This window comes from Pongo abelii, chromosome 10 (genome assembly GCF_028885655.2).
Source record: "Pongo abelii isolate AG06213 chromosome 10, NHGRI_mPonAbe1-v2.0_pri, whole genome shotgun sequence".
NCBI classification, from domain to species: domain Eukaryota; kingdom Metazoa; phylum Chordata; class Mammalia; order Primates; family Hominidae; genus Pongo; species Pongo abelii.
Genome location: NC_071995.2, coordinates 33,059,730 through 33,131,818, shown reverse-complemented (window position 1 = coordinate 33,131,818; position 72,089 = coordinate 33,059,730). Strand labels below are relative to the sequence as shown.

The 72,089-nt window shown below is 43.6% G+C and overlaps 1 protein-coding gene and 2 pseudogenes across 13 annotated transcripts; all 3 read right to left on the bottom strand.

Annotated features, from left to right (window-relative positions):
* Positions 1–12,834: 12,834 nt before the first annotated feature.
* Positions 12,835–47,100, bottom strand: RESF1 (retroelement silencing factor 1). 13 transcript variants are annotated; one of them, XM_054527075.2, is made up of 7 exons: positions 46,732–46,965; positions 45,352–45,446; positions 36,137–36,304; positions 26,640–26,794; positions 20,608–25,681; positions 19,241–19,324; positions 12,835–13,552 (listed from the first exon to the last, which is right to left on the bottom strand). In XM_054527075.2, exons 5-7 carry the CDS (start codon positions 25,601–25,603, stop codon positions 13,395–13,397), a joined length of 5,238 nt encoding a protein of 1,745 aa, XP_054383050.1. In that variant the 5' UTR covers positions 25,604–25,681; positions 26,640–26,794; positions 36,137–36,304; positions 45,352–45,446; positions 46,732–46,965; the 3' UTR covers positions 12,835–13,394. The 13 variants fall into 13 exon arrangements, with proteins under 13 accessions (XP_054383050.1, XP_054383048.1, XP_054383054.1 ...); XM_054527073.2 differs by lacking the exon at positions 26,640–26,794 and adding an exon at positions 26,307–26,423; XM_054527079.2 differs by lacking the exon at positions 26,640–26,794 and having other exon boundaries at positions 20,608–23,836; positions 24,584–25,681.
* Positions 47,101–50,658: 3,558 nt separating this feature from the next.
* On the bottom strand, positions 50,659–52,516 carry LOC100457738 (protein FAM98B-like; annotated as a pseudogene).
* Positions 52,517–57,381: 4,865 nt separating this feature from the next.
* LOC100455568 (large ribosomal subunit protein uL11-like) lies at positions 57,382–57,896 on the bottom strand (annotated as a pseudogene).
* Positions 57,897–72,089: the final 14,193 nt, after the last annotated feature.

Sequence of the window (72,089 nt, the reverse complement as noted above, 5' to 3'; positions counted from 1 at the left end):
AGGCCTTCTGCTTAGTGCCAGCAGGACCATTTCTGGCAGGCAAATTCATATTTGGAATATGTTTCTATTCCCAAAGGTACAAATTGCTTCTCCTTCCGTGTAGAAAGGGTCCAATGTATCAATCTACCACCAAGAGGCTCATTGGTTCCCTGGAGAATGGTGTGATCAATCGGGCCCAGCACAGCCTTGACTCTTGGCGCATGGGCAGAGAAGCCTCAGTGAGAAGTCCATGCAGACCTCCTTTCTTGTTGCCACGGCACTTTATAAATGGGCCTATTAAGCACCAGGGTGGCTGGGGAAAAAGGCTGACATCCATAGGACTAGCTACCTTACCCCCATCTGATTGAGAGCCTACTCTGCAGTAGATGCCAAACAGGGCATTTTCTACATATGTTCCAGTAGTTATTTACCATTGCTTTTTGCCTGCCTGCACTATACCAGTTTGCAGATGCTATGAAGTACTATCTTTGCTTTTCATTTAATCATGCCCCAGAATTTGCTCTTGTAAAGGCTGTGGTGTATTATATCACAGTATAGATAACTCAAAAGCTATTTATTTATTTACTTAATTTTTTATTGAGGCAGTGTCCTACTATGTTGTCCAGGCTGGTCTCAAGCTCCTATGCTCAAGGGATCCTCCCACTTCACCCTCCTGAGTAGCTGGGATTTTAAAGCCTCTTAAAAGAATTACTCTCATGTGCTTCTGGTAGCAAGATATGAGGTTGGCTTTATCACTCTCTTAGGGTCATCTCTAAGTGAGGCTATGTAATACTTCCAGCTGGAGTCAGCATACTGTGCAGACCAATTCATAAACCAGGACCCTCTGTTCTTGTCTTCGGTTAACTCTCATGAAGCCTTATGTGTGGACTGAGGGAAAGCCAGAGAAGCAGAAGGAAGAGGTGTTATGGAACCCCGAGCAAGCTACTTGCTTTTATGTGTGGTTTTTTTTTTTTTTTTTGAGACGGAGTCTTGCTCTGTCGCCCAGGCTGGAGTGCAGTGGCGCGATCTCGGCTCACTGCAAGCTCCGCCTCCCAGGTTCACGCCATTCTTCTGCTTCAGCCTCCTGAGTAGCTGGGACTATAGGCGCCCGCCACCACGCCCGGCTACTTTTTTTGTAGTTTTAGTAAAGACGGGGTTTCAGCGTGTTAGCCAGGATGGTCTCGATCTCCTGACCTCGTGATCCGCCCACCTCAGCCTCCCAAAGTGCTGGGATTACAGGCGTGAGCCACCGCACCCGGCAGCTTGTGTGTTTTAATTGTGTCCTCAGGAACTGCTTGGGCTAGTCTTGTATATACTATTTTCATTTAACAATGAAATGCTGCTGCATGAGTCAAATTTTATGGGTTTTGGAATCAGATGACATCAAATTCATGAACAGTTCAGGTTTTACAATTTGTATTCAAATGGAATGTACTTGTCAGAAAAAGAGGACATGGTCATAGGGGGTTTACTAGGATTCTCCTAAAAGAAAGAGGTTTCATAAACAGAAGAAATTTCCTGTACCATTGGGCCTGCTGGGCCTTTAGGCCCAAGGGGCAGGGCAGCTTGCACCACAGCCTGGTCCTGCTGTGGAGCCTTTGCTTGCTTGAGGCCTCACATAAAATTAGAGCTGTGTGGGCCAGGTGTGGTGGCTCACACCTGCAATCCCAGCACTTTGGGAGGCCGAGGCGGGCGGATCACGAACTCAGATCGAGACCATCCTGGCTAACATGGTGAAAACCCGTCTCTACTAAAAAATACAAAAAATTAGCTGGGCGTGGTGGTGGGCGCCTGTAGTCCCAGCTACTCAGGAGGCCAAGGCAGGAGAATGGCGTGAACCCAGGAGGCAGAGCTTGCAGTGAGCTGAGATCGGGCCACTGCACTCCAGCCTGGGAGAGAGAGCGAGACTCCATCTTAAAATAAAAAAAGAAATTAGAGCTGTGTGAGTTACCTGATAAATTGCTTAGGGTGGCACATCCATAGGGTGGCATGTCCATAGATGGCGTATGTTCCCTCCAAACTTCACACAGGCTCATCAAACATTCCTCTTTCTTTGTGGTAGATGGTACAATATACACAAGACTACAATCAGACCCTAAAAACTTTACGAATGTGGTCAGTCATGAATTTTTATTCAAGATTTCCTTCCCATCCCCTGTCATGCATGTGTTTTATTAAGTCTTGTAGGATATTTATTATTTTCTGCTTGTCAGGTCCAATTAGCATAATATCATCAAAGAAATGGACCAACGTTGTGTGGGCTATCAAGGTAACAAAATCTACTCTATTATAACAGAAAGCAGGATATAGCCAGGCATGGTGGCTTATGCTTGTAATCCAGCACTTTGGGAAGCTGACATGGGAGGATTGCTTGAGCCTGACCAGACTGGGCAACACAGGGAGACCTCATTTCTCCAAAAAATAAAAAATTATCCAAGGATGGTGGTGCACGCCCACAGTCCCAGGTACTCGGGAGGCTGAGGTGGGAGGATCACTTGAGCCCAGAAGGTCAAGGCTGCAGTGAGCTGTGACCACACCATTGCACTCGAGTCTGGGTGGCAGAGCAAGACCGTGTCTCCAAAAAATAAAAACAACAACAACAACAACAACAAAAGAATCACTAGACATTTATATTTTATTTAAAAAAAAGGTAGAATATTCGAAGGCAGATATCTAAGCTTAAAGTAGCTACAGCCAAGTATACTAAACGTTAATGGTCCATGTCCTAGAGGTTGAAAGATTCATAATCAGGAGAATACAAGGCAACCAGGTGCTGAGTCAGCCCACAGGGGAATGCAGATAAGACCTCAGGCAGGCTTTAATAGGGTCTTAAAGATAAAATAACTATCCTGTCTAGGCACAAGCTTATAGGAATCCCAATGACAGAGATACACATTTTTATTTTTTTAAGACAGAGTCTCACTCTGTCGCCCAGGCTGTAGTACAATGGCATTGATCTCAGCTCACTGCAACCTCCACCTCCTGAGTTCAAGCCATTCTCCGCCTCAGCCTCCTTAGTGGCTAGGATTAAAGGCACGTGCCACTACGCCTGGCTAATTATTTTGTATTTTCAGTAGAGATGAGGTTTCACCATGTTGGCCAGGCTGGTCTCCACCTCCTGACCTCAAGTGATCTGCCTGCCTCAGCCTCCCAAACTGCTGGGATTACAGGTGTGAGCCACCGCGCCCGAACCAGAGATACACATTTATGGGAATTATTCATCCATCCTATAAGACTGTGCTATCCAATAAGGTACTCATAGCCAAACAGCCAGAAGTAGCTATTTAAGTTTAAACTAATTAAAACTAAGGCCGGGCATGGTGGCTCATGCCTGTAATCCTAGCACTTTGGGAGGCCAAGGCGGGTGGATCACTTGAGGCCAGGAGTTCAAGACCACCCAGCCTGACCAACATGGTGAAACACGGTCTCTACTAAAAATTCAAAAAGTTGATGGGTGTGGTGGCGTGCACCTGTAATCCCAGCTACTTGGGAGGCCAAGGCAGGGGAATCCCTTGAATCTGGGAGGCGGAAGTTGCAGTCAGCTGAGAGCACGCCACTGCACTCCAGCCTGGGCAACAGGCAAGACTCTGTCTACAAAAAATAAAATAAAATAAAACTAATTTAGTTCCGCAGTAGTCACATGTGCCCAGCAGTCACAGTGTTAAGACAGTGCAGATACAAAACTATCAGACAGTTTTGCCATACAAACTCAGGGTGGGAGGAATAGCCCAGTGATATTCCACTAAATACCTAAGGGACAAGGTTCCTAAAGGTCCATCAAACCAGACAGGACATTCCCCATGCATGTTCTGCCAGTTGTTTAATGTTAGCTTTTTCCTGTCTGCACTATGCTGGTTTGTAGAGTTATAAATGTGAATGAATCTCAGCCTCCTGAGTAGCTGAGAGTACAGGCACCCATCACCAGGCCCAGCTAATTTTTTAAATATTTTTGGTAGAGACGGGGTTCACCATGTTGGCCAGGCTGGTCTTGAACTCCAGACCTCAGACCTCAAGTGATCTGCCTACCTTGGCCTCACAAAGTGTTGGGATTACAGGCGTGAGCCACCGCGCCTGGTCGGATTTCCACTTCACTTTTTTTTTTTTTTTTTGAGACAGAGTCTCACTCTCTCGCCCAGGCTGAAGTGCAGTGGCGCCATCTCGGCTCACTGCTAGCTCTGCCTCCTGGGTTCACGCCATTCTCCTGCCTCAGCCTCCCGAGTAGCTGGGACTACAGGCGCCTGCCACCACGCCCAGCTAATTTTTGTATTTTTAGTGGAGACGGGCTTTCACCGTATTAGCCAGGATGGTCTCGATCGCCTGACCTTGTGATCCACCTGTCTTGGCCTCCCCAAGTGCTGGGATTACAGGTGTGAGCCACTGCACCCAGCCTCCACTTCACTTTTAATCACACCCCAAAATTTGCTCATAGAAGGGCTATACGATATTGCAGGATAAGCAACTCAAAAGCTGTTATTCTCATCCGTTCCTGGTGGCGGGATATAACCAGGTTGGCTGCAATATCAATTAATTCTTTTTTGGTCACATACCATAATATCACAAGTGTCTCTTAATGCTTATTTCCCTAATATCCCCAGTCACTTTTGTACATTTTCTGCTATTTAGTCATATACTAACTGCTTCATATAGCAATAAATGATGGATTAGGTTTTTGTAGGGCTTAAAGTCCTTATTAATGTGCTACTTATTAACTTATCAGCTTGCCCATCTGTCCATAGAGGAGGTAATGCATGAGAGCGCAGAGTTGGTCAGAGTGGGCTTGAATCCTGGTTCTGTCACGCACCTGGACAAGTTATTTAACATTTTTAAGCCCAAATGTTCATTCCTCAATAGTCATTCATTTACTTATAAAATAAATATTCACAAAGAAAACAAGACAGGAATTGGGTAGACAATGGTGAATAAAACAAATAGTTTTCTTTTTGACACTGGGGATAAAGATACCTGCATGTCAGGTTTGTGTGTATTAAACGAGATAACTATATACCGAGGATCAAGCAATAAGTTGGCATAGCACTTGACAAATGCTTAAAAAATTAGCAACTCTCAGAATGGCAATTATCAAAAAGACAAAGAAAAATGCTGACAAGGATGCAGAGAAAGGAGAACTCTTACATACATTGTTGGCGAGAATGAAAATTTGTACAACCATTATGGACAACAGTATGGAGGTTCCTCAAAAAACTAAAAACAACCAGACAAGGTGGCTCACACCTGTAATCCCAACACTTTGAGAGACCAAGGAGGGAGGATTGATTGAGGTTAGGAGTTTGAGACCAGCCTGGGCAACACAGTGAGATGTCTGTCTACAAAAGAAAAATTTAAAAATTAGCCAGGTGTGGTGACGTGTGCCTGTAGTCTCAGCTACTTGGGAGGCTGAGGTGAGATCACTTCTCACCTGGAGTGCCATCGCACTCCAGCCTGGGAAACGACAAGGCTGTTTCAAAAAACAAAAATAAGGCCGGGAGTGGTGGCTCACGCCTGTAATCCCAGCACTTTGGGAGGCTGAGGTGGGCGGATCATCTGAGGTCAGAAGTTTGAAACCAACCTGGCCAACATGGCAAAATCCTGTCTCTACTAAAAGTACAAAAATTAGCTGGGTGTAGTGGCTCGTGCCTGTAATCCCAGCTACTTAGGAGGCTGAAGCGGAACAACAGCTTGAACTCGGGAGGCAGAGGTTGCAGTGAGCCAAGATTGCATCACTGCACTCCAGCCTGGGCAACAAGGGCAGGAGTCCGTCTCAAAAAAAGAAAAAAAAAAAGAACAATTATGTGAATTAAAAACAAAAGTTTAGTGCTTTGTGTTTAAAAATAAGTAAAATATTAAAAAATGAGCAACTTTTATGTGATAGCCTGTGTTGTCCTTTTTTTTTTTTTTTTTTTGAGATGGAGTCTCGCTCTATTGCTCAGGCTGGAGTACAGTGGTGTGATCTTGGCTCACTGCAACCTCTACCTCCTAGGTTCAAGTGATTCTCCTACCTCAGCCTCCAACTAGGTGGGATTACAGGCATGTGCCACACACCTGGCTAATTTTTCTATCTTTAGTATTTGTATTTTTAGTAGAGACAGGTTTCACTATGTTGGCCAGGTTGGTCTCGAACTCCTGAAGTGCTCTGCCCACCTTGGCAGTGCTGGGATTACAGGCATAAGCCACCATGCCTGACGTGTGCTGTCCAATTTAATTGCTACTAGCCATGGATGGATGGTTACTGAGCATTTGAAATGCTAATCTAAATTAGGATGTACATGTGTAATACATACCAGAACTCATCCTCAATTTAAAATATTTGATTTAAATTAATAATTTTAAAAAATTACATGTTATTTTAAATATATTGGGTTAAATTATACTTTTTTTCTTTTCTTTTTTTTTTTGGAGACGGAGTTTCACTCTAGGTTGGAGTGCAATGGGGTGCTTGGCTCACTGCAACCTCCACCTCCCAGGTTCAAGTGATTCTCCTGCCTCAGCCTCCCCACTAGCTGGGATTACAGGCTCATTCCACCACGTGCAGCTGATTTTTGTATTTTTAGTAGAGATGCGGTTTCACCATGTTGGCCAGGCTGGTCTCGAACTCCTGAATTCTGACAATCCGCCTGCCTCAGCCTCCCAAAGTGCTGGGATTACAGGTGTGATCCACTGCACCTGCCTCTCTCTTTCTCTATATATATATATGAATTTTTTTTTTTGAGATAGGAGTCTCACTCTGTCAACCAGGCTGGAGTGCAGTGGTGCGATCTCAGCTTACTGCAACCTCCACCTCCCAGGTTCAAGCAATTCTCCTGCCTCAGCCTCTTGGGTAGCTGGGATTATGGGTGCCCACTACCACTCCTGGCTAATTTTTGTATTTTTAATAGAGACGGGGTTTCACCATGTTGGCCAGGCTGGTCTTGAACCCCTGACCTCAGGTGATCCGCCCGCCTCAGCCTCCCAAAGTGCTGGGATTACAGGCATGAGCCACCATGCCTGGCCTGTTAATTTTTTAGATGGTGTCTTGCTGTATTGCCCAGGCTGGATGGAGTGCAGGGGCATGATCTCGGCTCACTGCAGCCTCCGCTTCCCGGATTCAAGTTGAGTCTCCTCCTTCAGCCTCCCGAGCAGCTAGGATTACAGACATGCACCCCCGTGCCTGGCTATTGAGACGGAGTCTCGCTCTGTCGCCCAGGCTGGAGGGCAGTGGCACGATCTCGGCTCACTGCAAGCTCTGCCTCAGCCTCCCGAGTAGCTGGGGCTACAGGTGCCCACTAGATGGGGTTTCACCATATGAGCCAGGATGGTCTCCATCTTCTGACCTCATGATCCGCCTCTCTCAGACTCCCAAAGTGCTGGGATTGAGCCACCGTGCCCAGCCGTGCCTGGCTAATTTTTGTATTTTTAGTAGACACAAGGTTTTGCCATGTTGGCCAGGCTGGTCTCAAACTCCTGACCTCAGGTAATCTACCCACCTCAGCCTCCCAAAGTGCTGGGGTTACAGGCATAAGCCACGCCACCCAGCCTCCAGAAACTTTTAAAAAGCACATTTCCTAATATTTATGCCCTTGGGTAACCCCTTTGAGTATGGGCTGGAATTCTGTGACTCACTTCTAGCAAATAGAAAGTAGCGAAATTGACACATGTCATTTCAGAGATTAGATTACAGACTGACTTTGGGACTGGGCATAGCGGCTCACACCTGTAATCCCAACACTTCGAGAGGCTGAGGTGGGCAGATTGCTTGAGCCCAGGAGTTCACCATCCTGGGCAACATGGCGAAACCCTATTATCTACAAAAAAAACCTCCCAAAATACAAAAATTAGCAGGCCGGTGGCACGGGCCTGTGATCCCAGCTACTTGTGTGGCTAGAGTGGGAGGACTGTCCAAGCCCAGGAGGCAGGGGTTGCAGTGAGCCGAGATCACACCACTGCACCCCAGCCTGGGTGAGAGAGACCTTACAACCTTAAAAACTGAAGAGTACCAAGACATATTTATCAGTATCGATTCCATGAGAACTTGAAACAAATTTTGAAGACACTTCATTTTAAAATGATGAACCCATTACATTTATATAATTTTTTTTTTTTGAGACTGAGTCTCGCTGTCTCCCAGGCTGGAGTGCAGTGGCGCGAAGTCCCGGCTCACTACAACCTCTGCCTCAGACTCCTGAGGAGCTGAGACTACAGGCATGTGCCACCACACCCAGTTAACTTTTGTATTTTTGTTTGTTTTTTTGAGACAGTCTCACTCTGTCGCCCAGGCTGCAGTGCAGTGGCTTGATTTTGGCTCACTGCAACCTCCGCCTCCTGAGTAGCTGGGACTACAGGCCCAAGCCACCACGCCCAGCTAATTTTTGTTTTTTTTTAGTAGAGACGGGGTTTCACCATGTTGGCCAGGCTGGTCTCAAACTCCTGATCTCGGGATTCACCAGCCTTAGCCTCCCAAAGTGCTGGGATTACAGGCATGAGCCACCGAGCCCACCAATTTTTGTATTTTTAGTAGGGACAGGGTTTCAACATTTTGGCCAGGTTAGTCTCAAACCTCTGACCTTAGGTGATCTGCCCAGCTCGGCCTCCCAAAGTGTTGGGATTACAGGCGTGAGCCACTGCACCCAGCCAAATAAATGTTTACAAAAAATACTTACCAAGAGAATGAGAAAAGATTGGCAGTTTTACATTTTTACAAATCTGACTTAAAAATATCTATAGTACATAATACTTGACAATGATAAATGACTGTTACTGGTTTGTGTTTAGTATGTTATGCTTTTTATGTATGTTAATGTATTCCTGCTTATTTTTTTTGAGACGGAGTCTCACTCTGTCGCCAGGCTGGAGTGCAGTGGTGTGATCTCAGCTCGCTGCAACCTCCACCTCCTGGGTTCAAGCAATCATCCTGCCTCAGCCTCCCGAGTAGCTGGGACTACAGGCGTGCACCACCACGCCCAGCTAATTTTTTGTACTTTTAGTAGAGATGGGGTTTCACCATGTTGGCCAGGATGGTCTCAATCTCCTGACCTCGTGATTCACCTGCCTCGGCCTCTCCAAGTGTTGGGATTACAGGCGTGAGCCACTGTGCCCAGCTTCCTACTTTTTAAAAAACTAAAAAATATTTTTAAATTTAAATAAATTTAAAAATAGGCTTAGGTGCGGTGGCTCACACCTGTTGTCCCAGCTACTCAGGAGGCTGAGGAAGGAGAATTGCCTGAACCTGGGAGGCGTACGTAGGTTGCGGTGAGCCAAGACTGCGCCACTGCACTCCAGCCTGTGCAACAAAGCAGGGCTCCGTCACAAAACAAAACAAAACAAAACAAAAACTATAAAACAGCCTAAGCCAGGTCCTTCAGGTGTTCCAGAAGGCATTGTTAATTGTTATCATAGGAGATGACAGCTCCATGCGTGTTACTGCCCTTGGTGACCTTCCAATGGGGCAAGATGTAGAGGTGGAAGACAAGTGATACTGATGATCCTGACTACGTGCAAGCCAAGGTTAATGTTTTTCTGGTTCTGTGTGTTTTTTGCAGGGGGGACAGGGCTGAAGTAATCCACCCACCTCAGCCTCCCAAGTAGCTGGCATTACAGGTGCACACGACCAAACCTGGCTAATTTTTGTACTTTTGGTAGAGACCGGGTTTCAGCACGTTGTACTGGTCTTGAACTCTTGGACTCAAGCAATCTGTTCACCTTGGCCTCCCAAAGTGCTAGGATTACAGGCATGAGGCACCGTGTCCAGTCATCTCTTGACCTTGTGAGCCACTGTGCCCAGCCCTGTTTTAGTTTTCAATTTGAAAAACAGTTTAAGTAAAAAAAAAAAAATTAATAAAAAAGAGCTTATACAAAAAGTATAAAGAAAATTTTGAAAATGCTGGGTGTGATGGCTCACACCTGTAATCCCAGCACTGGGAGGCCGAGGCGGGCAGACCACCTGAGGTCAGTTCGAGACCAGCCTGGCCAACTCTACTAAAAATACAAAAATTACCTGGGCGTGGTGGCAGGTGCCTGTAATCCCAGCTACTCAGGAAGCTGAGACAGGAGAATCACTTGAACCCAGGAGGTGGAGGTTGCAGTGAGCCAAGATCATGCCAGTACATTCCAGCCCAGGCGACAGAGCAAGGCTCTGTCTCAAAAAAAAAAAAAAAAAAAAAAAAATTTGTACAGCTCTACAGTGTGCTTGTGTTTTAAGCTATGTTATTACTAGTTAAAAAGCTAAAAATTTGGCGGCTGGGCACGGTGGCTAACACCTGTAATCCCAGCACTTTATCGTGGGAGGCCCAGGCGGGAGGATTGCTTCAGCCCATGAGTTTGAGACTGTTTTGGGAAACATGGCAAAACCCTGTCTCTACCAGAAATACAAAATTAGCAGTTTCCTAACCCTGTCTCGAAATGAATAAAAAAAATTAATGGCCCGATGCAGTGGCCCACGCCTGTAATCCCAGCACTTTGGGAGGCCGAAGCGGGTGGATCACAAGGTCAGGAGTTCAAGACCAGCCTGGCCAACATAATGAAACTCTGTCTCTACTAAAAATACAAAAAAATTAGCCAGGCGAGGTGGTGGGTGCCTGTAATCCTAGCTACTCAGGAGGCTGAGGCAGGAGAATAGCTTGAGCCCGGGAGGCAGAGGTTGCAGTGAGCTAAGATTGTGCCACAGCACTCCAGCCTGTATGGGAGACAGAGCAAAACTCTGTGTCAAAAAAACAAAAACAAAAAAACAACCAAAACAAAAATTAAAATTAAGTTAAAAATTTAAAAAGTTAATATAGTTACCATAAGCTGTGGCTGGGCGCGGTGGCTCACGCTTGTAATCCCAGCACTTTGGGAGGCCGAGGCGGGCAGATCATGAGGTCAGGAGATCGAGACCACGGTGAAACCCCATCTCTACTAAAAATATAAAAAATTAGCCAGGCGTGGTGGCGGGCGCCTGTAATCCCAGCTACTCGGGAGGCTGAAGCAGAATTGCTGGAGCCCAGGAGGCGGAAGTTGCAGTGAGTGGGGATTGTGCTACTGCACTCCAGCCTGGGCAAAAGAATGAGACTCCATCTAAAAAAAAAAAAAAAAAAAAAAAAAAAAAAAAAAAAATCACCTAGAGATGTATTTCTCAGAACGTATCCCTGTCATTAAATGACGGAGGACCGTAGTTGTTTCCTAAAGGTTGGTTGTAATATGAAAGCTAAAAGCACAAGAAATTGCAATGTTTCATTAAAATCCACTGGTCTACCTTGTACATAGTTTTCAAATGAAAATTACATATATATACAGCATTAAGATTTTATAAAAATAACCAACATGCTCTGGGCTTGATAGCTCACATCTGTAATCCCAGGACTTTGGGAGGTCAAGGCCAAAGGATTACTTAAGCCCAGGAGTTCAAGACCAGTCTGGACAACATGGTAGAATCTCATGTCTCCAAAAATACATGTATTTTTAAATTATGTGCTCAGGGCTGGGCAAGATGGCTCACGCCTGTAATCCCAGCACTTTGGGAGGCTGAGGCAGGCAGATCACGAGGTCAGGAGTTCGAGACCATCCTGACGACCAACATGGTGAAACCCCGTCTCTAGTAAAAATACAAAAATTAGCTGGGCGTGGTGGTGGGCACCTGTGATCCCAGCTACTTGGCAGGCTAAGGCAGGAGAATCCTTAAACCTGGGAGGCAGAGGTTGCAATGAGCCAAGATGGCCTCACTGCACTCCAGCCTTGGCGACAGTGCGAGACTCCGTCTCAAAAACAAAAAAAAAAACAAACAAACAAAAAACCAGGCTGGGTGCAGTAGCTCATGCTTGTAATCCCAGAACTTTGGGAAGCTGGGGCGGGCGGATCACCTGAGGTCAGGAGTTCGAGACCAGCCTGTCCAACATGGTGAAACCCTATCTCTACTAAAAATACAATAACTAGCTGGGCGTGATGGTGGGCCCCTGTAATCCCAGCTACTCTGGAGGCTGAGGTAGGAGAATTGCTTGAACCCGGGAGGCGGAGGCTGCAGTGAGCCCAGATCGCACAATTGCACTCCAGCCTGGGTAACAGGGCGAGACTGCGTCTCAAACAAAAAAACCACAAAAACTCCCCAAACGTTAACAAACAAAAACAAACAAACAAAAAAAACCAAAATTATGTGCTCACTTTGGCAGCACACTGGAAGAATACAAAGAAGATTAGCAAATTAAATAATTTTTTTTTTTAATTAGCCAGGTGTGTTAGCACACTGTAATCCCAGCTACTCAAGAGGCAGAGGCGGGAAGATTATTTAAACCCAGGAGCAGTGATTGCAGTGAACCTTGATCATACCACAGTACTCCAGCCTTGATGACAGAGTGAGACCCTGTCTCAAAACATCTCCAACCCTTTTCTAGTAGTCATAAAGTAAAACTAGAAATAAAGTTATATCTTGCCTTCCACAGTTTCTTGAAATTTCCTGAACCTAGTAAAATTTTTTGTGTTCTCATGTGAACACCATCTAAAAATACCTACTGTCACAGCTGCTGTGACATTTCAGCTTTTTTTTTTTTTTTTGAGGAGTCTGGCTCTGTCACCCAGGCTGGAGTGGAGTGGTGCGATCTTGGCACACTGCAAGCTCTGCCTCCCGGGTTCACGCCATTCTCCTGCCTTAGCATCCCGAGTAGCTGGGACTACAGGCGCCTGCCATCTTGTCCTGGTCATTTTTTGTATTTTTTAAAAATAGAGACGAGGTTTCACCGTGTTAGCCAGGATGGTCTCCATCTCCTGACATTGTGATCCGCCCGCCTCGGCCTCCCAAAGTGCTGTGATTACAGGCATGAGCCACCTCGCATTTCAGCTTTTGAAAGCACTTTCCAAAATGCGTCCTTTTAAAGGTAGGAAACCAAAAAGAAACTGAGCTGTGAGGGTTTCAAATTAGTTTTTTAAAAAATAAATGTTTATTTCAAGTATGAAAAGTAATGTTTAAACGTTGTCCCAAAATTATGTTCAGTTTCACAAGTATAAAATAAGACTTCTGAAAAAAAGTTTACAATTAGTTATAAAACACTTAAGAATATATTTTGACATTCACATCACAGTGGGCATTTTTGAAAAATAAATTTTGCTAATATAGCTTAGAAACCAAAACATATTTACAGTCCCATTTAAATAAACAAGTCCTTAACTGAGGAACAGTCCTCCCTCAAGATGGGTAGAATTTCAAATTGATTTGTATAAGCACTCCATTTAAAATAATGGCAAACCTGGTTCAATAAAGCAGAAATTCAAATACCTTATGTTTCCCCGGTGAACATCATCCATTTCTTACACATGGCTACCCAAAGTTCTTAAGCACTTTCAATGAAACATAATGAAAGTGGGAACCAAACTCTGAGAAATCTTTATCATGGCATTTCTCATTAGTTTCAGCGAAATATTTTGAACAGAAAAGGAAAGAAATTTCCCAGTGGCAATTACAAAACCACATCTTGTAATTATTTTACAGGACTGCTACCAAGGCTTCTGCTTCTCTTCTCCAGGTACATCTGTTTGTAGGTTTGAAACATTTCTTTTGAATCTTTTACTGGGTTTTGTAGCATCTCAAATCCATCTGCACTGAAGCTTCTCTTTGAGAGTCTTGAATTAACATTATCTAAGGGAAATAAAAGTTTTACTTACTTTATTTCTCAATGTTAGCTGTGATCAATATATAATCAAAATTCAGAGGGAAAATATATATTGGAGGGATAAAAAATTAAGGCAAGGAGTTAAGCAAAAGTTTCAGAACCACAGCTCTTCACTTATAGAATTATAAGTTATATACACACGTGACATGTTGCCTTTCTTTTGGGGGCTGTTTTCTACTCCTACCTCCTTGCCCCGTCCTCATTGCCCTGGGCTGTTCTGTTCCACCTTACTCTTGGCTCAATAAAATGTACCATTGCATATCATTAGTATGAATGTGACCTTTTAAACAGCTATGTAAATTAGCAATACAAAGAGTACAAATATGAGTCAGTCCCAAACAGTACATGAAAAGGATAGGTTTCATATTTTGGTCTTGCCATGCATTAGATATTCTAAAACATGTCTATAGTTTCCTGTTTCTTTTTAGACCATTTCAGTGTTACATTAGCTTCAGTGTCCTTTTTTCATAATGACCCATCACCTACTGAAAATATGTTGAGGCTGGGTATGGTGGTTCACGCCTGTAATCCCAGCACTCTGGGAGGCCAAGGCAGGCAGATCACATGAAGCCAGTTCAAGACCAGCCTGGCCAACATGGCAAAACCCTGTTTTTACTAAAAATACAAAAATTAGCTGGGCAGAGGTTGCAGTGAGCCGATATCGCACGACTGCACTCCAGCCCAGGTGACAGAGTGAGACTGTCTCAAAAACAAACAAAGAACAAAAAGAAAAACCAAGTTGAAAATATATTTAATACATGTAACCTACTAAACATCATAGCCTAGCCTAGCCTACCTAAACATGCTCAGAACACTTAAGTTAGCCTACAGTTCGGCAAAATCTAACACAAAGCCCATTTTGAAAAAAAAAAAAGGAAGTTCAATGTCTCATGATTTATTTAACACTATAGTGAAATGAAAATGAGTAACAAATGAATAGTGAAAATGAAAAACAGAATTGCCGGCCAGGCGCGGTGGCTCACTCCTGTAATCCCAGCACTTTGGGAGGCCGAGGCGGGCAGATCACGAGGTCAGGAGATGGAGACCATCCTGGCCAACATGGTGAAACCCCAGCTCTACTAAAAATACAAAAAATTAGCCGGGCATGGTGGCCGACGCCTGTAGTCCTAGCTACTCAGGAGGCTGAGGCAGGAGAACGCAGTGAACCCAGGAGGAGGCAGAGCTTGCAATGAGCTGAGATCGTGCCACTCCACTCCAGCCTGGGTGACACAGCGAGACTCTGTCTCAAAAAACAAACAAAAACAAACGAACGAACAAACAAAAAAACAGAATTGCTGTATGGGTATGCGAAATACACTTTCTACTGAATGTGTATCACTTTCATACCATCATATCAAGAAATCCTAAGTCAAACCACTGCCAAGTCAGGGACTATCTGTACATTTCATTCCTGCTGCAGCTATTTCCTTCTGAATAATGGGGTCCTGTTTTGTCTTTTTCTACCTGAATGGGTGGAGTATTCTGTCCTGTTAGTTCTTTAGATCTGCTGCAAAGTTTTCCACTTTCTTGTTTGCTTTCTTTCAGAATTAGTAACACTGAAGCCCAAGATGGGTCTCTTAAGTTGCTTTCCAAGAAATTCTTGTCACTTCCTCTTCATCTCTTTACCCTAACTTAGGACTTCAAGTTTGCTGCAACCCTTGCTACTGAATTTAGACATCTGTTTCTCCTGTGGGTTTTTTTTTTTTTTTTTTTTTTGAGACAGGGTCTTGGCTCTGTTGCCCAGGCTGGAGTGCAGTGCTGCATCAGGGCTTATTGCAGCCTCAACTCCTGAGCTCAGGTGATCCTCCTTCCTCAGTCTGCCAAGCAGCTGGGACCACAGGTGTGTACCACTATGCCTGGCTAGTTTTTTAAAAAGTTATTTGTAAAGATGGGGTCTCCTCATGTTGCCCAAGCTGGTCTCAAACTCCTGGGCTCAAGCCATCCTCTGGCCTTGACCTCCCAAGTGCTGGGATGACACACATGGGCCCCACACCAGGCCAGATGTATCTTTCTTTATAGCAGATTGGGAGTTCGTGGCATTTTTCTCACTTCATAGTTGATTCACTGTTCTCCAGCCTCTTTGTCTAAGGTATATAATTCACTATTCCCCAGAGATCCCTTCTCCAGAACCAGCTTCATTCACCCCAATAGGCATTTAAAAAATGCCCATGTGGCCGGGCGCAGTGGCTCACGCCTGTAATCCCAGCACTTTGGCAGGCTGAGGTGGGTGGATCACTGAGGTCGGAGTTCAAGATCAGCCTGGACAACATGGTGAAACTCTGTCTCTACTAAAAATACAAAAATCAGCCAGGTGTGGTGGTTCACGCTACTCAGGAGGCTGAGGCCGAGGCAGGAGAATCGCCTGAACCCAGGAACCAGAGGTTGCAGTGAGCCTAGATCGCACCACTGCACTCCAGCCTGGGTGACAGCGAGACTGTCTAAAAAATAAAATAAATAAATAAATAAAAATAATAAAAATGCCCATGTAAAAATAAGTAAATAAAAATGCCCACGTAGCAGCACCTGAGATTTTTTTCTTCTCCCTTAGGTCTCACCTATTTGCATCTTGTCGTGCTATGACAAAGCTGTATGACTTGTCTCCTGGATTGTCTCACCCAGCTTTGCCTTAGTGTACCTGGTTTGTGTTTTTCTTTCATCACGATTCTGAGTATTTCAGCCTCACATTCACCGTGCATTGCTCATCCTGCTGTGCTGTCTGCATGTCATTCAACTCATGCTTATCTCTGAGCCTCTCTGATCAATCTGTGTATCTGTCTTCTAAGTGTTTTCAGCTTCAGATTCCAAACATGCCTCTCGCTTTCTCTTTGAGATAATAATCATGTCTCTCCTGTTTCCAAGGAGCTTTCTTCTCACCTCAATCTTTGTGGCCATTTGTATCTTTCGCATTTTTGGCTTTCTGCCTTCCAACCCGAATGGCACTGTTTTCCCACTGTCAGGCCTCTCACTGCTCTTCATTCCCTCCTCTTTAGGTTATTTGTCCTGTTCTGATTAAGAGTACATTTCTTCACTGATGCAAGTTTTTCCCATATGCATGTTTCAATGCTAACTGACTTTTTTTTTGAGACGGGGTTTCGCTCTGTTGCCCAAGCTGGAATGCAGTGGTCTGATCTCAGCTCACTGGAACCTCTGCCTCACAAGTTCAAGTGATTCTCCTGTCTCAGCCTCCCGAATAGCTGGTATTACAGGTGTGTGCCACCACACCTGGCTAATTTTTGTATTTTTAGTAGGGACGGGGTTTCATAACGTTGGCCAGGCTGGTCTCGAACTTCTGACCTCAGGCGATCTGCCTGCCTCGGCCTCCCAAAGTGCTGGTATTACAGGCGTGAGCCACCGCACCTGGCCTCTACTCAATTTTTACATGCCTGCTTCTATGTATTTGTTTGAAGCTCTCTTCACAACCGTTGTCAATTCCTTTTATAAAATGTGCTTCTTATTGTTTCTCCTGGTGAGATTCTGCTGCTGTCCATTTTTGAGGCTCTGAACCCCTCTTTGCCTATTGTTTTTTGAGACAGTCTCACTCTGTCACCCAGGCTGGAGTGCAGTGGCAACATACTGGCTCACTGCAAGCTCCGCCTCCTGGGTTCACGCCATTCTCTTGCCTCAGCCTCCCAAGTAGCTGGGACTACAGGTGCCCACCACCACGCTCAGCTGATTTTTTGTATTTTTAGTAGAGACAGGGTTTCACCGTGTTAGCCAGGATGGTTAGGATCTCCTGATCTCATGATCCGCCTGCCTTGGCCTCCCAAAGTGCTGAGATTACAGGTGTGAGCCACCGCACCCGGCCTCCTCTTTGCCCATTTAATGAACCAAAACTAAGACAAAACTCTTGAGCTCTAGCTTATAGTTCTCAAAGCCAAACCCTAAAAACAAGGTACTTTCACTCCACTAATTAAATCATATATTCGGGTGGACACGGTGGCTCATGCTTGTAATCCCAGCATTTTGGGAGGCCGAGGCGGGTGGATCACCTGAGTTCAGGAGTTTGAGACCAGCCTGGCCAACATAGTGAGAGAAACCCAGTCTACTGGGTTTCTCTACTAAAAATTCTAAATTACAAACATTTAGTAAATTACAAAAATCTACTAAAAATACAAAAATTAGCCAGGCGTGATAGTGCGCTTGTAGTCCCAGCTACTCAGGAGGCTGAGGCAGAAGAATTGCTTAAACCTGGGATGCAGAGGTTGCAGCAAGCTGAGATGGAGCCGCTGTACTTCAGCCTGGGAGACAGAGCAAGATGCCATCTCAAAAAAAAAAAAAAAAAAAAAAATCAAATACTCAAAGCTCTACTTTTTCTAGTTGGTCCTCAGCCCAAATCCCTTCCCAACAAATCCCTTCCCAAACACAGCTAGGACCGGTCTCATTATTAAAATACAGTCATCCCTCGGTATTGAAGAGGGACTGATTCCAGGACACCTCTGCAGCATCCACCCAAATAGATACCAAAATCTGGGGATGCTTAAGTTCCTTATGTAAAATGGCATAGTATTTTTATATAACCTAAAGCATACTCCCACACATACCTTAAATCATTTCTAGATTACTTTTAATACCTAATACAATGTAAATGCTATGTAAACAGTTGTTATACCATATTGTCTTTTAAGTTTCTATTTTTATGGTTGTATTAATTTTCTTTCCCAAATATTTTTGATCCACAGTTGTTTGAATCCACAGATACAGAACACGCAGATACGGAGGGCTGACTATACCTCAACCACACTTAACGGAATTTGAAAAGAGGGGACCAGATTCAAGTCCCTATTCAGTCACTAGCAATGAAACTTAAGTCAAATGATGTAACCTCTCATCTATAAAATGGAAATATCCTTGCCTAAATTGTATTGAAGATTAATCAAATTAACATGTAAATAATTGAATCCAGGGTCTGGCAAACTAAGTCCAGCCTGCTGCCTATTTTGGTAGATAAAGTTTAATTAGAGGCCAGGCATGGTGTCTCATGTCTGTAATCCCAGCACTTTGGGAGGCTGAGGCAGGTGGATTACCTGATGTCAGGAGTTTGAGACCGGCCTGGCCAACACGGTGAAACCCTGCCTCTACTAAAAATACAAAAATTAGCTGGGCGTGGTGGTATGCACCTGCAGTCCCAGCTACTTGGGAAGCTGAGGGAGAGAATCACTTGAACCTGGGAGGCAGAGGTTGCAGTGAGCCAAGATCATGCCACTGCACTCCAGCCTGGGTGACAGAGTGAGACTCTGTCTCAAAATAAATAAATAGTTAATCATAACACAGCTGATACTCATCTACATATTATCTGCAGCCATTTCCCTGAAACAGAGTCAGAGCTGAGTAGTCAGGACAGACACCTTATGACCCAGAAAACCTAAAGTATTTGCTGTCTGGTTCCACACAGGTAAAATATGCAAACCTCTCAGCTAACTCATTGTGATAAGAATTATTTTCCTCTTAAAAGAAAATAAATCTCAGCTTTTCATTCCACAGCATGGCAACACAAAAATGTCCTCCTACCACTCAAACACAAACAGTGAATGACTGAAAAAAAAAAAAAAGAACATGGATAAAATCATACTTTACAATCATATCATAACCATAATCCAATTTCCATATACCAGATAGGGAAATAAGTGAATCAAGATTTAAAAAGATGACTTTACCTTTCTCTTGGCTGTCTTTCTGTGTCCTTTTCTTTGTAGCAACACATTTTAACCAGTCTTCTTTTGTACTTTTTATTCCTGAAACTATTTAAATATTCATTTTCAGAACTCTAGATATTGCTAATCATCTCCTTTAGTACTATAACAAAGGAAAATCATGTAAGCTGAAAATAGATATTGGAAGGCACTAGATATAACCATATGCAACACAACTCTAAAAAAAGGACTGGAAAAATGATTTCTCCTATTTGAAATGCTTACCTCAATTAAAAAATGAGTTTATCTTTACTATGTAATTATGTTCCCCTCACATGAGCTGAAGAGGTTAATACATCTCCAGATATTAAAGGACACGAGATAGAAAATTACATTGCCCCCACCCACTTCCAATGTTTCGATTATATCCCCACCTCAAATTCTAAGGATCCAAATGAAAGAACCTATTGAAATCACCAATTTTTTACAAAATGAATATATCCCTATCTTCTTTTCCAGGAAAACGTATCCTGTTTATGCTATTGTTTTATGAACCCCAACAAATATAGTCAGAAAAGCAGAGCAAAGACTTCAATTTCCATTCAAATCCTTTAGTTTTCCAATCTGAGTTTCTTAGCACAATGCTTTACGTATAATATCCACTACTTCTAAATGTTCCCTTAGTACCACAAATAACTAGTTATCAATTTTCTCCTTCCTTCCTGCACTACACTGAGAAGTCTACCATTAAGCTATCTAATATTCACAGCTGCCAGCTTGGCTTTAAAGATTTTAAATTATAACACTGGACAATACTGCTTTCATGGTTCTTCTATCTCATGAGTGGGCTAGATGTTACCATTTTAACTATAGTGATAACACAGTCATCAACTGTTTCAAAGAGGACAATTAGTTGACCCATTTCCATATGAACAAAAAGACTTCAGTATTAATCATTACTTATCCTCTAACATTCAGAACAAAATTTCAAGTTCACAGGGCTTTCAAATTACAAGTCCAAAGGAGAATTAACAAAACCAAGACTCTTACATTACCAGCTACTTGACACTTTTCTGACATTCCCACAAGGAATGTGGAATGTTTTTCACAGTACAGCCTTCTTGGTACTAACTGAAATATTTCTATCTGGCAAGTTTTATATAGCTCATCATGACTACCAATTTTCTACAATTTACAATAAGGTGGCAATAAACACAAAACAAATATTGCCCAATGAAACATTGGTTTACCAGGCAAAACAAATACTAGGTAGTGGCATAACACATTAAAGTCTTTCCCAGCAGCCCAGACAGCATGAGAGGTGCTAGCCCAAATATTGACCCACGACTCTTTACAATGTTGTAGACACCACCAAGAAAATCATACTGGACCTTGCACAGGGGCTTGCTCCTTCCTGGGATGAGGCTTTACATCCTTCCGTTCTTCCACAGAGTTTGTATTCTTTAGTAAGATATCTGGACATAATTTAAACTCCAGCATGTTTGATTTTTCTGTGTAACCTTTCACCGGTAAAAAGGTCTTATGTTTATTTTCCTGTCTCTTATCTTTATGAAGCTTCCTGGGTGAACTTTCTAATTTGGTGAGACAAATGCTTTCACGTTCAGTGCATTTAAACGCAACTCTATTCAGATATGATTTATTTTGATCCTTTACTTGGGGAGGCATTTGGCTGAATTGAGCTTCGTTGCTTATATTGGTTAATTTCTTATCTAATTTAGTCTTATCAATCCATACTTTGTCAGGCTGCTTCCCACCAACTTTTTCTTTAACGTTCCTTAGAATGTTGTATGTTTTAGACTCCTGAGAATGGATTTTGAGATTTTTACCATGGCTTGTCAAGCCATTTAATGATTCTTTAGAGGTCTGCACACCGCTGCTGTTTTTCTCATTTGATTTCCCACAACTTCCGACTTGCACGGCAAGTTTACTTGGTCTCATATGTTCAGAATCACATGGCACATTTTTCACACAGATTTTCTTCGATGCTTTATTACTCAGAGCTTCTTTATGCTTCTGCCTTTGTAAATACTCCTTAGGAGTTAGAATTCTACTAAATTTAGATGAACTCGCTTTCGTGTCTACAGACTTAGTATTTGATACCATCTTTTCTTTAACAATGGCTGTTTCGTTTGGGTTTGACAAAGAGTCACCTAATTTGAATGTAGCTCCCACACTTCCTTTCTGTTCTTGTTTATCATGTTTCTTCTTCTTTACTTCCGTATCTAATACGTTCCCTTGGTCTAACTTTCGTTTTTGTTTGAAGCTAACTGATTTGAGTTTCAATTTCATCTTTTCTGGTGATAATGACTGTCCCAAAGAACTATGCTTCTTATATACATCTTTATTTGGCAAAAAAGCTGTTTTTGCTTTTAGTGGACGTGTTACACGTTTCTTCTGTCGGGTTTCCTGAGAAGCTTGTTCATAAGATGCTGTCATTTTATTACTGGAGTGAAAGGTTACCTCGTGAAACCTCAGTTTTTTCCTTTTGTGATTTTGCAAGGGATTTAGTTTATCACATTTAGATGAAAACTGACCAGCAGTTAATTCGTGTTCTGTCCTTGGTAAGCTTTTATGTTTTGTTTTGGATGTGTCTTTTCTATTGTCGTCTTGTAGTTCAGGAAAATGACTTTTCTCATCTGGAGGAGTTGGAGGAGTCTTTGGATTATTTAGAAGGCTCTTAAATTGAACAACAGTGACATCTCTATCAGAGGTTCTCTCTCCTTGTTTACAACTGTTGGTCTCTAAAGGAGAACACTGCTCTTTTTGTTTCTCTTCCTCTGAAGTTGAGCTCTTGATGGAATTACACTGACACTGGGGTACTCCTTCGTAAACCATCGAGAGCCAGCCCAATGCACAGCAGTGGATATCGTCTTTCTCAGAGTCTAGTATCACAGAATCACGACTTTCTCCTGCAGGTGCCTGCAGGTCACACTGGCTAACTACTTCTGTGATGGGCTCTTCTTTCTGAGGTTCTGCCAACTTGTCTACTACATAGGGTTGATCATCCTGTTCAGGAAATATTTCTTTCATTTGCTCTGAGCTTAATATTGTAATTTGTATTTGATCTGCTGGGTCTTTGGAGTCAGAAATGGTTTTATCAGCAGTTTGATCTTCTGAGGTCTGGTATGTAGTTTGCTGGCCCACAGAACCTTCACGTGTATTCACAGCCTCAATGCCATAAGGAAACTCTTTTAAAAGTTCTGACAGCTGGTCATGTAGGTATAAGACAGGTGCCTTATCACTGTGGATTTCACTTCTTGCAGGATCTTGGGGAGTATAGTTGCTGGATGCATCTATTTCCTGAGGGTAAATATCCTCCTGAATAGCAGCTGACGAGCACGTATCGTTAGCTGTGCTTTTTTCAGTGGCATGCTCCAAACTACTTTTCTCTAGAATAACTCTGTTTGTTTCAAGATTGTTAAAAGATGACTCTAAGGGTGGCTCTGACTTTGACTGATCACATATTTTATGTGAAACATCTGTGCACTGTACAGGTTTATCTTTTTGAAAACCAAAGTCTTTATTTTCAGTGGTATTATCTAATTGTTTTTCTGGTTCTCTGTTGCCAATCCCTTGCTGATTGGGTAGAGAAGGTTTATGTGGCTCAACCATTTTCAAAGGAAGAGAGCTGAATATCTTTGCTATTTGGGAATTGTAAGAGGTATCACCTTCAACCAGAGAACAAATATTGTCAATCTGTAATATATCACTACTCACAACAGTACTATTCCTTGTTTCCTGTGAGGTTTGCTGATCATTCATAGGAGAATGGATAGCTGACTCAAATTTGTTATGCTTTCCTTGATTGACATTAGGTGTGACTTCTGAATTACCATTAGTTGACTCATTCTGCTTTTCCTTCTGAGTTAGTGGAAAAATCTTGGTTGATGTTGTTGTACTTGCTACTGGTACACTAACATCAACTTTCAAAGCAGCAGTTGCCTTCGCATTTTCTGCCAATTGATTTTGTAAACTACAAACACTGCCTTCTTTAATAATGGGATACACTGTTTCAGGTAACGCTGCAGGTGTTATTCCTTTGACAGACAATGTTTTGACCTCTGACAGAACTAACGGTGACACTACAGCAATCTGAAGTTCTGTTCCCTTTGTTATATTTATACCTGAAGACTCATAATTGTGCATTACCATCGACAAAGCTGTCTGCTGTGAGGGATTACTTATTTTATTCTGAGAATGTGAATTTCCCACAACTGAACAAGGACTCTTAACGTGGATGTTGGCAGGCTTTGAAATTCCAACTGCTGTTGTGTTTGTTCTGAGTTTATCACACTCCTTTTCTTTTGCAGTTTCTGAAGGTTGCTTTTTCCAAAGGGAAAGACAGGTTGCTAGCACTTCCATGGAACAACTACTGTCACTTTTAGCAGGCATTCCTTTTGTTGAGGATTCTTGTCCACTGCAAAAGGGGTTGTCCAAAACCTTGCCACTTACATTAGAAGTACTTGGAGTTTCCATGTTCTTCAAATTCAGTTGGTTAACAGTCATTTGGGTATTTGGATTCATTTCACAACTGTCTGGTTTAGAATCCTGAATAGTTTGATTAGCATCTTTTAATACTGTCTTCTGAGTGTTACGTGCCTGTGAAAGCAAAGCGAGAAGTAGCATATTTTCATTTTGAATTTTTGATTTATATTCCTCAGTGGACATGGACTTGGGAACAGAACTTGTTTCACAAACTGCTGGTGAATTTTGCTCAACTTTGGTAACATTTTCTGATGAAAGCTGAGTATTCAATACTGCCTGCGTCATCTCAACAGCTGATGTCTTTGAAGTGAGAACTTTCACATCATGAGATGGGTCTGGCATTGGCCGCTTTTCAGAATAGACAGGATTTGGTAAAACAGAATCAACTTGGTTAAACCTTCTGCAATTGGCTTCCTGAATGTCAGAATTCAACATACATTGAGTCTTACTTGTTTCTGCGGATTCCACTACTGTTGGTGGTTGTCTCTCTGCATTCTCTGGCATTACTGGAGTTATCTGGGGTCCAGACTGGATTTTGGCAGTTTGTTTTAGAGACAATTTAGAATTCTGAGCTGGTTCACTATAAGAAGTATTAGTCATTTTAATACAACCTGCTGCCATCAAAAGATCTTTATTGATTTTAATTTTCCTTGCAAGTTCTGAAAACTTCTGCTTTATTTCTACTAATGTTTTAATATCCCTTACTAGCTTTTCTTTTGTGACACTTGTGTCCAGTACTTGATTTGAAGTTGGATTACAAGAATCCATTATTTTCTCTTCATTAGTTTGAGCAAGAGTCTGAACACCGTCCACAGAAGATCTAATGGGACCGTTAAAAGGCTGTTTGCTGCTGGTATTTACCTTCAAGTTAGTGAAATTTCCAATTGTGCTGACATTTTCATTAGGGTTTTGCCACTGTTGAAAGCTGGTCCTTATTTCAGATGACAGCATTTCTCGACTCTGAGGTACTTCCATAGACAAGTGTTTAGTAATATGCTGAGTACTTTGCAAAGGCTGGCTTCCATATCTACAGTTGTAAGGAGGAGGAGGAGGTCTTTTGTCAGTTTGCGTGGCATACTGCTGTGATGGTACAGCTGCAGTCTGCTTTGACGGTAAAGTCAGCACAGAATTTGGAAGCTGACTATTTTTAACTTGTAATGATGTACGTGGTATAAAGTTTTGTTTTTGAATGGTAGAATCTGGTAAAAAGCTTTGTGGTGAGTAACGGTATAGCTTTGGAGGTGGTCTGTAATCTTGATAAGTCAGTCCCTTAGATATACACTGTTGTGTCCAATCAACCTGTTGCTCTGAAAAAGACTGGTTAAGTCCCTGATTTCCTTGGTAAGCTATAGGAAGTCGTGTAGAATTAGAAGGGATCATCTGCATTTGCATAGAATAGGTATCTGATGTTATCAGTTGACTCTGTAGTGCCGGCATATTGGGTACATTAGTTCCAAAATCAGTTTGATGAGATACAGTTGCCCCTATATGAGAATGCACAGGATTCCTCATTGGTGAGTTCAACCATACATTTTGTGTAACTCCTGAAGACATTTGCAAATTGTGAGTTAGTTGTTTGGGTCCATTAACATTTGCATATGTTATTCTTTCTACTGAAGTGTGTGAGGCCACAACTGTCCCATTATGCATATCAGAAACAGAGATTTGTTGAGGATAATTTTGGATATTCAGCAGTGGCTGTGAAATTGGATTTGAATTACCGGGATACATGCACGCTTCTTGGTTACTTCCAGGATAGCTGAAAGAACTCTGAGATGCTGTGGTAATTTGGTTTATTAAAGACTGGTGCAAAAAAGGTGGCTGGCTTTTAGGATACAGTGGTGGTAATGTAGCACTCTTTGGTTTTTCATTCCAATTCATTGTCGGTTTGATATAGTAGCAGTGTATTACAAATCAGTTATAAGTCAGTTACAAGTCAGTTGTCTGAATGTCAGGAATCTGTAAGAAATAAAGATATTTTATTAAAATGCCGTTTTGCCTAGATAGACTATCTAAGAAAATTAGTAGCTGACTGTCCATCCTAATTACTCAATCTTCAGAGCAATCTCATCTTTAATTTGGGAAGAAGAGGAGCAATAGAGGATACAACAATAAATAAGGCAAGTGTCAATGAAATTTCTAAAGTGTTTAACAGAACTTCATTCCACACAATGACAGCTAGCTTTTTGTTACATTTAAACGCCAATCACCTTCTGTTTTTACTTATTTTTAACAGACTCTCTTCTAAGTAATCCATGATAACTGCATTTTTTTAAAAAAGCTAACATGACAATAAAAATGAGAATTAAAAAAAAAAAAGTTCAAACATATGGTTAAAAACATTCTCATTGTTCATTCGCAAACTCTAAATAAACTCCCCAGGGCTGTTCAAGGTTACCTTAACGAACTCAGTAAATTTCTGGCATAAGGCCAGGTGCGGTGGCTCATGCCTGTAATCCTAGCACTTTGGGAGGCAGAGGCAGGTGGATCACCTGAGGCCAAGAGTTTGAGACCAGCCTGGCTAACATGCCAAACCCCATCTTTACTAAAAATACAAAAATTAGCTGGGTGTGGTGGTGCACACCTGTAATCCCAGCTACTCAGGAGGCTGATGCACAAGAATCACTTGAATCTGGGAGGTGGAGGATACAGTAAGTCGAGATCACACCACTGCACTCTAGTCTGGGTGACAGAGTGAAGACTGTTTCAGAAAAAAGAAAAGAAAATTTCTGTCATAAGCAAACACTAATTCATAAATATCTTTTGTTATACATAATGAACTCTGTATGCACATACCTGAGTCTATGCTACTGAGGTGACTTAAAGTGGGGGCCCCTAGATATCGTCAGGATACAGCTGGTGGTCACCAGGAAAACCAAGTATTAGAGGGTTGGAACTTTTAGGTCTAACCACTGACCTCCATAAAGTGGTGGGGGGAGCTGGAGATTGGACTCTATAAAAACTCTTGGCTCATGCCTGTAATCCCAGCAGTCCGTGAGGCTGAAGCAGGAGGATCTCTTGAGCCCAGGAGTTCAAGACCAGCCTGGGAAACACAGTGAAACCCTGTCTCTACTGAAAATTAAAAAAAAAAAAAAAAAAAAAAAATTAGCCCGTCATGGTGGTGCATGCCCGTAGTCCCAGCCACCTACTCAGAAAACAGAAGGCAGTGTGCGGAGGATCATCTGAGCCTGGGGGTTGAGGCTGCAGTGAGCCATGGTGGCACCACTCCACTCCAGCCTGGGTGACAGAGTAAGACTGTTGTTTTTAAAAAACAAAAACTCTTGAACATTGAGATGTGATGAGCCGAGCTTCTGGGCTGGTGAACAGAACACACTGAAGTGCTGGGAAGGTAGTAACCTCAGAGAAAGCATACCTTGTTTGCTTTATAGCCAGTTGGTCAGAAGTACAAGCCTGGACTTGTGACTAGCTTCAAGTGGGGGCAGTCTTGTAGGACTGAGCCCTTTAACTTGTGGGTTCTGATGGTAATGTCAGGCAGACAGTGTCAGAATTGAATCGAATCACAAGCCACCCAGCTGGTATGTGGAGAGAATTGGTCAGTGGGGAAAAAATTCCCACACATCTGGTGTCAGAAGTACTGTGGGGCCGGGTGCGCTGCCTCACGCCTGTAATCCCAGCACTTCGGGAGGCCAAGGCCGGTGGATCACGAGGTCAGGAGATCAAGACCATCCTGGCTAACACAGTGAAACCTGTCTCCACTAAAAATACAAAAAATTAGCCAAGTGTGGTGGCGGGCGCCTGTAGTCCCAGCTACTCAGGAGGCTGAGGCAGGAGAATGGCGAGAACCCGGGAGGCGGAGCTTGCAGTGAGCTGAGATGGCACCACTGCACTCCAGCCTGGGTGACAGGGCTAGACTCCGTTTCAAAAAAAAAAAATCATGAGATCATCTTAAAAATCTAAGATAAGAATTTCTGACAAAATCAAATACTGCCTGGCACAGTAGCTCACACCTGTAATCCTGTAATCCCAGCACTTTGGGAGGCTGAGGCGGGAAGGTCAGGAGATGGAGACCATCCTGGCCAACATGGTGAAACCCCACCTCTACTAAATATACAAAAAAAAAAAAAAAATTAGCTGGGTGTGGTGGCGGGCACCTATAGTCCCAGCTACTCGGGAGGCTGAGGCAGGAGAATCGCCTGAACCTGGGAGGTGGAGGTTGCAGTGAGCTGAGATTGCGCCACTACACTCCAGCCTGGCGACAGAGCGAGAGCCCGTCTCCAAAAAAAAACAAAAAACAAAAAAAAAAAACCCAAATACCTACATGTTTAAAAAATTATAAAGATAGAAACTTCTTTTGATAAATGGTAGCTAAAACAATTAAATAGTAACACAGAAGATGCCACTATCACTCCTATTAATCATTTTACTGGAGATCCTAGCTGGTATAAAGAAAAAAAATATTAGGAGTATAAGCAGAGAGGAAAACACAAAACTGAGTATCAGATGTTATACAGAAAATCCAAAACTATGTAGAAATCTTTTTGTTTTACTGTTTATTACAATGCCCAAAAATAAGGTCAATATGCAAGAATATTATCACCAGTAATTTAAAACACCATTAAAAAACACTTAGAAAATGAAGGATGTGTCACATCTCTAACAAACAGCTGAGTGTAAAGATAGGCCATGTTCAAATATTTGAAGACAGCATTAAAGATGCCAACGATCTCAAAATTTAGGTCACGCGCAGTGGCTCTTGCCTGTAATCCCAGCACTTTGGGAGGCTGAGCTGGGCGACTGCTTGAGGTCACGAGTTCAAGACCAGCCTGAACAACATGGTGAAACCCTGTCTCTACCAAAAATACAAAAAAAAAAAAAAAAATTAGCCAGGTGTGCACACCTGTTGTCCCAGCTACTTGGAAGGCTGAGGTGGGAGGATTACTTGAGCCCGGGAGGTAGAGGTTGCAGTGAGCAGTGAGCTGAGATTGCACCATTTGCACTCCAGCCTGGGCAGCAGAATGAGATCTTGTCTCAACAAAAAAAAAAAAAAAAAAAAAAAAAGAAGAAGGAGAAAAGAAAAAGTTATTAAGAGTCAATACAATCCCAGTAAAAATCCCAGTGGATTTTTTGGTGTAACTAGCTTGATTATAAACTTTCCATGGAAATGCAAAACAAGCATCAATAGCGAAGACATACATACACTTTTATATACAGACACTTGTTTTATGACAAAGTCAGGAAAAAAGTTCTTTTCAATACATGAAGCTAGGTCAATTGGTTATCTATATGCCACGAATGAAAATAAGCCTTATCTAATTACACACCAAGAGACATATACAAACAAATCAATCCCAGGTAGATTATCGTTTTAAAGTTTCCAGAAACAGGCCAGGCATGGTGGCTCATGCCTGTAAATTCCAGCACTTTGGGAGGCCGAGGCGGGCAGATCACCTGAGGTCAGAAGTTTGAGACCAACCTGACCAACATGGCTGAAGCCCCCGTCTCTACTAAAAATACAAAAATTAGCTGGATGTGGTGGCACACACCTGTAATCCCAGCTACTCGTGAGGCTGAGGTAGGACAATCCCTTGAACCAGGGAGGCGGAGGTTGCAGTGAGCCGAGGTCGCACCACTGCACTCAAGCCTGGGCAACAAAAGCGAAATTCCATCTCAAAAAAACATGAGAATATCTTTATATCCTCGGGGTAGGGGAAGGTTTCTATAACAGGGCACAATGAACAATAAGAAAAAAGGTCCATAAAATGGACAGCATCAAAATTAATCACCACTGTTTATCAAAAAACACCATTAAAGAAGTGAAAAAGTCAAGTCACTCTCTAAATTACATTTGCAATACATACCAAAGAGCTCATATCCAGCCTATACAGGGAATTACGTAAAAAGAAAAATGTAGACAACTCAATAAAAAATAAGCATGAAGCTTAAACACTGTATGAGACACTACAGTTGATCCTTGAACGTGGCTTTGAAGTGTGTGGGTCCACTTATACGTGGATTTTCTTTTGTCTATGCTACCCTGGAGACAGCAAGACCAACCCCTTCTCTTCCTCCTCCTCCGCCTAGTTAAGATAAATGTGATGAGGATAAAGACCTTTATGATGATCCATTTCCACTTAATGAATAGTAAATATATTCTCTTCCTTATGATTTTCTTTTTTTTTTTTTGAGATGGAGTCTCGCTCTGTCACCCCGGCTGTAGTGCAGTGGTGCAATCTCAGCTCACTGCAACCTCTGCCTCCTGGGTTCAAGCGATTCTCCTGTCTCAGCCTCCCGAACAGCTGGGATTACAGGGTCCCGCCACCATGCCAGGCTAATTTTGTATTTTTAGTAGAGACGGGGTTTCACCATGTTGGCCAGGCTGGTCTCGAGCTCTTGACCTTGTGATCCACCGCACCCGACCCCTTATGATTTTCTTAATAAAATTTCCTTTTCTCAAGCTTATTCTAAGAATACAGCATATAATACATGTAACATACAAAATGTGTGTTTATCAACTGTATGTTATTGTTAAGGCTTCCACTGAACAGTAGGCTATTAGTGATCAAGTTTTGGCAGAGTCAAAAGTTAAATGTGGATTTTTTTTCTGCACGAGAGTCAGTTATCCTAATTCCTATGTTATTCAAGGGTCAACTATATTTAAATGGCAAAATTTTGGTAAGTGCTAAATCCATTATTAATATCAGAAATGTAAATGAAAACCATAAGGTGGTGATACTATACTCTCACAATGGCTAGAATTTTTTCAACTCTCAATATCACATGTTGGCAAGAAAATGGAACAAATGGAACTCTCCTACAATGGTGATAGGAGTATATCATGATCCTTAAATTGACCGACACTTTGGAAAGACGTATGGCATCATCTACCAAGGGTTAATAAATGCAAGCCCTGAGACCTAGAAGCTTCATTCCTAGGTATGTACCAAACAGAAATGCATAATTGTAACACTGCCAGCAGCATTAGGTGCAGTAAGCAAAAACTGGAAACAAACAAAATAGAAATGTATTAATATTAATGGAACACTATAGTAACAAAAATTAATGAACTCAGCTATATGCAACATGAATCTAACAAACACAAGACTGAGTGAAAAAGGCCAGAGATTAAAGAATAATCCATGATTCCATTTATATAAAGATTGAAACACAGACAAAACCAACCATCTAGGGACTGTAGTGGTACTTTTTACAAAGTGTGATGGAATAGCAATTGGTAGTTAAGTAGCATGAAGACTGCTTTTGACCAGGGTGGTGCTTACACACAAGTGTGTTCCCTACATAATCCATTGCACTATACACTTACCATTTGTACCCTTTCTTAGGTATGTTTTGATTTCATAAAGTTATTTTTTAAAGCTCTCTTATAATAGTAGATGCATACTATTAAGCATTTATCAAAACCCATAAGACCCATTGGATACAGAGTGAACTCTAATGTTAGTGATGGACTTTAATAATAACATATCAGTATCACTAATCCAAGTTGCTAATAGTAGAACCTTAGAGTTTTGGAGATGGGAGGTTCCTATAAAGCTCTTATATGGGAATGCTCTGTACTATAAGCTCAATTTTCTTTTTCTTTTTATTTTTTTTAGATGGAGTCTCGCTCTGTCCCCCAGGCTGGAGTACAGTGGCACGATCTGGGCTCACTGCAACCTCCACCTCCCGGGTTCAAGCGATTCTCCTGTCTCAGCCTCCTGAGTAGCTGGGACTACAGGCGCCGGCCACCATGCCCGACTCATTTTTTGTATTTTTGCTAGAGATGGGGTTTCACCATGTTGGCCAAGATGGTCTCAAACTCCAGACCTCATAATCTGCCTGCCTTGGCCTCCCAAAGTGCTGGGATTACAGGCGTGAACCACCGTGCCTGACCTCAATTTTCTTTAAACCTAAAACTCCTCTAGAAAATAAAGTCTATCCGTTTAAAAAAAAAAAAAAAAAAAAAAAAAGGAAGCCACCATATGCTGACACTCATGTTACAACTCTCATGCGTTAGGACTCTGTTCCTCACTACTTTGACTAGTCCACAAGGTTGGAAGCAGAATGGGCCAGTGTTCACTGACAGAAGAAAAGCAGCACTTCTAAGGAGAATTAATGATGCTTCACAACTGCCTGTCCCCCTCACTGTCCCCTGGCTTTTACGTCAACCTGGAGGAGAGAGTCTCATGAACTGAATTGTATCCTCCCCAAAATTCATAAATGAAAGCCCTGACCCTCAGTGTATTTGGAGACAGGGCCTTTAAGGAGGTAATTGGTTAAGTGAGGTCATTAGAGTGGGGCTCTAATCCGACTAGTAACCCCCATAGGAAGAGGGACACCAGCCATGTCGGCCCACAGAGGAAGGACCACGTTAGGACACAGCAAGAAGACAGTCACCTGCAAGCCACTGAGAGAGAAGCTTCAAGAGAACAGAAATCAAACATATTGACCCTGGACTTTTAGCCTCCAGAACTGGGAGAAATAAATTTCTCCACCCAGTCTGTGGCATTACTGTCATAGTAGCCCACGATAAGAAATACATACTTGGTCCCTGCCCATGATTCCAGGCACGGGCACCAAAAACTCTTGTAGATTGGGGTATACAATCTTTTGCACTAATACGTGGTCTTTGAACCCGGTTCCTGACACAGCGCTCCTGAGACCTTTGTAATCTCCTAAGTAACAGGAGTGTCTGGTAACATAGAGGTGACCGTAGGGTGGGGCACCTGGAGAGGGCATGGAAGCGCTCACATATGCATTCCTCCATGCATCTCTTCCACCTGGCTCTTCATCTAATAGCCTTTATAGTAAGTAAACTGTTTCCCTGAGTTCTGTGAGCTCTAGCAATTAATCAAATCCACGGAGGGAGTCTTGACAATCCCCTCTTTATAACAGGTTGGTCAAAAGTACAGGTCGCAACCCAGGACCCAGGACTGGCGAAGTCAGGGGCGGTCTTGTGGGACTGAGTCCTCAACCTGTGGGATCTGATGCTTTCTCCAGGTAGATGATGCCAACGTGTAATTGAATTGTAGGATACCCAGTTGTTGTCAGCTGGAAAAGAGTCTGCGGATGGGAAGAAATTCAAATACATTTTGGTGACCAGGGGTGAAGTGGTCAGTTGTGTGAAGAAGTTTCAGTTTTCCTATCTCAAACACAGCCCTAGCAAATTAATACAGAGCATATGGGTAGGAAGGGAAACTATCTTTATGTTAATTTGGGTTTTTTTTTTCTCCATCCCTCTCCTTTACTGGCATAGAAGAAAAGTGAAAACTCGAAAAGCACTCCGGAACGACCTAAATTGAAGTTTTTGGAAGATTGCCTACTGTGAAGGGCAAATACAATCGACCCTTGAACAACATAGGGATTACGATTTAGGGTGGCAGTAGAGTGGCAGATGCAGAAGAATCTCCAAGTATAGCCAGACAAGGTAGTATGTGGATGCAGTCCCAGATACTCAGGAGGCAGAGATGGGAGGACTGTTTGAGCCCAGATGTTTGAGGCTGTAATGCGCTATGACTGTACACTGCACTCCAGCCTGGGCAACAGAGAGTGACCTCATCTCTTAAAAAAAAAAAAGTCAAATCCATGTGTATGTGGATCCACATGGGTCAAACTCACATTGTTCAAGGGTCAGCTGCAGTCTCTAGGATGGCATAATCTACTTGTGGATATAATGTACTCTTAGAACTTTTGAGAATATATTGTAACACAGATTACCATAGACAAGTTTCCATGGTCCATCACTACCATTTCTCTGAGAAAATAAATTCTTGCCCCAAGATCTCTGCCAGCCTCCATCACTGATACTTTAATATAAAAAATACTTTTAAAAAGAATTTGTGCTTCCATGAAGTTACAAAAAATACAGTGAAAATATCGTTAAAGAAATTAAAAACAGAAAAAAACAAAAAGAGAAATTAAAATACCACATTAGAAAATACTCATTTATGCAAAATAAACCCCACTAAGGAATAAGAAAGGAATAAAAAGACATGAGACATAAAAACAAAAAGTAAAACATTAGAGGTAAATGTAATTATATTAAAAAAACATTTTTATATAAACAATTCTGAGAATGTAGGAATAAACTTTCTCACACTTCTGACACCAGATGTGTGGGTGTCTCACCCCACAAAACAAGCAATCAGTTCTGCAGTGTACACACCAGGTGGGTGTCCTCTAATTCATTTTAATTCCGAGACTATCTATATGAAGATAGTGTCAGATCTCATCAGTTTAGGGCTCAGTCCCGCAAGACTGCCCCCACTTTTTTTTTTTTTTTTTTTTGAGACGGAGTCTCACTGTCGCCCAGGCTGGAGCGCAGTGGCTCCATCTCGGCTCACTGTGAGCTCCGCCTCCCAGGTACATGCCATTCTCCTGCCTCAGCCTCCCGAGTAGCTGGGACTACAGGTGCCCACCACCACGCCTGGCTAATTTTTTGTATTTTTAGTAGAGACGGGGTTTCACCGTGTTAGCCAGGATTGTCTCGATCTCCTGACCTCGTGATCCACCCATCTCGGCCTCCCAAAGTGCTGGGATTACAGGCGTGAGCCACTGCACCTGGCCACGACTGCCCTCACTTCTGATGCCAACACCAAGCCCCAGGTTATTTTACCTGTGCTTCTGACCGACCAGTTGTAAACTGGGATTCCCATGACCCGCTCCTTTGGTTTGACTAATGTGTTAGAGCAGCTCACAGAACTCAGGGAAACATGTTATCAGTTTATTATAAAGTACATTACCAAGGATACAGATCAAGAGATGTAGAAGGCAAGGTCACATGAGGAGGGCCACAGCATTTCCATGCCCTCCCTGGGTGCGCCACCCTCTAGGAACCTCCACCTGCTCAGCAACCTGAAAAGCCTTCACTGCACAGGTCTGATTAATTAAACCATTGGCTATTGGTGATCAACTTAACCTCACCCCCTCCCTCTCATCCAGGTGCACCTTCAAAGGTTTAAGAAATGAATTCCTTTCTTCATAAAGGCCCCTGTTTCAGTTATTCTGCTGTAAATAACAGAAAATGGACTAAGATAGGCAACTGGTACCAGGAATTAGGGGTGGGGCTGACCAGCCCTCCATTCTGAAACTAGGGGATGCCAGCCATAAGTCAACTCATTAGCATACAAAAGACATTTATCACTTTGGAGACTGCATGAATTTTAGGAGTGTATGCCTGAAAACAGGGATAAAGACCAGAGATATATTTCATAATATCACAATCCAAAAGACAGAGAATGTCAGTCTGGATTTTAAAAACTATCCAACTATACACTGTTTCCAGGAGATATACCTTAGATCCAAAAAAACACAGACTGAAAGTAAAACAAAAAATATCACACAAAGAGCTACAAGAAAGCTGGAATGCAGGCCAGGCACGGTGGCTCACACCTATAATCCCAGAACTTTGGGAGGCCGAGGTGGGTGGATCACCTGAGATCAGGAATTTGAGACCAGCCTGACTAACCTGGTAAAACCCCATCTCCACTAAATACAAAAAATTAGCCGGGTATAGTGGTACATGCCTGTAATCCCTGCTACTTTGGGAGGTTGAGGCAGGAGAATCACTTGAACCCGGGAGGCGGAGCCTGCAGTGAGCTGAGACTGTGCCACTGCACTCCAGCCTGGCCAACAAGAGTGAAACTCCGTCTCAAAAAAAGAAAGTTGGAATGCCTATACCAGTATCAGACAAAACAGACTAAGACAAAAAATGTTGATAAAGAGATGCATTTTATAATGATAAATGGATCAACCCATCAAGGTAACAATTACAAACATATATGCACTGTTGTCTAAAATGAAGGTTGTTGAGGTAGAAATAATCTGATAAAGGTTTATTGGAGGCCAAATGTGAGGATCCATCTGGGAAGACATACCAACAGAGTTCAAAGTGTTCTGGAGTCCGCTACAAGTTGGAAGGCTTTTACAGGAAATTTTAGGAGACGGGAGGAGGACTCCTAATACTCAAATTGTCGTTTTTCGTTGGAAGATACAATACTGAGGTTATAATCATTGGCTACTGATTGCAACATATAGGCTAAAATGTCTATGTGCAAGAAAACTTGCATCAATAAAACTTGATTTACAAATAAAGCAGCACCCTTTTGAGTGTTAGGTTATGTATTAATCAGTATGTCAATCTGAGGAATGGGTAATATTCTTTACTCAAGGACAGGACGTCACCACCTTGTATCACAAGTCCTCCCCAAAGCAAGTTAATCTGGAAGCTTGTTTACGTAAAACTGTCAAATGTGATCTGTAGGTTATTAATACCTAAGAGAGCATCAAAATACAAGAAGCAAAAACCACAATCCACCAGTAACAGTGGAAGACTTCAATTCCCTACTTTCAATAATGAATAGAACAAATCGGTGGAAAATCAACAAGGAAGTAGATGTCTTAAATTCCCACCCACATTCCCTTCCAGTGAGGGTGAAAGAAAAAGGCCCAGAGTACCTCAACATGTAGGTGGGTGACTAACTGTCCATTAGCAGACTTCTAGGTATAATTCTGCTTCTCTTCTTTTGCAGATTACTACAGATTGAATCCAACAGTCCAAGTATTCTTGAAGTTGTTAATTCCAAAAATTAATTTGTGAATCAGGAAATAATTAGAAGTAAACAGCTGCAAGAAAGCATAAAGATAATTATGGATGTCAATTTTCATATTAAAGATCTCACCAAGATTAACAATATCTTTGAAAATTTAAAAATATTCTATATCCACACAATGCAAATAACTGAGAAGTTGTCAACCCAGCAGCTTCCTTTATTTGTAAATTGGGCTTACTACAGAAAATTACAAAGCAAGAAATAATTAAAATTATACCTATAGGAAATAACCGTATTACTATCCATGTTAAACACAGATGCACAAGCACACATACACATGAATAGAAAGAACTGTAAGAAAATATACCTAGGCTGGGCACAGTGGCTCACACCTGTAATCCCAGAACTTTGGGAGGCCAAGGCAGGCAGATCACTTGAGCTCAGAAGTTCGAGACTAGCCTGGGCAGCATTGTGGTAGCACACACCTGTATCCTCAGCTACTTGGGGGGCTGAGGCATTGGATGAACCCAGGAGGTTGAGGCTGTGGTGAGCGGGAATCATGCTACTGCACTCCAGACTTGTGACAGAGCAAGACTCTGTCTCAAAAACAAAAGAAAATCAAACAAACCAGAAAATGAACTAATATTGTGAATATGGCATGGTGGCCAGGTCTGCTGTAGGTCAGATAAAACAGCAAGAAATAGAATATGGAAGTATAAACTGAGCCACAGCAAGAATTTCGTTTATTTTTTTTGAGACACGGTCTCACTATGTCACCTAGGCTAGAGTGTAGTGGCACGATCTCAGCTCACTGCAACTCCGCCTCCTGGGCTCAAGCAATTCTTTCACCACAGCTTCCCCAAGCAGCTGGGACTACAGGTGAATGCCACCATGCGACTAATTTTTTTAATGTTTTGTAGAGATGAGGTTTCGCCATGTTGCCTAGGCTGGTCTTGAACTCCTGAGCTCAAGCCATCCACCCACCTCAGCCTAAGAATTGTTTTATACACAGGGGTTACCACTGGCCAGGTGTGGTGGCTCACACCTATAATCTCAGCATGCTGAGAGGCTGAGGCAGAGTCCAGCAGTTCAAAACCAGCATGGGCAACAAGACCCAGTCTCTACAAAAAAATAAAAATAAAAATCGAAACACCAGCTAGGCGTGGTGGTGCACGCGTATAGTTCCAGCTACTTGGGAGGCTGAGGTGGAAGGATCACTTGAGCACGGGAAGTCGAGAGTGCAGGGGGCTATGGTAGTGCCACTGTACTCCAGCCTGGATGACACAGCAAGATCTGTCTCAAAAAAGGGAAAGAAAAGTGGGTTGACAATTTATTAAAGGTAAGTGGAACATCATTAGAGTGAATCAAAGTACTATTAACAGCCAATACAACAGGCATAAAAAAGTCTTTCAGGCCAACCCAAAAGACACATGCATGTAGATAATGTCTAGCAGGTTTCAGTATTTGCTGAATAAACAAACATTATCTGAACACCACATTAAAGAGAAGTCCTGATGTAAACTTATAGATGGGAAAAAGTCCTGACCGCTTCTGTTTCCTTTTCTACCTATGCCAACCACAGACATAGCATGATTTCATCTGTAAGCATTTCAGTACCTAAAAGACATAGGACTTAAGAAATAAATAATATACATTAAAATACTATTCTCATACCGAAAATATGTAAATTCACTCTGGTATTTTAAATTGAAAATTTCCCTTATGGCTTTTTAAGTTCCACCTCTTAGGTTCCACAAAGGAAAGTTTATTTGAAGAGTATCCACTGATATGGTTAAATTGAGTAAAGTCTATTTTTCATTGAAAACCTGATTTGCAATATAAGCATTAGAAAAATCAGAGATACCTGTAGAAAGTTAACAAAACCACTAATACTAACAATTCAGTGTAAAAAGCCACTTTTCAGGAATTCCAAATGTAACACAATTTATTCAACCTGTACTAGCTCTGGCTTTCTATCACCTTAGTCACAGAAAAAATTAGCCTATCAGTCCTTAAATAGGCTTTCTAGAACCCATTTTTCTAAGCCCAGATGGTCCCGGACCACAATACAATGGTATGACTTAATAATTTTGACTTCACAATGATGCAAAAGTGATATAGGCATTCAGCAGAACTTGTACTTTGAATTTTGATCTTTTCCCGGGCCTGTGATAGGCAGTATGATCTTCTTCCACGCTAGGTGGTGGCAGCAAGCCATAGCACCCAGTCAGCCACGTGATCATGAGCATTAACAATCAATGAAAAAAAAAACAAAAACCAAAAAACAAAAATCCCCCCTGCGGAGGCAGGCTGGTGTTGTGGGGGGAGGCGGGGGGCGTGCAGGGCTGCCCCTCCCACCGCACGTTAAAAAAAAACAAAAAAAAAATCAATGGTGTACTGTGCTAGCTAAGTTTTTTTGGATGTTGTGTTTTCCCATCCCATCATGTCTATAAAACCCCATTTTTGACTTACATTTTCTACTTAATATGGGTTATCGAAATGTAACTATAAAACCCCATTTTTGACTTACATTTTCTACTTAACATGGGTTATTGAAATGTAACTCCATCATAAGCCGAGGTACATCTGTACTACTATAAACAACTAACATTTGAAAATCTGTATGTAAAGAACTATGTGGAATGCTTTATATACTTTATCTCATTTAAATATCACAACAAATTAACAAAGACTCGCAATCCTCCCTCTTGCAGCACAGTGGTTAGAAGGGGCAGAACAGTTCTCTACGCTTCTGTAAGTGCAGTCAGCAAAAGGCCAAATGGATTCATATATTACTAAGTCCAACAGCAAAATCAAGATCAGTATCCCCAGCCCCACAGGATGACACCAAGCCAGATGAGAACACCAAACTGTGGCCATTTTATAGCCAGCAAGTATACCCCACAAGGTGCTAAAGTCCTATGCACAATTGAAACCAAGGAGGCAGATGAGAAACAGCTTTGTGACTGTTTCTCACCGGGCTGCTTTTCTCTCACTTTGTTCTTGGAGGACCTGCAGGGTGTCCTGCCAGAATATGGGTCAGCCTGTGATTAAGCCTAAGCTTTGCCTCCATGGTCTATGAGAAGAGCAAGTCATCAGGGCACCATGGTGAAGCTGTTCACCTACAACTCTGCCTTCCCATCTTTCATGTATCCAGCTACAAACTCTATTCAGAACCACAGGCCATCCAATCAGATATCCTAATCCATTGTACTTTGTCTTAGGCAACACTGGATTAAAAAGTGCCTGCAATTGTGATTCCCAGCAGGATGATCACACCTATTGTGGAGGACATACCACAACATTCCCCATGCAGAGCCAAGTCAGCTAAATATATCCCAACTACCAAGCTTCACCAGTGAGAGCCACAGGGCTTTCTCCCTAAAAAAGGGAGAAATAAATTGCTCTACTTTTTCTGACTCATTAACACAGGTACAGCATGAAGTGCTGGCAATCACATATATCTTGACTGGCCAGCAGGACGTTCAGACCAATGCAACAGACTATCATCATTCAGGCTACAATATTGACACTAGTCTGTTGTGCCTTCAGAGCAGAGATGCCAGAGACAAATTTTAGGCCATATTTTCTATTTGTATTATTCCCTAAAATGGGAATTAAAGACGACAGAGAACACATGAAGCGGAAGCCAGTTACCCTACCAGAATTCTGCCAAGTAATTCATTTTGGAGCCCTCTGGATACCCACCTCAAGAAAACATCTACTAAATCAAGCTTGTCCAATCCGCGGCCCATGGGCAGCATGCAGCCCAAGACGGCTTTGAATGAGGCCCAACATAAATTCATAAACATTCTTAAAACATTATGAGATTTTTTTTTGCAATTTTTTTTAAAGCTCATTAGCTATTGTTAGTGTTAGCGTATTTTATGCGTGGCCCAAGACAATTCTTCTTCCAAAGTGGCCTAGGGAAGCCAAAAGATTGGACACACCGTGTACTAGAGGTCTGGTTATCTTAAATATCTGAAAAGCGCTGACAAGCACCCCCAAGTACACATGACACATCAGTGTGTGGCAGGCGGGTACAAACCATATTAAGACAATACTGTGTTGAGGTAAAAACTGTATTCGAAGTATCACTTTTTTTTTTTGAGACGAAGTCTCGCTCTGTCACCAGGCTAGAGTGCAGTGGTGTGATCTTGGCTCACTGCAACCTCCACCTCCTGAGTTTAAGCGATAAGCGATTCTCCTGCCTCAGCCTACCCAGCAGCTGGGATTTCAGGCACACGCCACCATGCCCAGCTAATTTTTGTATTTTTACTAGAGATGGCTTTTCACCATGTTCGCCAGAAGTATCGCTTCTTCATCGCTCCTATTATGAGTAAGTCAATTTTCTGCCACTAGAGATAGACAAAATGCCTTCAGTGGAACAGCAGAGTTCCTCTAAACCATGCAATTGAGGGTAGTTGTCCAGGTTCTTGGTGTCTTGAACAAAGAACTGAACAAACCACAAAAGCAAGGCAGCCAAAGCAGAGACTTATTTTAAAGGAGAGCACACTCCACAGGGTGGGAGCAGGGGCAGCAGTGGCTCAAGACAGTCAAGTTACATAATTTTCTGCAGTTTAAATACTCTCTAGAGGTTTACCATTGATTCACTTTATGTAAATGAAGTAGTGGCCAGCCACTAGCCTGATTGGTTGTGGGAGGGGACCAATCAGAGGTACTTTCATTTTCTGACTGCCACTCAGCAACTTTGACACAGAAAAAGGAGGGGTTGAAAAGGGAGTAGCCGGCAGGGAGCAGTGGCTCACGCCTGTAATTCCAGCACTTTGGGAGGCAGAGGCACGCTATCACTTGAGGTCAGAAGTTCGAGACCAGCCTGGCCAACATGGTGAAACCTCGCCTCTACCAAAAATACAAAAATTAGCACGGTGTGGTGGCAAGTGCCTGTAATCCTAGCTACTTTGGAGGCTGAGGCAGAAGAATCGGAAGCGGAGGTTACAGTGAGCCAAGATCACACCACCGCACTCCATCCTGGGCAACACAGTGAGATTCAGTCTTAAAAACAAAAAACAAAAAAACAAAACGACAAAACTACAATAAACAAGACCATATAGTACTGACACAGGACAGGCATTGATCAATGGAAAAGAACCTAGAACCCAGGAGTAAACCCTCACATTTATGGTCCCTAGTAAGGAAGGATCAGAATCCAGGATATCTTAAAAACGTACAACTTGACAATCCAAAGACAACACAAATCTAAGGCCAAAAGTTTTGAATAGATACTTCTCCAAAGAAATCAATATGCACATAAAAAGATGCTTAACATCACTAATCATCAGGTAAATGCAAATCACAACCACAATGAGCTACCACTTCAGGCTCACTTCTATGGCTATAAAAGTTAAGTGTCTATGGATGTAGACCAACCATCTCTCAAACATTGCTGTATAAAATGGTGCATGTCTATTCACAATAGCAAAGACCCAGAATCAACCTAAATGCCCATCAATGGTAAACTACATAAAGAAAACAGTACACATACATTAGGGAATACTATGCAGCCATAAAAAAAGAATGAGATCACGTCCTTTGCGGGAGCTTGGAGCTGGAGGACATTATCCTTAGCAAACTAACACAGGAAACCAAATATTGCATGCTTTCACACGTAAGTGGGAGCTAAATGATGAGAACACATGGAAATGTGGAGGCGATCAACACACTGGGGCCCATAGGCGGGCAAAGCGTGGGAGGAGGGAGAGGATTAGAAAAAAACAACTAATTGGGTACTAGGCTTAATACCTGGGTGATGAAATAATCTGTTCCACAAACCCCCATGACACAACCTTACCTATACACGTACCCCCAAATCTACACATGTACCCCTAAACATAAAACAAAAGTTAAATAAAAAATAAAGTGGTAAATCTACTTTGGATAATAGCCTGGCAGTTCCTCAAAATGTTAAACAGTTATCATAACCAAGGAATTCCACTCCTAGGTACTTACCCAAAAGAAATAAAAACACACATCTACGTAAACACTATGAATGATCATAGCTGCACTATTCACAGTAGTCAGAGTGAAAACATGTCAAAGGTCTGTTAACTGATGGAAGAATAAGCAAAAGTGGCATATCCATACAACGGAATATCTGGTAATAAAAACGAATGAAGTAACATACATGTGTTAACATAAATGAGCCTTGAAAACATGCTGGATGAAAAATATTATGACTTCAATTATATGAAGTGTTCAGAATATGCAAACCTACAGAAGTAGATTAATGGTTACCTAGGGAAAGGTGCGTTGGAGAAAATGGGGAGTTACCACTATTGAGTATGGACATATTTTGGGGGTAATAAAATGTTCTTCAATTGATAGGGGTGATGGGTGCACAACTCTGAATATACTAAAAACCACTGAAACTGTACACTGGGTGTAAATGGGTGAATAAATGGCTTATGAATTTTATCTCTAACTATAGTTACAAAAGGCATGCTCTGAACAACTTGAAGCTTGCATCTGGAGATGTCAAGGGCTGGCCCAGTAGAGGGATGGTCTGCCTGAAAACCAAAGCAGAGGACAGCAGAGCTCAAAGATACAGTGTCCCAAATCTTTAAAACTCTCTTTCAGATTTAGATCCTGGATCCATCAAAACCCAAAGGTTATGCTCCATGAACTTTTTTTGAGACCAATTCTCGCTCTGTCGCCCAGGCTGGAGTGCAGTGGTGTGATCTCAGCTCACTGCAACCTCCCCTCCTGGGTTCAAGCAATTCTCCTGTCTCAGCCTCCTGAGTTAGCTGGGTCTACAGGCGCATGCCACCACACCTGGCTAATTTTGGGGTTTCACCTTGTTAGCCAGGGTGGTCTCGATTTCCTGACCTCATGATCCACCTGCCTTGGCCTCCCAAAGTGCTGGGATTACAGGCGTGAGCCACTGCGACCGGCCCATGGACTTTATTTTCTGAGACAGAGTCTCACTCTGTCACCCGAGCTAGGGTACAGTGGCGTGATCTCGGCTCACTGCAACCTCTGCCTCCCGGGTAGCTGGGATTTCAGGCATGTGCCACCACGCCTGGCTAATTTTTTGTACTTTTAGTAGAGATGGAGCTTCACCATGTTGGCCAGGCTGGTCTCCAACTCCTGACTTCAGGTGATCTGCCCACCTTGGCCTCCCAAAGTGCTGGGATTACAGGCGTGAGCCACTGGACCTGGCCCTGATCCATGAACTTTAAAAGTATATCATCTAATGAATTCTCCTTTGGGGCTTGAAAAATAATAATCACCTTATGGTTTCTGTTTCTTAAAACTTAACTGGACAATACAATTTCTTTTAATAGACTTTGTCATTTTAATCACCTTATTTACAAATGAAACCTTGTAATTTGATACATCAAGAGAATCTTGTTACCGGCATTAAAACTTTGAGATCATGAAAACCAGGAGCATAAAATGTATAGTTCCAATCTCACTTGAGGTATTTACCTCAACAGCCTCCAACTTTGCTCTTCACTTACAAGTACACTTAAGGTATTAGGAATAGTATAAGTATTGCATAGTTGCCACCCAACAAAGCATTTAGAATTCCTCAAGGTCCAAGATTCTTTCTTCACAATCTTCTTCCAAAGTGAATGTTAACTTGTGTATCTATAAGCCAGGGTTAGTCAACTGTTCTCCTGGACTTATCTCAAAATGAATACGCTCCCTGTCTGTTTTACATAACAGAGTGTGCCTCTAATGGGGGAGGAAGGGAGCCCTGATTAGATTCTTGAAATTCACCTTCATAAATGCTTTTTTTTTTTTTTTTAAAGACAGAATCTTGCTCTGTTACCCAGGCTGCAGTACAATGGGGTGACCTCCGGTCACTGCAACCTCCACCTCCCGGGTTCAGCCACTTGAGTAGCTAGGATTACAGGCATGTGCCACCACTCCCGACTAATTTTTGTATTATTAGTAGAGATGGGGTTTTGCCATGTTGGCCAACTTGAGGCCAGGGCTGGTCTCGAACTCCTGGCCTCAAGTGATCTGCCTGCCCCAGCCTTTTAAAGTGCTGGCATTATAGGCGTGAGCCACCACACCTGGCCTACAAATACGTTTTAAGCAACATTAAATCAATTCCCTAAGCATTTGAGCTCCAACTATATCCAAGACACTGATAATCTAGTAGGGAAGAGAAATTCCTGTACAATCACATAGATAATGTAGAAGAACAAAGCTTTGGGGCAAGTTTGTCCTGCCTAGGAATTTAGTGGAGGCATTTTTTATTTCAAACAAGCCTGCAGGTAAATCCAGATGTGGACCAGTAGTGACGGGTACTTCCTAACAAAACAAGACCTACAAAAAAGAGAATCTAAGAGGATCTACAGTGATGGGTTTAATCAACAAAAAGCTCATAAATTTAGAGCTTAAATGAACCAGCTGAATTTCTGCTAAGACAGCATTACATGTCCCAGGCCACAAAATCTATTTCCTCTAACATGACAATAGCTAACATTTATTGGGCACTTACCATGCACCAGGAGCTGTTTAACTGTGATATGCATGAAACTCATGTAACTCTACCATAACAATCCTATGACATTAGTGCTTGTCCCCATTTTATAGATGAGAAAACAGGCAGAGGTTTATTTTCCAGGGTTGGCTGAGTGCTACAGCCAAGATCTGAACCAAAGCAGTGTGGTTACAGGGACCATGGTCTTAATCATTAGGTGAGACTTCCTAACACACTTTGTGGTTACAGATGAAAGCCCTGGACATGACCACTTTGGCTGCACAGGAAGCATCCTTCCAGAGTGGTGCCCCGTGCCACATTCCCCTATGTGCCACCAACAGTAATAAAATATAATACAAAACAATCAAATAAACACAGCACAGACTAAGCAGACCTCTGCCCAGGTAACTTCCACCACAATTACCTTACCACAGACCTCTTTCCTTATTTTGCTAAGATTAACAACTGATTTCTCAGTACTATGCCAACAACATTTCTTCTCAAGCTTTGTTGTCAAATCCATTGAGTCCCACAGTTTAATTTTTAACCAATGTTGATTCACTGAGCTAGTAATTTTATTCGGTAATAGGTAAATTACTCCATAGTTGAGTGTGAATAACTGCCTGGTTAAATCAGGGCGGGTTTCTTAGAGGTGATACACTTACCGTTAAGCACAACTTTACTCTTTAATTATCGTGTACCTTCCCATTTCCCTCCAAACACGTCAGTCCCCCTCCACACAGTATTTACTTCTTTGGTCCTAGGGACAGCAAGAAACATTTTATAATAAAAGAGCACATGCTAATGTGTTTACTAAATATGACATTGCTGTGCAAAACTCTTTTAAGGCTGCACTGAAAGCATGCTAAGTTTACTGAATTCTTATTAAGTGTCCTAAGTAACCGAAATAGAAACTAGGTCTGGCCTGAAAATACCATTCACTTAAGTTAGAATTTATGTGCGCTCCTCTAGGTCCGCTATTGTAGTATCATTGCAAAACAATAATACTTTATCTCTGCACTTGTCTTTATTGGATTACTATTAAATAGAAAGAAATCCAACTGCACAGGGGAAAAAACCTAAAACCTTAACATGCATGCACATTAACAGTGAATGAAACATGATTAAAGCTAACACATTTAGCAGAAAAATGCAATCCCCAAATAAGCTCTGCGGCCCGCCTACTGAAATGCACCCGCCCGCCACAGAATGAAAATGCGCCTCAAGCTCATACACATCCTTATATTAAGACAGTATGCACTCGATGTACTACAAATAAATTGTTTCCACAGAAATGATTCCCCGAAAGTTTGCTGCTAAACTCAGGACCCTAAGGACGTTTGCTTAGGGAATCCGTGTCCCTCGAGAACACCTAAGATGGGTATGCGTTTGTTCATTTAAAAATGCCTCAAGGAACTAACTATTGCTGAGGAACAGAAAGCATCGCCGGCGCAGAAGCGTTCGCGGACCACTTGGAGATAGATGCCAGTACAGCAATTCTGTTCCAGGAGGCTTCGGCTTAAGAGGGCCGGGGAGGAGGAGAACGCTCGGGAAATAGCAAAAAGAAAAAAGATTTTTTTTTTCACTCCAGCGACAGGAAAGCCTTAAAAACATAAGCAGCTCTCATACCCACCCGCCTCACCAGCCGCGCCTCGCAGTTCAACAAAATGCGTCCTAGCCTTCGCCACTCGCGACCTCTACCGCGCAGAGCCAGGCAATGAGGGAAAACAGCCAGCGAGGCCCGCCCTCCGGTGCAAGGCTCGGCGTCCGCGGAGGCCTAGGGCCGGCCCCGGTGCGGCGGGCAGAAGCGAGCGCTGCGGCCCGGCCCAGCTCCCTCGGGCGGACGGCAGGACTTGAGAGCCGGCGGAGCCCGAGGCCCGGGTTCCGGGGCCGCCCGCGACTGTGTCCTTGCCGCAGAACAAAAGCGCTCTGCGCCGCGCGCCGGCCCGGGCCGCGAGCGCCTCTGGCTCTCGTCCCCCGCCCCGCCCCGCCCCGCCCGGACCCCGGAAGGCGGAGGGACCTCGGGGTGCTCGCCTCACACTTACCGACAAAGAGGAGAGGACCACCCCGGCAAGCAGGGAGAAAGCCGGCGGCCTCCCGGGCCCCAGAGTTTAAGTCAAGTGGGGTCCGCCTCCAGGGGCGGGTCGAGGAGCCAGGCCCAGGAGCCAGGAACAGCTAGGCTCCGCCTCACGCCCGAGGCGGTGGCTGCGAGGGCCGCGCCGCCGCGGTCCTAGTGCCACCCGAGAAGCCGCGGACCCGGCCCGCAGATCGCACCCGGGCTTGCAGAACGCTTTCATCTGCCCGCCGCGGAAATCTGCAGCGATCTTCTACCTTCAACGTGCACCAGCAGCACCCAGAGGGCGTGTTAAAGAGAGATTGAGAACCACCAGCAAAACTGCTGATTCAGTAGGTTTGGGGTGGGGCTGAAAAATGTGCATTTTTAACAAGTTCCTGAGACCGACTGTTGCTGCTGGCCTCAGGACCAATTTTTTCTATAAAGCGCGTGGAAGTCAGCGTGCACCCAAGAGACTGTTAACCCTTAAAAAAAAAAAAAAGAAATCAACAGGTTAGAGGCAAATAAGTGTGAAAGAAAGTGGATAGTCTATTTGGGGATTCTGAAAGTCCCTGAGGAAAGTTGACTTTGGAGACCAGATCACGAAGCACGACCTCTTAATTGCCGACCTTTTGTTATAGATTAACTCCCTTATTTTCTTGTTCCCAGCTCAGACCAGATGGCATCTGAGATAAAATACGCCTTGAATAAGATAAATGACCGCTTGACTATTACATCCTTAATGTGGAATGTTAAATAGACCCTTCCCAAAAAGAAACACTGCCTAGAACCAATCAAATTGCTATGCGTTAACCTTCTATGGAAAATGTTGACATCCTGTTAAGCTTCCCAGACCCTGCCTGTATAAACGACCTTCAAACTTCTCCCTTTCGAAGCACTGACACCCATCTTTTGGAGTCTGTGTCGTACTAGGTCGCCATCCTCAAACTTTGCACTCAAATAAACCAATATTTAATCGTATTGCCCGAATCTCATTATTAAGGTTTACATAAGTGTTTACTCAGTAATGAAGGTTGCAACCAGGATAGCAAATCAGAGATCGTGCCACTGGAGAACGGCAAGGGAGCTTATGTTTATAGGAATTTACTTGTTACATAAATTGTCAGATTATTTCATTGGTGAATTAAACGAAGAAGTCTTTAATCATTACTAGAAGGGTGCGTTTGCGTCTGTCAGAAACAAAACAAAAAAATTGTATACAGAATATTCTTTTTTGGGGGGGGGACGGAGTCACGCTCTGTCGCCCAAGCTGGAGTGCAGTGGCGCGATCTCGGCTCACTGCAAGCTCCGCCTGCCAGGTTCACGCCATTCTCCTGCCTCAGCCTCCCGAGTAGCTGGGACTACAGGCACCCGCCACCACGCCTGGCTAATTTTTTGTATTTTAGTAGAGACGGGGTTTCACCATGTTAGCCAGGATGGTCTTGGTCGCCTGACCTCTTAATCCGCCCGCCTTAACCTCCCAAAGTGCTGGGATTACAGGCGTGAGCCACCGCGCCGGGCCAGAATATTCTTAAAGATTGGGGGTGGCCAGGCTTGGTGGCTCAGGCCTGTAATCCCAGCACTTTGTGTCACGCGCGTCCGTGTGAAGACACCACCAAACAGCTTTGCGTGAGCAACAAGACTGTTTATTTCACATGGGTGCAGACGTGCTGAGTCCGAAAAGAGAGTCAGCAAAGGGTGGTGGGATTATCTTTAGTTCTTATAGGTTTTGGGATAGGCTCCGCGGAGCAATGTTTTGCAGGCAGGGGTGGATCTCACAAAGTACATTCTCAAGGGTGGGGAGAATTACAAAGAACCTTCTTAAGGGTGGGGGAGATTACAAAGTGCATTGATCTGTTAGGGTGGGGAAGAAACAAATCACAATGGTGGAATGTCATCAGTTAAGGCTGTTTTCACTTCTTTTGTGGATCTTCAGTTGCTTCAGGCCATCTGGATGTATATGTGCAGGTCACAGGGGATATGATGGCTTAGCTTGGGCTCAGAGGCCTGACAGTTTGGGAGGCTGAGGTGGGTGAATCACTTGAAATCAGGAGTGTGAGACCAACCTGGCCAACATGATGAAACCCTGTTTCTACTAAAAATATAAAAATTAGCCAGGCGTGGTAGTGGGCACCTGTAATTCTCAGCTACTCGGGAGGCTGAGGCGGGAGAATCGCTTAAACCCAGGAAGCAGAGGTTGCAGTGAGCCGAAATCACGCCACTGCACTCCAGCGTGGGCCACAGAGAGAGTCTGTCTCATGAAACAAAACAAACAAAAAAAGATTGGGGATGGGGGGGTGGCTTATGCTTGTAATCCCAGCACTTTGGGGAGGATCACTTGAGGCCAGGAGTTCGAGACCAGCCTGGCCAACATGGTGAACCCCATCTCTACAAAAAATATACAAAAAACAAAAAAAATTAGCCAGGAGTGGTGGCATGCACCTGTAGTCCCAGCTACTTGGGAGGCTGAGATGGGGGGATCACTTGAGCTTGGGAGGCAGAGGTTGCAGTGAGCCAAGATTGAGCCACTGAACTCCAGCCTGGGTGACAGAGTAAGAGCCTGTCTCGGAAAAAAATAATAATAATAATAATATTGAGACCAGCTTTCTTGGGTTGTGTGTTGTTGAGAAAACGGTTGTGTTAGATATGAGTTCTAAATTTCCCTTCAAAGAATCAATATGTCAGTATGGTCAATTCTTTGCCTTCTACTTTTAAACTTAACTTCCTCGTAAAGCAACCTTTTTCAATCACCTGCTCCACCCTGACTCATTTCAATCACCTGCTCCACCCTGACTCATTCCCATTACCTGCTCCACCCTGACTCATTCCGATTTCCTGCCCTGCCTTAACCATTTTTCCTGCCAAACCGCTCACCCCATCACTCTCTTTAAATTAGCCAATCAGAATTAGTTCAGCCTGTGCGGTCTAACCCTAGCCAACAGGGGAAGGACACAGTGGCAGAGGCCAGGTGTGTCAGGAATAAGAACCCCTTCCCCTCCCTTGCCCAGGTGTGCGCTCACCATTCCTCCATCTGTGAGGGTACACTCATCTATAGAAATACATTGCCGCCGGGCGCCGTGGCTCACGCCTGTAATCCCAGCACTTTGGGAGGCCGAGGCAGGCGGATCATGAAGTCAGGAGATCAAGACCATCATGGCTAACACTAAAAAATACAAAAAATTAGCTGGGCGTGGTGGCAGGTGCCTGTAGTCCCAGCTACTCAGGAGGCTGAGGCAGGAGAATGGCATAAACCCGGGAGGCAGAGCTTGCAGTGAGCCGAGATTGCGCCACTGCACTCCAGCCTAGGCCACAGAGCAAGACTCCGTCTCAAAAAAAAAAAAAAAAAAAAAAAAGAAGTACATTGCCTTGCTGAGAATTAAAAAGAAAATTTATATTCGAGTGCTATTTCTTTTGCAACACCGAAACTTTATTTGTAACAGTTGTTTGTGAAGGAAATGTTTTTCACAGTTTCTTCGTGGGCCTCAAAGTTTAGCAGCAGCTCAGCATGGAGTCAATAGCCCAAGATGGAGTCACTGATACCAAGCCTGGAAAATTGCTAAGCTGCATAAGGAGACTCTTTTTTTTAACGCTATTGCGGTAAGGACAACGTTCATTAATGCAGAGGAATCTTTTCAAAGAAAATAAAATAGACTTAGGGTTTTTATAGGAGGAAGTAAACAAGGAAATCTTGTCTGAATGATTAAGGGATGAGAAAGGGCAGAGGTGGTTAGTGCTTGTGATATAAGAGGGCAGACTATTCCTTTGCGCTTGAGGTTTGTTGGTTTTGGTTTTTAATTTTTGTAGTCTTCAATATCTCCTATATCCACCACCATCACCACCTCCTCCATATGGATCTCCATAATCTTTTCTACCATAATCTCCCCTCCCACCACCATCTCCTCTGCCTTGGAAACCTCCTTTACCACCTCCATCCCACTTCCTCCTCACTACCTTCCTCCCTCTCCCCCACCACTTTCCCATCCTCCTCCACGCCAGCCACCTCTTCCACTTCCACCCCCACAGCCTCTTCTACTACCACCTCTATCTCCACGACCACCACCCCAACCACCCCTTCCGCCACTGCCCTCTTGTCTCTTTGCCAAGGGGGCATTTCAGAGGGTGGTGGTTCAATTTCATTTGGCCAGCCTTCCCTGTCAGGCACCCTTCCCTTCAGCACCTTATTAATGGCACATGCCATCTTCCGGCTGGCTCCACTGCTTGTCCTAATGATCTTGGATAGATCATCATGAGCAGCAAGTAGATGCACCATTATAATCGCTGTCTTGGGTGACAAAGCATAACACTTAGGCTGGTAAATTCTTGCTGTGTCATCTGTTCTTACCTTGGCTGTATCACACCGTCCAACGGACTGTATTGCCGCATCTAATCATTTCATAGCATTCGCTGGAGGCACTCATGTTCACAGGAAAGAGCATCATTGACTCTTTCCAGTTGTTCTGCCTGTTTCAAATTTAAATTAATTTTCAGCAGAGTGGTTTTCTTTAATTTTAATTAAAAAATTAACAATTTTTTAAAATTTGAAATAAGATGGCATCTTGTTATGTTGCCCAAATTGGTCTCCAACTCCTGGGCTCAAGAGATCCTCCTGTCTCTGCCTCACAAAGTGCTGGGATTATAGGCATGAGCCACCATGCCCTTCCTGTCTTTCACCTTTGATTCCACTTGGTTTAGCATAACCAGAATGTCAGAAGTTGTTTACTTGGGTACACCAAGGTTATCACACAGAACTTGAACTTCCTGATAAATTTCATTATTTTTATCTAATTGAGAATTTTAATGTTTCTTATTCTGTAATATCTGTGAAGCTTCAAGTCCTGTACTTAAAAATAATAGGAGTTTCAAACAGTCCTTTTTATATTTTTTTATTTACAGTGGCGTGATCTCGGCTCACTGTGGGCTTGACCTCCTGGACTTAAGCAATTCTTCCACCTCTGGCCCCCAGGTAGCTGGAACAACAGGCATGCACCACTACACCCAGCTAATTTTTGTATTTTTTGTAGAGATGGGGTTCACCATGTTGCCCAGGCTGGTCTTGAACTCCTGGACTCAAGCAATCCGTCTACCCTGGTCTCCCAAAGTGCTGGGATTACAGGTGTGAGCCATTGTACCCAGCCAGTCCTCCTTTTTTAAAATGATCTTTAGTATCTCCTGATATGAGTACAGAATATGGACATGCCATTTCTTTTAAAAAAATCATTTACCTCAAGCTGGAAGCTCTCTAGATCATCTCTTCCAGTAGAAGTCATACTTTCTTCCAAGTTGCATAATGATTTTATTTGAAAGACTAACCATATCCCGTATAGGAATTTATATAGTTTATATATCTATTCCTTTACAGTATATACCACCTTCTCCCTGTATAAAAGCCTATATATATAATCCTATACAGTATATGCTCCTACATATAGTCCACTCTGCTGCCTTCATAAGGGCTTGCTCCTCTAGCAATGGTCCCTTGTACCCCAGCACCTCCAGTGTGCCTAGCACATCTCCGTCTGTTGTTGGTTCAGGACCCGGCTCCGGCCCTCTGATGGCTCTTTGGCTCAAACCTGTTCAGTGCTCTTAAGCATGCCCCAAGGTTTGAATCTTGTTTTGCAGCTCCCTAGTGATACAACTTTGTGGGAAAATCACTTCATTTTTTTGCTTCTCTTGCTGATCTGAAAAATGGGGATAAAAATAATACTTACCTCGTTGAATTTTTGAGATAGTTACATGAATTAGTACATATACCTCACTAGGAGCAGATCCTGGAACATAGCTGGACACACTTGGCTCAGATAAGGGATTTTCTAGCACCTAGCCACGCAGGTCAGCAAGCAAAAACAAACCCAAGGAGAGGGACTTTTGTTGCCGGAAATTCTGATAGGGACGCCGCCCCTATACAGCCTAAGGAGGGCTTAGTGTCCAATAGGATTTAATGTCCGGGAAGCTACAACTCTATTTGGGATAAAGTGGCTGATCTCTCTGCCATGTAACCTTGTCTGTACTTGTGCTGATTTTATCCTCTCTCTGCTAGGTAAGTAAAGGTTGTCTGATTTTTCCAAAAGTGTTTGATCTTTGCACAGTCTTAAAGTACAAGTGATATTCATCAGTAGAGTAGTCTTAAATGGTCACCAGTAAGAAACTTGCAAAGGGAGAATGCAATCTCATGGACCTGAAAGTTTGTTTACTCAAGAGCCAAGCTTTACACTGTCTTCTCTTTAAGAGATTTACAACCTAGTGTGCCAGAAAGCCTTGTCAACTGGTCAGGCTTGGGAAAGATTCCCCTCATAGATTAGATTGCTCCATACTATGCTCCCTTTCATAAATTACGGGATCCTCTCCCTATGTTACCCAGCATTCAAAAACAAAGCCTCTCTTAGATGCTATCTGAGTCTTTCATGAGCATAATACTTAGCCTTAAGGCTTGTTAAGTCTTTTTTTTTTTTTTTGAGACGGAGTCTTGCTCTGTCACCCAGGCTGGAGTGCAGTGGCAAAATCTCGGCTCACTGCAACCTCCATCTCCCAGGTTTAAGCAATTCTCTGCCTCAGCCTCCCGAGTAGCTGGGATTACAGGCACCCGCCACCAGGCTCAGCGAATTTTTTGTATTTTTAGTAGAGATGGGGTTTCACCATCTTGGCCAGGCTTGTCTTGAACTGCTCACCTTGTGATCCACCTGCCTTGGCCTCCCAAAGTGCTGGGATTACAGGTGTGAGCCACTGCAACTGGCCAAGGCTTGTTAACTCTTAAACTTATAAAACATGTTTCAGAAAATGTTTTAATGACATCATTAACATATCTATAGTAAAAATTATTTTGGTTTGCAAAAAAAATGCCTATTATTCATTTAAGTTGTAAATGAGGTCATTAGTTCTTTTTCTTTTCTTGATTGCTCCCTATAATCTGTTTCCCCTTCTTCTTCCTTTTTTTTTTTTTTTTTTTTTTTTTTGAGATAGAGCCTCACTCTGTCATCCAGGCTGGAATGCAGTGGCATGATCTTGGCTCACTACAACCTCTGCCTCCCTGTTTCAAGCGATTGTCTTGCCTCAGCCTCCCAAGTAGCAGGGATTACAGGACCGCACCACTACACCTGGCTAATTTTTGTATTTTTAGTAGAGATGGAGTTTCACCATATTGTCCAGGCTGGTCTAGAGTTCCTGACCTCAAGTGATCTGCTTGCCTCAGCCTCCCAAAGTTCTGGGATTACAGGCATGAGCCACCACACCAGGCCTCCCCTTCTTTTTTGTTTGTTTCCCCTTCTTATTAGTAATAGTTAGCCGGGTACAAAGTCAGTTTGTATGTAGTCACTTGGAATGTAAGTAGAGATTATATTCCCCCAAGTCTCTCTTGCAGCTAGATGTTGTCAAGTTTCAGTTCTCACAATGACATATAAGCAGAAATGTTATATGCAACTTCTGCCTAAGGGAATGGCTTACTGTGAAACTCTTCTTACATTTACTTGGATTGGAATGTAGAAATGGCAGTAACTTAATTTCAACCATGCAAAAAAAAAAAAAGAAATAACTCCTGAGGGAAGGAACTCTTCTCCATAAACCTCTTTGGTAGTTTGGTAGAGCCCATGGACACCTTCTTAGAATAATCTTTTTTTTTTTTTTTTTTTTTTTTAGACGGAGTCTTGCTCTGTCGCCCAGGCTGGAGTGCAGTGGCGCAATCTCAGCGACAACCCCTGCCTCCCAGGTTCAAGCGATTCTCATTCCTCAGCCTCCCTGAGTAGCTGGGATTATAGGCATGGGCCACCATGCCCGGCTAATTACAGACAGAGTTTCACCATGTTGGCCAGGCTGGTCAGAAACTCCTGACCTCAAGTGATCCACCCGTCTCGTTCTCCTAAAGTGCGGGGATTACAGGCGTGAGCCACCATGCCCGGCCAGAATAATCTTTTGAATGCATAAAATAAAATACGTGAGATTACAAAGGAAATTAATTCAAAATGAAAGTTATCAAATATTTTAAAAAATCAAATGTGTAAGATGTGGTTAGGCTCGGTTTCCCCACCCGAATCTCGTCTTGAATTATAATCCCTATAATCCCCATGTGTCAAGAGAGAGACCAGGCGGAGGTAATTGGATTATGGGGGTGGTTTCTCCCATGCTGTTCTCATGATATTGAGTGAGTTATCTTGAGATTTGATGGTTTTATAAGGGACTCTTCCCCCTTTGCTCAGCATTTCTTCCTGCCACCTTACGAAGAAGGTGCTTGCTTCCCCTTCTTCTGCCGTGATTGTAAGTTTCCTGAGGCCTCCCCAGCCATGTGGAACTGTGAGTCAATTAAATCTCTTTTCTTTGTAAATTACCCAGTCTCGGGCAGTTCTTTATAGCAGTGTGAAAATGGACTAATACAGTATTTATACATTTCTTTAAAGGGGAGAAGGCATGTGGGAAGGAGTGGGTAGGGTGGTGAGGCAAATGGTTATACTTTTGTGGGACTATTAATTAATTAGAGCTCAGTAAATCTACATTTTATACAGATAAGGTGATTATATTATAGAGAATTCAGAGAAAAAGGGAGTAGAGGAAGAATCAGTTATGCAAACGTCTCAGGGTAGGTGGAGGAATGATTTGTTCTGCTCCTGGGAAGATAAGCTTGTAATTGACATTATCAGTGTGATTCTAGCAAACTTTAGTTTTAGGAGCTAGACTTAGATGGTAGACCTAAAGTTACAATGGACATGTTCTTGTTTTATGGGAGGATGTACATCTTGAAAGGTTTTGAGGCCAGCAAAGAGTTTACTTGGGAAAAAATTTATGAGGACCGTCATCTGGAGATGGTATCAGGCCTTCTGCCTTTCTGTGAGGGTCTGGGTAATGTGTGATGCTTTGACACCAGGTTGTAAAGTAATAGCTATCTATTTGGGAAAAGGATAGCAGTGCTGCATGACCCAGTCTCTAGGCATAACTTTTCCTTTGCATAACAAGTTTGGGGGTCCTAAGATGTTTTTATTTCTCCTTTACAAGTCACAGGGCCTGCTCAGCTGAAGGAGCCCTGCTTCCAACCGTCTCACAACTTTGAATCATCACCTCAGCCTTTTTTTTTTTTCTCTTTTATTGAGATGAGTTCTCAGTCTGTTGCCAGGCTGTAGTGCAGTGGTAAAATTACGGCTCACTGCAGCCTCAACCTCCCAGGCCCAAGAGATCTTCCCACCTCACCCTCCAGGGTAGCTGGGACCACAGGTGTGTGCTAGCACGCCTGGCTAATTTTTGTATTTTTTTGTAGAGATATGGTTTTACCATGTTGCCCAGATTGGTCTTGAACTTCTGGGCTTAAGTGATCCACCTACCTCAGCCTCTAAAAGTGCCATGATTACAGGTGTGAGCTACTGTGCCTTGCCCATTTAAGCCTTTTTTTTTTTTTTTTTTGAGACAGAGTCTGACTCTGTTGCCCAGGCTGGAGTGCACTGGCACAGTCTCAGCTCACTGCAGCCTCCGCCTCCCGGGTTCAAGCCATTCTCCTGCCTCAGCCTCCTGAGTAGCTGGGACTACAGGTCCGGGCAACCACGCCTGGCTAATTGTTGCATTTTTAGTAGAGACAGGGTCTCACCATATTGGTCAGGCTGGACTTGAACTCCTGGCCTCAGATGATCTGCCCTCCCAAAGTGCTGGGATTACAGGTGTGGGCCACTATGCCCAGCCCCACTTAAGCCTTTGTTATCTTTATTGTCCTTGGTATAAGCCTCTGGATATGATTTTTTTTTACTACTCAAGGTTCTCACAGATGACCTGGGCTCATAGTTCCAAGAGATTTTTGGGGCCTGTGTATTTATTTCTTCTTTGTTCTTTTTATTTGAATATGAGCTCAATGTTGTGGGGTAAATAGAATTAAATATTGGATCCTGTGGCAGAATCTTACTGAGGACAGTCTACAACTTTAGTGGCTGTTCTTGTGAACTTTGGATGTGAATAAGATAATCCATTTTTGGCACCTTAGAATCAATGGTTAAACGTTCCCAGATATTCAATACTTAGCATTTGTAAATGACCAGGAAGAGCCCTCTCAAAGGAAAATTCTAAAATAGCTTCTATTAAGGACTTATTAGAAAAGGCCAACAAAAATGTAGAGGACCTAAAGGCCAACCTTTAAATCTCTTCTCCGTCTCTTGCCTAACCTGGGATTAACTTACATCCTAGACCCCTGGCCCTCAACTTGCTCCTGCCTTTCTATTGGGGGAGCCCACCCCCAATATTTCAATATAGGTTCTTTCTATTTTTCCATAAGTGTTGGCCGGCCGAGAAATAAGGAGAGACAGTACAAAGAGAGGAATTTTATAGCTGGGCTGCCAGGGGTGACATCACATACCGGTAGGACTGCGATGCCCGCCTGAGTCTCAGACCAGCAAGTTTTTATTAAGGGTTTCAAAAGGGGAGAGGGTGTAAGAACAGAGAGTAGGTACAAAGATCACATGCTTCAAAGAGCAAAAAGCAGAACCGCTGATAAGAGTCTAACAAAGATCACATGCTTCTGAGGGAACAGGGCAAAGGGCAAAAGCAGAACCACTGATTAGGGTCTAACAAAGATCACAGGGCAAAGGGCAAAAGTAGAACCACTGATAAGGGTCTATGTTCAGCGGTGCACGTGTTGTCTTGATAAACATCTTTTTTTTTTTTTCTAGTTGTCAAATAATCCTTTATTGAAATATTTTCCTTTGTGCTTAACTGGCTGGGCATTCCACAGCACCACTGTTGATGTCATCTATGACGTCATGAGGGTGGTGGCCAACAACATTACAGCCCACAGACTGGGCAGTCCCCAGGATCTCTTTAATGGTTCCAGAGAGTTCTCTGGCTAAGGATCAGTGCCGCATCGGTCAAGCAACGATCTCATCAAAAGTTATATTCCTACTTGTTTAATATTTTTCTGTTTCTTTCTGTCTCTTGGTGCTTCCTTAAGGGCTTTGATGATCAGGGCAGAGGCAGAAGCCACCACCTCAATCTGGGCCTGTCTGTTCTGAATGGTCAGTTTCACTGTAATCCTCAGGCCCTTCCAGTCACCTGTTGCCTTGGCAATGTCATCACCAACCTTTTTTGGAGACAGATCAGGGGGCCGATCTTGGGGGCCAGTGCAGAAGTGGCACTGACTTCACCTTCGGTGCACCTCAGGTATACGACTTTGATTTCGTTAGGGTTGAACTTCGGCGGCATGGTGGAGGAGGCTGGTGTCGGATGAACCTGGATTTGGGATGACTAAAGAAAGTTGCACCTTAGCCTCCTCCGAGGTGAAAGCTAAGAGTGATAAACATCTTAAATAACAGAAAACAGGGTTTGAGAGCAAAGAACCAGTCTGACCACAAATTTACCAGCACTGAGTTTTCCCAACCCTAGTAAGCCTAAGGGTTCGAGGGCTTATCTCAGTCCTTATCTCAACTGCACAAGACAGACATTCCCAGAGCGGCCATTCATAGACCTCTCCCCAGGGATGCATTCTTTTCCCAGGGTATTAATATTAATATTCCTTGCTAGGAAAAGAATTTAGCGATATGTTTCCTACTTGCACGTCTGTTTATAGGCCCTCTGCAAGAAGAAAAATATGACTTTTTGCCCAACCCCGCAGGCAGTCAGACCTTATGGTTGTCTTCCCTTGTTCCATAAAAATTGCTATTATTCTGTTCTTTTTCAAGGTGCACTGATTTCATATTGTTCAAACACACATGTTTTACAATCAATTTGTACAGTTAACACAATTGTCACAGTGGTCCTGAGGTGACGTACATCCTCAGCTTACAAAGATAACAGGATTAAGAGATTAAAGACAGGCATAAGAAATTATAAAAGTATTATTTCAGAACTGATAAATGTCCATATTAAGATGAAATCTTCACAATTTATGTTCCTCTGCCGCGGCTCCAGCAGGTCCCTCCATTCGGGGTCCCTAACACCTTTCTTCTACTCATTCCCTTCCTGCTGTGTCTTCCTTAGGTCCTCTTCGCTTTCCTCCATTGCTCCTTCCTAAACACCCCCCTTTCACTGGACAATATCCCTTCGCGATGCCTTACACCTAAGTGATGATGATAACCAACTTAGCTAAGCTTATTGTTTTAAACCTTGGTCAAGTTCAGGTTTGCATAATCTAGTTAAGAACCTTCTAAATCCTCCTACGTAGGAGGAAAATTCATTGAAGAATTTAGGATTATTTTAAGAACTTATAGGATGGAGGCCTGGTGCAGTGGCTCACGCCTATAATCCCAGCACTTTGGGAGGCCAAAATGGGCGGATCACGAGGTCAGGAGTTCAAGACTAGCCTGGTCAATATGGTGAAACCCCATCTCTATTAAAAATACAAAAATTAGCAGGGCATGGTGGCACATGCCTGTAGTCTCAGCTACTCAGGAGGCTGAGGCAGAAGAATCACTTGAACCCGGGAGGCGGAGGTTGCAGTGAGCCAAGATCATGCCACTGCGCTCCAGCCTGGGCAACAGCGCAAAACTCCATCTCAAAAAAAGAAAAAAGAATTTATAGGATGGATACTGTAATCTCTATCCATGAGTTCATCTCCTTACAGAATTCAGAGATGATGAAACTCTTATATAATTAATGGATCTTCTCTTATGCTCTCCAGATAGAAGATCTTGAAGAATTTTTATTTTTTATATATATTTTTAAGAGACAGGATTACGCCATGTTGCCCAGTCTGGTCTCAAACTCCTGGGCTCAAGCTGTCCTCCTACCTCAGCCACCCAAAGTACAGGGATTACAGGTGTGAGCCACGGTGCCCAGCCAAATCTTGAAGAATTAGTTAGGGACATAACTTCTCAAAGGATAAATCCAGTTTTGTTTTGTTTTGTTTTGTTTTATTCTGTTTTGTTTTGTTTTTGAGATGGATTCTCACTCTGTCGCCCAGGCTGGAGTGCAGTGGCATGATCTCGGCTCACTGCAAACTCCACATCCCGGGCTGAAGTGATTCTCCTGCCTCTGCCTCCCAAGTAGCTGGGATTACAGTCGCCTGTGACTGTGCCTGGCTAATTTTTTTATTTTTAGTAGAGATGGGGTTTCACCATCTTGGCCAGGCTGGTCTTGAACTCCTGACCTCGTGATCTGCCCGCCTTGACCTCCCAAAGTGCTGGGATTACAGGTGTGAGCCACTGCGCCCAGGCATAAACCCAGTTTTATCAGACTAAAGTGAATTATCTTGATCATGACATCATCATGCAAAAGGGAAAGTCTCTTTTCCTTCAGAGAAAGGAAACTCTTTATGATTTTACCTGGCCAATTACCAGAACATAATTTAGAAAATTTCTTGGACTTGTGATATTGTAGACACTGGATTCTGAATTTGTCTATACTGGCTCCCCCTTTCTATAATCAAAACTAGTTGACACAACTGAGTTCTTGTCCCAAATAAACTCACTACCCTTGAATTCCCTAATTGTTATAAACTCTACTTTCCATTTGTGTATAAAAAATCAGGAGAAATTTTAAAGGTGTTAACAGCATGATGGACATCAAAGACCCGTTTTTTGTTACATTTTCTCATTTGGCCCCGTAGCAGTTGCCTACCCTCTTTGGGTACTTGCAACTGCAAAGTTAACTAAAGCCACTGAAGACTTAATCTTAGTAGCTTCACTTAACCTCATTGTCATGCCATTCAGACCTTATTGTTCTTTTATTTTTTAGAGATGGAGCCTTGCTATGTTGCCCAGGCTGGTCTTGAACTCCTGGGCTCAGCGAACCTTCCATCTCAGCCTCCTGTGTAGCTGGGAGTACAGGCAAAAGCCACTGTGCCCAGCTCAGCCCTCATTCTTGAATGAAAACACCACTTTTCTGCCTCTAGATTTGAGGCAGGAAAATAGGGTCTGGAGGCAGGGAACCTAAGGCCTATTGCTGACTGGATATCAGAGGCTACTCCCTTTGCAACCCCTCCTTTTACTGCATGGCAGTTGAAAAATGAAGGTACAGCCAGGTGCGGTGGCTCACACCTATAATCCCAACACTTTGGGAGGCTGAGGCTGGCGGATCACCTGAGGTTGGGAGTTTGAGACCAGCCTGACCAACATGGAGAAATCCCATCTCTACTAAAAAGGCAAAATTAGCTGGGCATGGTGGCGCATGCCTGTAATCCCAGCTACTCAGGAGGCTGAGGCAGGAGAATGGCTTGAACCTGGGAGGTGGATGTTGCGGTGAGCTGAGATTTCACCATTGCACTCCAGCCTGGGCAACAAGAGTGAAACCTCTCAAAAAAAAAAAAAAAGGAAAAATGAAGGTACTTCTGATTGGTCCCCTCCTGCATCCAATCAGACTGGTTCTTGGCCACTACTTCATTTGCATAGAACCAACGGGAAACCTCTAGAGGGTATTTAAACCCCAGAAAATTCTGTAACGGATACTCTGAACCACTTGCTGGAGATCGCTGCAACCCTGGGGAGTGTACTTTCATTTAAAATAAATCTCTGCTTTCACTGTCTTGCTTTGTGTGTTTGTCCAATTCTTTGTTTAAAATGCCAAGAACTGGGACAACTACCCTCAATTGGTAACATATTTTGGTGAGCCAGCCAGGAGGTAAGCCCAAAGTTTAGGATTTATTTTTCTCTTTTTCCTCTTTCTCTTTGTCACTTCCTTTCCAATTTGGGATCCTTGGCGGACAGCACCTAAGCATGGAGGCAACAGCATGTTTCTGGCCAGGGCCACTCTACAGTGAAACTGAAAGGTTTCCATGTGGAAGCGCCTGACTGCCACCAACTGGCTTGAGACCAAGTCCTTTACTTTTTTGGTCTTCAGCGGCCATTTTCTAGTAGACTGTTGGTAATTGAAGGCAACTGGCTGGGGCCACTCTCTGGTGTTACCTGAAGGCCAAGGAGTGAGTGGGGATGGCTGCCTTGCCTGGAACGGGGAAAGACTCTTTTCTGTCTTTTCTGGTTATAGTCCCTGATCCCTATGTGTGACGTAATTGGCAGTGGAAGCTCACCCGGGGCTAACTCATACATGTTTCAGGTGACTTAAACCTTCTTTCCTTATGCTGAATTATTTCCTTCCCTACTCGACTGGCTAAGGACAAATCAGAGGGCTTGGGCATGTTGTAGATGGCCTATGTGAGTCATGGGGGTGGATTCATAAGAGGGAATTTATATAAAATTTAATCTTGCCTAAATGTAGGGAGTTAAAGAATTGTTTTAAGTTGGATAGGAAAAGAAATCCAAAGGTTTGACTACAAATTAATTCCAGAAGTCAAGGCCTTCATCCAAGGACAAGAGGGAAAGCTCATAGTGGGCCATCAGTGGTGGAGGGAACCATTCCAAAGTGGTGCTGGCACCCATGTGAGTTCAGCGACATCTGACAGGCTAAGATGGGGCCCTTAAGGGGTATGCCCCCTGGGAACCCCAGTCAGGGGCCAGAATTTTTCCAGGGGGATGCCCCAGCTAAAATTTCGGTTGCCTAATGAGCCCTCGACTTTTCAAAGTTCTCTTCTCTTTTCCAGACCACTATGGGCAACTCTCCATCGATTCCACCTGATTCCCCACTTGGCTGCATCCTCTAGGATTGAAATCAATTTGACCCTGACAATCTAAAGAGAAAACGTATGATTTTTGTTTCTGCAATACTGTTTGTCCCCATTATAAGCTGCCCAGCCTGGAACAATGGGTGGTCAATAGTAGCCTTAATTATGACACCATCCTGCAATTAGACCTATTTTTTAAAAGGCAGAGCAAATGGTCAGAAACCCCATATGTATAGGCCTTCATGGCCCTATACCAAAACCTAATAATTCCCCCAAAGGGAAGTCCAAAGGCAGAACTAGATATTATAGATGACCCCCTTTTACAAGGACCACCTGTCTCTCTGGGTGAACAGCAACTGCCACCATATAGCCCCTTGCCAAGTGTTCCTGAGGCTAAAACCCAAACACTGGGGACCCTACTCAGTCCCCCTCACACTCGGAGGGGAACAGCACATTCAACTCTCCCTCTAGCCCTGCTACCCCTTAGGAAGTAGCAGGAGCCAAGGGGCCAGTCCTAGTGCAGGTCCCCTTCTCTATAACTAATATACAATAATGTAAGGGAAAGTGAGGAAGCTATTCTGAGAATCTGAGGAAATTCGTAGATGGGCTCCAGACTTTGACCTTAGCCTTTGATCTCTCATGGAGGGATGCTCAATTCATTCTAGCAATCTGTTACACCTCCTTTGAAAAGGAATGCATCCTTGAGGCTGCCCGCCAGGAAGCAGATAATTTATTTGCCTGAAACCCTCAGGGCAATCACCCAGGACCAGACACAGTCCCTACTACTGATCCTAACTGGGACTATAACACACCCATGGGAATGAACAACTGGGCTAAATTTCTTTAGGCTCTCCTTGGAGGAATGAGAAAGGGAATAACTAAAGCAGTAAATTTAAAGTAAGGTGGGGGTTACACAGGGAAAGGAGGAAAATTCAGCCATGATTCATGGCAAGCTGGAGGAAGCTTTCAACAAATACACTAATCTGGACCCTTCTTCTCCCAAAGGGAAAATATGAATGGCACAGCATTTCATTAGCCAATCTGCCCCAGCTATTAGACATAAGCTCTAAAAACTACAGATGGGGCCACAAACTAATCAAAATCAGCTTCTTGATACCACCTTTATGGTTTATAACAATCGTGACCTGGTGGAAGGAAAAAGGGAGCAAAACACAATGGCAAGCAGGCTGGGCGCAGTGGATCACGCCCGTAATTCCAGCACTTTGGGAGGCCGAGGCGGGCGGATCACCTGAGGTTGGGAGTTCAAGACCAGCCTGACCAACATGGAATAACCCTGTCTCTACTAAAAATACAAAATTAGCTAAGCCTGGTGGCACATACCTGTAATCTCAGCTACTCAGGAGGCTGAGGCAGGAGAATCACTTGAACCCAGGAGGCAGAGGTTGCAGTGAGCCAAGATTGTGCCATTGCACTCCAGCCTGGGCAAGAAAAGTGAAACTCTGTCTCAAAAAAAAAAAAAAAGAAAAGAAAAATGGCAAGCCAAAATTATGGCAGCCATTATTGGCGATGCTGTGAATGCCCAAAGAGTGTCCAAAGGAAACCAGAAGAGCCATAAGGATAATGCCAGCAAGGGCTCTTGCTTCAAATGCAAGAAAGCTGGGCATTGGGCAAAGGATTGTACTAAGCATATGCCAGGCCCTTGCCAAAAACGTGAGGGTACTGGTTATGACCCCTGGCACTGGAGGATTGACTGCCCCAGTTCCCACTGAGGGGCTCAGTCAAAGCTCTAGCAGTGCAAAAGGAGGAATTAGATGAAGACTGAAGGGGCCTGGGGTCCTCCTCATTGCCCCTGTCCAGGAACATCGTAATTACTACTGAGGAGCCCCAGGTAACTCTTGCTGTGATGGGCCCCCAAATTCAATTTCTTTTTGATACAGGAGCAAATTAGTCTGTCCTTACTGCTTGTGCAGGAAAACTTTCCTCCCAGTCCATGAGTGTTATGGGAATGGAAGGAAAGCCACAAACAAGATTCTTCACTCCTCCTTTGATTTGTCAATTTGAGAAACAATTCTTCCAACAGGAATTTCTAGTAGTACCAAGCTGCCCAGTCTTCCTGTTGGGAAGAGATATTATGGTTAAAATAGGGGCACTACTACAATTTAAGCATCACCCAGTGAAATTGCTAATAGTCAAAAATACAATGTCCCAGACCACATTAATAAACAGGCTACCCTGCTAGCATGGTATACTGGGAAACTGGGGAAGGCTAAAACAGAAGTGTCAGTCAAAACACAGCTTAAAGACCCCAGCTATCTTCCCAATTGGAAATAATACCAAGCCAGGGCCGGGTGCAGTGGCTTATGGCTGTAATCTCAGCACTTTGGGAGGCGGAGGTGGGTGGATCATGAGGTCAAGAGATCGAGACCATCCTGGCCAACATGGTGAAACCCCATCTGTACTAAAAATACAAAACTTTGCTGGGTGTGCTAATGCACACCTGTAGTCCCAGCTACTCAAGAGGCTGAGGCAGGAGAATCACTTGAGCCCGGGAGGCAGAGGTTGCAGTGAGCCGAGATCACGCCACTGCATTCCAGCCTGGTGACAGAGTGAGACTCTGTCTCAAAACAACAACAACAACTACAAAAAAATACCCAGCTAGGCATGGTGTCTCATGCCTGTAATCCCAGCACTTTGGGAGGCCGAGGTAAGTGGATCACCTGAGGTCAGGAGTTTGAGACCAGCCTGGTCAACATGGTGAAACCCTGTCTCTACTAAAAATACAAAAATTAGCTGGGCATGGTGGCACATGCCTGTAATCCCAGCTACTTAGGAGGCTGAGGCATGAGAATCGCTTGAACCCAGGAGGTGAAGTTTGCAGTGGGCCGAGATTGTGCCACTGCACTCCAGCTTGGGCAACAGAGTGAGACTCTGTCTCAAAAACAAAAACGAAAATAAGAAACCAATTAAGCTGGAAGCAAGAAAAGGCTTCATAGTTAAAATAGTTGAGATATCCAGAGCTGAGATATTACTTACCCATGGGCTCTGAAAACCCTTCAATTCTCCCTGCAACATCCCCATCTTATCTGTTCTAAAGGCTTTGAGGGAATACTGGCTAGTACGGGATCTCAGAATAATTAATGAGGCCGTTATCCCTGGCCATCCATTGGTGGTGGATCCATATATACCCTCTTGGCTCAGGTGCCAGGGGATGCAAAATAGTTTTCTCAGTCCTAGACCTAAAAGATGCTTTCTTCTCCATTCCTCTGCCCCCAGAGTCTGAATACCTTTTTGCTTTTGAATGGAAAAATCCTAGTACCAGAGAAAAATAATACACTTGGATGGTGCTCCCTCAGGGCTTCCAGGATAGACCCCATTTCTTTGCCTGAGCCTTAGAGAGGGATCTGAGGGATCTGCAATTGGAGAATGGGAGTATACTCTAGTATGTGGATGACCTTCTTGTGTGTAGCCAACCTGGGTGGCTTCTGATCAAAATACTATACAAACTTTGAATTTCCTGGAAGACGGGATACAAAGATGGCTCAGATTACCCTCCAATGGTTCCAATATTTTGGATATGTCTTAACACCTGGAGCCTGGCAAATATCCCCAGAATGAGCACAAACCATATGTGGTTTGAGCCCCGCCTCCAACACCAAGCAGCAGCTTCATTCTTTTTGGGGAATGGCTGGGTTTTGCAGAATATGGGTACCAAATTTTGGGCTCATAGCAAAGCCTCTATATGAAGCAACAAGGGGGCTAATGAGCTAATGGAAAATGAGCTAATGGAACGGGCCCCAGAAATGAGAGACGCCTTTGCCAAGCTAAAACAAGCCCTTACCCAGGCTCTCGCACTTGGCATCCCAGACCTAACTAAGCCCTTCTCCTTGTAGGTAGCAGAGAAGAGGGCCATAGCTGTGGAAGTGCTAGCCCAGAAATTAGGATCAGAACCCAGACCAACCACCTACTTCTTTTCTTTTCTTTTCTTTTTCTTTTTCTTTTCTTTTTTTTTTTTTTTGAGACGGAGTCTCGCACTGTTGCAGGGGCTGGTGTGCAGTGACACAATCTCAGCTCACTGCAACCTCCACCTCCCAGGTTCAAGCAATTCTCCTGCCTCAGCCTCCTGAGTAGCTAGGATTACAGGCACCCACCACCTTGCCTGGCTAATTTTTTTGTATTTTTAGTAGAGACAGAGTTTCATTATGTTGGCCAGGCTGGTCTTGAACTCCTGACCTTGTGATCCACCCGCTTCGGCCTCCCAAAGTGCTGGGATTACAGGCGTGAGCCACCACACCCGGCCCCAATTGCCTCCTTTTCAAAGAAGTTGAATGGAGTGGCCTCGCGATGGCCAAGTTGCCTGTGGGCAATAGCAGCCACTGTTATGTTAGTGGAGGAAGCTACTAAAATCAACCCGGGCCAACTGCTGGAAGTTCTAACCCCCAATCAGGTAAAGTCAGTCTTAGAGGTAAGGGACACAGCCAGGCACAGTGGCTCACACCTGTAATCCCAGCACTTTGGGAGGTAGAAGTGGGTGGATCACCTGAGGTCAGGAGTTGGAGACCAGCCTGGACAACATGGTGAAACCCCATCTCTACTAAAAATACAAAAGTGAGCTGGGCATGGTGGTGGGTGCCTATAATCCCAGCTACTCGGGAGGCTGAGGCAGGAGAATCGCTTGAACCAGGGAGTCGGAGGTTGCAGTGAGCCAAGATCATGCCACTGCACTCAAGCCTGGCAACAGAGTGAGACTCCGTCTTAAAAAAAAAAAAAAAAGCCTCTTCCAGATTCTGAGGATGACTGGTTCATAGATGGCAGTAGTTTTGTGTCAAATGGGGAATGCAGAGCTGGATATGCAATAGTAAATCACAACACCATTATTGAAGCCCAGCCACTGCCCCCTGGCACATCAGCACAAAAGGCTGAAATCATTGCTCTTACCGGAGCATTAATGTTGGGACAAAGGGAAAATCTTAACATCTGTACAGATTCTAACTATGCATTCTTTGTGGTTCATGCTCGTGCTACAATCTCGAAAGAAAGAGGACTACTACTAATTAACAAACACTGCCCTATAAAGCATGGGCTTGAAATTATTCAGTTATTAGCAACAATACACCTGCCAAAGGCTGTAGCTATAATCCATTGTAGGGGGCATCAAAGGGACTTAACTTCTGTGGCACAAAGGAACAGAAAGGCTGTTAGAGAAGAAAAAGCTGAAGCCCTCAGGGTGCAATCCCAACAGATCCTAGCACTACTTCCTTTCTACAATTCCCCAATAGAACCTGAATACACACTGTAGAGTTAATAACGGAGGGGGGACAAAAACAAGGATCCTGGTGGTATATGGGATCAAAAGCATATCTCCCTCAAACATCCCAATGGAGAATTGTAAAAACCCTGCTTGACTCCTTCCATATGGGGAGAGGTGCCACCCTGGCCATGGTTAACAGGCTCTTCGTTGGGCCTAACTTAGCAGGTCTGTCAAGTCTGCTCACTGGGTGCACTCAATAACCCGGGACACAAAATGCCTCCCCTAATAGAACTAGTCCAGAGAAGAGGAACTTACCCAGGGGAAGACTGGCAATTAGACTTCACCCATATGCCAGCTTGTAGAGGATACAAGTTTTTTTGTTTTTTGTTTTTTTGTTTTTTTTTTTAGATGGAGTCTCACTTTGTCACCAGGCCGAAGTGCAGTGGCGTGATCTTAGCTGACTGCAATCTCCACCTCCTGGGTTCAAGCCATTATCCTGCCTCAGCCTCCCGAGTAGCTGGGATTACAGGTGTGTGTCACCACATCCAGCTAATTTTTGTATTTTTTTAGTAGAGATGGGGTTTCACCATGTGGGCCAAATTGGTCTTGATCTCCTGACATCTGGTGACCTGCCTGCCTCGGCCTCCCAAAGTGTTGGGATTACAGGCATGAGACACCATGCCTGGCTAATTTTATATTTTTTAGTAGAGACAGGGTTTCTCCACGTTGGTCAGGCTCGTCTCAAACTCCTTACCTCAGGTGATCTGCCCCCCTTGGCCTCCCAAAGTGCTGGGATTACAGGCGTGAGCCACCTCGCCCGGCCTAAAGTTTCTTTTAAAAGAAGTAATCCCTAAATTTAGGTTACCTCAGAGTCTCCAAAGTGATAATGGCCTGACCTTTATCTCCCAAATAACTCACAGTGTTGCTAAGGCTCTCAAAATCTGTATTAGTCAAGGTTCTCTAGAGGAACAGAACTAATAGGATAGATGTATATATAAAGGGGAGTTTATTAAGGAGTATTGACTCACACAATCACAAGGTGAGATCCCACAATAGGCCATCTGCAAGTTGAGAAGCAAGGCAGCCAGTCTGAGTCTCAAAGCTGAAGAACTTGGAGTCTGATGTTCAAGGGCAGGAAGCATCCAGCATGGTAGAAAGATGTAGGCTGGGAGGCTAAGCCAGTCTAATCCCTCCACATTCTTCTGCCTGCTTTTATTCTGGCTGCACTGGCAGCTGATTAGATTGTGCCTACCCAGATTGAGGGTGGGTCTGCCTTTCCCAGTTAATTGACTGGAATGCTAATCTCCTTTGGCAACATCGTCACAGATAACACCAAGGAACAATACTTTGCATCCTTCAATCAAGTTGACACTCAATATTAGCCATCATAGAATCAAATACTATTTACATTCAGCATGAAGGCCTCAATCCTCCAGGAAAGTAGAAAGGGCTAACCAAACTCTAAAATGAGTGTTATCTAAGCTATGTCAGGAAACATCAGAAACTTTGGTCAGCCTACTGCCCATAGTCCTCTTAAGGACCTGTAATACCCCTAGAGCAGAAATTAATAGAAGCTCATACAAAATGTTATACGGAAGGCCATTCTTAACTAACGATCTAATTACTGATTCAGAAACAGCCAGTTTAGTAAAATACCTAGCTAACCTAGGTCAATTTCAGCAGGCTTTACAAAAGTTTGGAACTCAAATGCTCCCCATACTGGGAACTAACCAGTAACCCAAAATCAAGCCAGGATAAGGTACTTGTTGAAACATGCAAGGAGGGATCACCCGCTCAACAATTGCAACCCAAAGGGAAGGGACGATTTTCAGTGGTAATGGCCACAACTTCTGTGGTCAAAGGACTGGGATTAGATCGTTCAATACATCTTTCAAGGATCAAGTCTGCAATACCTGAAGCCCCAAACCTGGAACCTGAAGTTCTCATCATCCACTACACTGTGAACCTGTGGAAGCCCTGAAGTACCTGTTTAGAAGGCAGCCAAAAGAGAAGAAGAAGCCTACCAATTTTCCTTGGTGTTTTGTGGCATCGTTACTGTAGGCTGGATAACAGTAGCCATGTTTTTATATTTTTTGCGGATTAATTTCCACCTTTCAAATGGTTGGAATCACTTTCTTTGTAGTAATTAAACAATTTTTTAATTTTTTTTTTTTTTTTTTTTTTGAGAAGGAGTCTTCCTCTGTCACCAGGCTGGAGCGCAGAGACGTGATCTCCACTCACTGCAACCTCCGCCTCCTGGGTTCAAGTGATTCTCCTGCCTCAGCCTCTGAGTACCTGGGACTACAGGCATGCACCACCACGCCCAGCTAATTTTTGTATTTTTAGTAGAGACAGGATTTCACCATGTTGGCCAGGATGGTCTTGAGCTCTTGACCTTGTGATCCGCCTGCCTCAGCCTCCCAAAGTGGTGGGATTACAGGCGTGAGCCACCGCGCCCGGCCTAAACAGAATGTTGTTTTTGTTTTGTTTTGTTTTTTAGACAGAGTCTTGCTCTGTCACCCAGGCTGGAGTGCAGTGGTGCGATCTCGGCTCACTGCAAGCTCTGTCTCCCGGGTTCATGCCATTCTCCTGCCTCAGCCTCCAGAGTAGCTGGGACTACAGGCACCTGCCACCACGCCCGGCTCATTTTTTGTATTTTTGGTAGAGACGGGGTTTCACCGGGTTAGCCAGGATGGTCTCGATCTCTTGAACTCATGATCCGCCTGCCTCGGCCTCCCAAAGTGCTAGAATTACAGGCGTGAGCCACTGCGCCTGGCCAACAGAATGTTTTAATTCATTCCTATAACAAATATCCCCGACAGCATAGGTATCCACCCCTGAAATTCCCATTACATCTTTTAACCAAATTCATTTTCTCTCGCCTGGAGACCATCAAGCTTCAGATGATCAGCAACAAGGTTTCCAGCCAGTTCCAAATGAAGACAGCACCCCTGGCCATCAAGAAACTACTCTGTTGGCTGGGCGCAGTGGCTCACGCCTGTAATCCCAGCACTTTGGGAGGCTGAAGTGGGTGGATCAGGAGGTTAGGAGATCAAGACCATCTTGGCCAACATGGTGAAACCCCATCTCTACTAAAAATACAAAAATTGGCTGGGCACGGTGGCTCACACCTATAATGCCAGCACTTTGTAAGGCGGAGGTGGGCAGATCACCTGAGGTCTGGAGTTCAAGACCAGCTTGGCCAACATGGTGAAACCCTGTCTCTACTAAAAATACAAAAATTAGCTGGGTGTGGTGGCAGGCGCCTATAATCCCAGCTACTCAGAGGCTGAGGCAGGAGAATCGCTTGAATCCTGCAGGGTGACAAGAGCGAAACTCCATCTTTAAAAAAAAAAAGCTGTCTGTGGGTGGGCGCTATGTGAGAATCAAACAAAGAAACTATCAAGCTGCACACGCTGTCACAACCCACTGAGATTTGCTCAGATCCAGCCATCCCTCAGGCCAAATCTGCACAAGAGTTTGATAGTTTTTATTTTAACAAATTTCTATTTAGTGTGATATATAATTCATTCAAAATTACATGTTTTGAAGCAAAAAAATTTTTTTTTTAGTTTAAAAGTCAGGGTCTTGGTCTGTTGCCCAGGCTGGAGTGCAGTGGTGCAATCATAGCTCCCCTGCAACCTCAAACTCCCGGGCTCGAGTGATTCCTCACCCCAGCATCCCAAGTAGCTAGGACTACCGGCACCACCACCATACTTGTTATTTTCTGAACTATTGTAGGAGAGCCTAAAAGTCACCTCTACTCATCTTAGTTCTTAAGTAGCACTTTCTTAAGTAGGGTCCAGAAATCAAATTGACACAAAACATCAAAAAGAGAAGAGCATACATGTTTTATTAATTTTTGCATGTACATGGGGACCCTCACAAGAGAGTGAAGACTCAAAGAAATGACAAAAGTAGGAAGATTTTTTACTTTTCAGATAAAGAATGATAAATTTGTGAAGCAATGACAAGACAAAGGGATCTGGGCTGGAGTAGTAAATTCCAGGGCAGTCACTAGGAGATTTATGGAGAGGTGTAAAGCTAGTGGAAGATAAGGGTTAGTTTAGTAAGTTTATTTATACAGGCCTGTTGGAGCATCAGTTCCCAGTCTCTGGAGATAGGGGTTGTTTTCTCACCCTGGTACAAAGAAGCATCCTCCTCAAAGGAATTTTTATGGATTGTAACAGGTAAGAAAGGACAGGTCAGCTACCTCCTTCTTTTTTTTCTTTCTCTCTCACTTTCTTTCCTTTTTTTTTTTTTTTTTGAGTCAGGGTCTTGCTGTGTCTCCCAGGCTGGAGTGCAGCAGCATGGCATGGTCTTGACTCACTGGAACCTCTGTCTCCCTGCCTCCCGGGTTCAAGCAATCCTCCCACCTCAGCCTGCCGAGTAGCTGGGACCACAGTGCATGCCGCCACACCCAGCTAATTATTGTATTTTTTGTAGAGATGGGGTTTCACTGTGTTGCCCAGGCTGGTCTTGAACTCCTGAGCTCAAAAACGATCCACCCGCCTTGGCCTCCCAAAGTGCTAGGAATAGAGGCATGAGCCACCGCACCTTGCCCTTTCTTTCCTTTCTTCTTGCCAGTGTCTCACTCTTTTGCCAAGGCTGGAGTGCAGTGGCACAATCACGGCTCACTGCAACCTCAAACTCCCGGGCTCAAGTGATCCTTCCACCTTAACCTTCCGAGTAGCTG

Bases quoted from the DNA above. Each gene is read 5' to 3' on its own strand.
- RESF1 (XM_002823089.5), bottom strand. From the start codon at position 25,603: ATGAATTGGAATGAAAAACCAAAGAGTGCTACATTACCACCACTGTAT. The intron at 19,325-20,607 runs GTCCAGTATGAT...ATATTTAAATAG, and splicing joins GGAGCAAGCCCCTGTGCAAG to TTTCAGGAATAAAAAGTACA. The intron at 13,553-19,240 runs GTAAAGTCATCT...TATTTCCCTTAG, and splicing joins GAAAGACAGCCAAGAGAAAG to ATAATGTTAATTCAAGACTC.